This window comes from Pelobates fuscus, chromosome 9 (assembly GCF_036172605.1).
Source record: "Pelobates fuscus isolate aPelFus1 chromosome 9, aPelFus1.pri, whole genome shotgun sequence".
NCBI classification, from domain to species: domain Eukaryota; kingdom Metazoa; phylum Chordata; class Amphibia; order Anura; family Pelobatidae; genus Pelobates; species Pelobates fuscus.
The window spans coordinates 151,408,985-151,481,073 of NC_086325.1; the positions used below are offsets into that span (position 1 = coordinate 151,408,985).

Sequence of the window (72,089 nt, forward strand, 5' to 3'; positions counted from 1 at the left end):
GAGTACCAGACTCCTACTCCTATTTATACATTGTACATACTATATTACACTATGTTGTTTTTTGTACATTCCTTTTAGATGTTGAAGTGTGATTCACCTATGACATTGTACGTATTTTATTACTGTAATAAACTATTTTTTTCTGAGGGGTTTGCCTTTAGTTATAGTGTCTGGTATGAAATGTATGGCCCTTTGGAGCTCTGTAATGCTCACACACACTGCAATTAGATTTATTTCTGTGGAGCTCTGTGATACATTTTCGTACATACTGTGGAAAGGTATTTTTAGCCCCTGGTGGTTTTGTAACCTAGCAACACCCCTGTTTAAGTTAATTATTATATACAAGATGAATATGTTATCAAATTCTTAAAATCTTTAAATATTTCAGCATCAGGTGGCTCTACATAAATCTGATACTTGGCAAGTTTGATCATGATATTCGTTATTGCGAGATCAAAAAGTATAGACCAGTTATTTTCATCTAGGAAATCCAGAAATTATATGACACAAATTTTTTTTTTTCTAATTTAACCTATTATATATTTACATGAAATTCTATATGACGTGTATTAAGATTATACATTGCAAATAGAGAATCTCAGGTAAATGTAGATATGAAGTAGGTCATAGGGACACATTCATTTAAATGAAGGATTTCATTGAAGACAACTAAAGTAATGCATTTCAGATGTACCAGGTCTGAGAAGGACATACCCGTGTGCGTGGCCATTCTGCCAACAGTCGATGTTCACATGCCACAAGCTCCAGGCTGTGGTGCCCCCTGCTCTGTGTTTGCGTGATCTACCACTTTGTGGTCAGGCTGTTCTTAGATAATTCAATTTTACAATAATGGTACTTAAAGGAACACTACAGTCACCTAAATTACTTTAGCTAAATAAAGCAGTTTTAGTGTATACATAATTCCCCTGCAATTTCACTGTCCAATTCACTGTCATTTAGGAGTTAAATCACCTTGTTTCTGTTTATGCAGCCCTAACCACACCTCCCCTGGCTATGATTAACAGAGCCTGCATGAAAAAAAAAACTGGTTTCACTTTCAAACAGATGTAATTTACATTAAATAATTGTATCTCAATCTCTAAATTGAACTTTAATCACATACAGGAGGCTCTTGCAGGGTCTAGCAAGCTATTAACATAGCAGGGAATAAGAAAATCTTAATTAAACAGAACTTGCAATAAAGAAAGCCTAAATAGGGCTCTCTTTACAGGAAGTGTTTATGGAAGGCTGTGCAAGTCACATGCAGGGAGGTGTTACTAGGGTTCATAAACAAAGGGATTTAACTCCTAAATGGCAGAGGATTGAGCAGTGAGGCTGCAGGGGCATGTTCTATACACCGAAACTGCTTCATTAAGCTAAAGTTGTTCAGGTGACTATAGTGTCCCTTTAATTGACTGGGGTAGAGCAAAAAAGCAGAAATGTTCTAAACTGACATGTGGCAGAGGTGGTTTCCATTGTGGCATCCAGGAGCCATGTTTAAAGTCACTGTTCTCTTCAGTATGAGGAATTGTGAGGAATGAGAGGGGTGCCCTGAATTTCAAATTTAAGGTCAAATTAGCCAAACTGGAAGGATTCTCTCAGTCTATTACACATTCCATTCAGCTACGTTTGTCTTAAATTTGAAATTCGCTTTGAATTCTCACTTTAGTGAATAACCCTGTTAATGTGTTTCAGTTATTGTTTTTATTTAGCTTTCTTTCCATAACACACGGAAGCTGTAACTCTTGAGCAAATGCAGTGTAAAATGCAGCCATTACTGTAATAAACTATTTTCTTCTGAGGCATTTTCTTTTTGGTTATGGTGCTAGTGTCACATATATTTCTGTGGAGCTCTGTAATGCAGACACTGCTATTAGATTTATTGCTGTGGAGCTCTGTAATGCAGACACTGCTATTAGATTTATTGCTATGGAGCTCTGTAATGCAGACACTGCTATTAGATTTATTGCTATGGAGCTCTGTAATGCAGACACTGCCATTAGAGTTATTTCTGTGGAGCTCTGTAATGCAGACACTGCTATTAGATTTATTGCTGTGGAGCTCTGTAATGCAGACACTGCTATTAGATTTATTGCTATGGAGCTCTGTAATGCAGACACTGCTATTAGATTTATTGCTATGGAGCTCTGTAATGCAGACACTGCTATTAGATTTCTTGCTGTGGAGCTCTGTAATACAGACACTGCTATTAGATTTATTGCTGTGGAGCTCTGTAATGCAGACACTGCTATTAGATTTATTGCTATGGAGCTCTGTAATGCAGACACTGCTATTAGATTTATTGCTATGGAGCTCTGTAATGCAGACACTGCTATTAGATTTCTTGCTGTGGAGCTCTGTAAATATGAAAATAGAGAAAAGATCCAGACTCTAGGCTTTAAAAAGAAATACTACAGTAGAAAAGCTGCCACTCATAATAGGCACACCCCAGAAAAGCCTATAAACAAAGAACTGGAAAGTGGAGAAGGGGAGAGTATCAGTCTCCCCTAATGAGGGCGCTAATCACTATAGTAAAAGCGAATAGAAAGTATAAAAAATACAAATTTATTATTACAATTCATGTAAAAATCATAAAAATCAAGCAGTACAATTCCAAGACCAATTTGTTAAACACCAACTACTAGCACACAAGAGAAAGGATGATGAAATGTTTCTAAATAGCCCTAGGTCGCGACTCCAAGGGCTAGGTATACTTGCGGCTTTCTAGTGGTAAAATGAACGGTCCCTTGGAGTCGCGACCTAGGGCTATTTGGAAACATTTCATCATCCTTTCTCTTGTGTGCTAGTAGTTGGTGTTTAACAAATTGGTCTTGGAATTGTACTGCTTGATTTTTATGATTTTTACATGAATTGTAATAATAAATTTGTATTTTTTATACTTTCTATTCGCTTTTACTATAGTGATTAGCGCCCTCATTAGGGGAGACTGATACTCTCCCCTTCTCCACTTTCCAGTTCTTTGTTTATAGGCTTTTCTGGGGTGTGCCTATTATGAGTGGCAGCTTTTCTACTGTAGTATTTCTTTTTAAAGCCTAGAGTCTGGATCTTTTCTCTATTTTCATATTTGTATACAAAAACACTCCTTAGATCCAGATCTAGGTCTATACTATTATCTATTAATCATTGTTCCATTTCATGGTCTTTTCTAGTTTGTATAGATTTTTTCTATTTATTATTTCTTCCTCCTTTCGAAACTAGAGCCAAAGATTGGATTCTGGGGGCTCTATTACATATTCTTTGTTTGTCCCGCCAATTATACTAAATATATATCACTTTAAATTATGGCCTATTGCAAATTGATGACCTCCTCTATGCGAGAAGCCAGAAATAAAAAAGCTGATAACATATTCTTTGGAAAAAATGTGAATTCACAGCTTAACAACACTTTCCTTTTTAATAAATTGGAAAGATTAGCCGAAAAAGAAGTTAGAAAGTGGTGGGAAGTAAAATATTTCCAGCAATATCTAAAGATGGGGATTATTCCCAGGGGACTGAGAATAAATAAATCCCCTGCATATGGACATGAGGACAAAAGATTCATGTCTAGGTGGAATGAAATCTTAGAAAAATGTTCTTTTCAGCTAATAGAGCTACTCATAGAACATCAATCAAAAGCTCTAGCTGAAACCGAAAAAGAAATATGCACATTAGAGGCCGATATCAATAAAGAAATTAGTGAAGAGTCAGTGAGAGAATATAACTGACAATTAAAAACTAAGATAGAAAAATTAGAGGAATCGATTATTTCTAGAAAAGATAATAAGCTGAAAAGAGATAAGGAGGATTTTGAAAAAGGAACTTACTTTGATTGGAACAAAAATCGTAATTTATCCCACTTTCAATCTAAAAGGTCCCAACAGATTAGATCTAATGATCGCAGTCTAGACAGAAGACCCCAACATGACAACTATATTAATAACCAAAGAAGACAAAACTATGATAGAAATTATAAAGAAAAGAGATCTGGAGAGCAGAATACTTATAAGTCTGACAACTCCTATAATACCACTTGGAGAAAAGTGGAACATAGTAACAATAGATCCACAAACAATAAAGTTTTTTTAGGGAAGAGAACCATGCAAAAAAGCCCAATAAAATCAAGCCAGATGAGACAACCCCCCAAGTATCTAGATTCATGGGCCCACAAAAACAGATTCGAACCCCTAGAGTCACCAACTCCGATAAAAAGAAGACGAATAATGGAACAAAGAACAAAAATAGGGGAACGAGAGGAGGGCGAAACACTGTGTTAACAAAAGAGGTTCCAAATGAGAGAGAAATAGGAATATTTAATCTCTCAAAACACAAGTTAACGAAGGAAGAAACCAGATTATTAGGAAAAGGTTTGAAATTTGCCCCTCAAAAAAGCCCTAATAATTTCGAATTATTCGTGGATATACAGAGATTTTTTAGAAAGCTAACAGTAAAACGTTTTTTTCAAAAGAAAGGTGAGGACAGTATAAGACCTAATCCTAGTATAACTGATCCAGAGAATATATCCATAGAGAATGTGGAAAATGAACTCTAATTTGAAAACAAAATCAAAGTTTTTTCCAAACTGGGATAAAGGGGATTTTATCCCAGTTTTTTGCAGCATGGTGTTAAATGAGAAAAAAGCAATAAAAGGCCTAAAGGAGAAACTAGATATCGTTATTAAACAGGCCGACAAGGGCGGGGGTATCGTAATTATGGATAGAGAGGATTATTTAAAAGAATCAGACAGAATTTTGAGCGATACAAAAACTTATAAAATCTTAGAAGAAAACCCAAGTAATATCTTTAAATCAGAATTGTATACCATATTATCTAAGGCATTAAAACATGAAGTAATTACGAAAATAGAATTTGATTATCTCTATATTGAGTTCCCCAAACTGGCAATTTTCTACCAATTGCCAAAGATCCACAAATCCCTAAAGGATCCCCCTGGAAGGCCCATCATTAGCGGTATAGATTCCCTTACAAGCAACATCTCTGAATATGTGGATATCTATTTACAAAAATATGTAATTTTGGCAGCTTCCTATGTTAACGACTCAACCCAAATGATTAGAGAACTAGAAGGAATGGAATGGAAAGATGACTATCTATGGGTGACCATAGACGTCACCTCATTATACACAGTTATCGATCATACCAAAGGTATAGCCGCTGTAAAAGAGGTGTTAGATAATGATGATAAAATGTCGAAAAAACAAAGTGAGTTCATTCTGCAGTGTATTAATTTCATTCTATATAGGAACTCTTTTTGGTTTGAGGGGACTCATTATTTGCAGATCTGTGGCACCGCCATGGGCACCAGGTTTGCCCCAAGCTACGCGAACATCTTCGTAGCAAACTGGGAGGAACGATGTATTTGGAACAACAATCCGTTTGGGGCAAACCTGGTGCTCTGGAGGAGGTACATAGACGATGTCTTTATTATTTGGAAGGGTGGTATCAATGAGTTTAACAATTTTATGGTTTATGTCAACGCAAATAACTATGGGCTGAACTTTACCCAAGAAATGGGAGAGACACAGATCAACTTTTTGGATCTAACTTTTTTTATAGAGAAAGAAAAAATCTGTAGTAAAACTTTTTTTAAACCCACAGATTGCAATAGTCTGATTGAATTTTCTAGCTGTCACAATCCAATATGGCTCCGTAATATTCCAAAGAGTCAACAAACTAGGCTGTACAAAAATTGCACAAACCAGCAGGATTTTGACAGCCAAGTTCTAGTTTTTTAAATAAAATTTCTGGATAGGAATTACCCCACAGAATTACTTGAGAAAAGTCAAAAGGAAGTTAATTATAAAAAAAGAGAAGAGATCTTGAAGGTGAAATCAAAAACTAGCATTCAAAAAGAAAAAAACTTCTTTGACATGGCATTTATTACTAAATATAATAATAAAGCAAATAAAATAGATAAAGTTTTTAGAAAGCATTGGCCGATTCTTTTGCAGGATACCTATCTTCACAAACTATTACCCAAGAAGCCAAAGATCGTATACAAAAAGACTGATAGCTTAAAAACGATTCTAGCCCCTAGTCTGTTACCTAAAGTCATGTTGAAAAATGAAAAAGAGACCTTCCTTAAAAAAAGGCCCATTGGTTTTCACAGATGTGGAAATTGTAGCACATGTAAATTTCAGAAAAGAACTACACTAACCTTTAAAAGCAGAGTTACGAACGAGAATTTTGCAATAAAACATTTTATAACCTGCAGTAGCAGAAACGTTGTCTATCTATTAGAATGTGTATGCGGAATGCAATACATAGGTCGAACCATCCGCAAATTACATGAAAAAGACTCCTAGAGCACTTAAATGGCATAAGAAAGAAAAGTGAAAAACACAGTGTACCTCGACATTGTAATGCCTGTTCTGTTTTCTCTTTGAACAATTTCATCTGTATAGGTATTGATCTGGTTGTTCCACACTGGAGAGGCGGAGATACCACCAAAACCTTGGTCAGAAAAGAAACAGAATGGATTTATAAAATGAAGTCCTCCACCCCTCTAGGTCTAAACACGGACCTAGACATTCTTGCATTTATGTAAACACACTGTATTAACAAAACCATCAGATGGTCCATTTTTTCTTTTTCTTTTTCTTTTTCCATTTTTTTATATCTTTATATTTTTATTTTTATTTTTACTTTTATTTTTATTTTTATCTGTATTTTATCTATATTTATATTAATTTTATATTTATTTTTATATTTATATTTATTTTTATTTTATTTTTATCTCCATCTTTATCTTTATTTATTTATGACTCTTGTTGATTTGCTTAAAATTTGTTTGAAATTTGACAAATGTTATCGTTCTGACCGTCTAGTCCATAAATTAATCTTTTCTGTATTTACACCATGATAGAAACGTTTTTTAGTAATATCAGTACATCAGGTTAAAATCAAATTAATTGTACATTTATTATTTGTATATTTATTAAGGGGCTATTATAATCAACTCGCTTTACCCTATTCATCTGATTCATCCCTTAGATCTGATTGACATGTATAGGTCATCTTGTTTAGGCTGTGAAGATTACCACAAATGCAATATACATTCAACATTTTAGACTTAAATAACCTTTTTAGGTAATATTTATCATTTATTTTTAGTATCTTTATTTTTAGTATCTTCCTTTTTTGCTATATTTGCGATAATCTCTAGGTTTCCCTAAATGTTATAATTAAGGCACATATGTGATGAGTTCTGGATCCCTAGTAACTTAAAGTTTGTTACATAGTGTCCAGTACTCAGTGCCAATAAAGTTTTTGTGCGCTCAAGATCGGCCACGCATGCGCTCCGACAGACTTCCTGAAAGCTACTGGTCCTCGAGGGTACCCGTAGCTGAACGGAACCTTGTGTCGTTATGCGCATGCGCGACGGTGGTTTTGGCGCGAAGGCAGAAGATTCTTGAAGACTTAAAAGAGAGACCGGAGAAGGGAACAACAGCATCCGCAGCTCCTGAGGAAGTCCCGAAAGACGCGGGACGAAACGCGTTGAGCCTGAACCTTTGTATTTTACAGCAGCCCAGAGACCGTTCATTTTACCACTAGAAAGCCGCAAGTATACCTAGCCCTTGGAGTCGCGACCTAGGGCTATTTGGAAACATTTCATCATCCTTTTTCTTGTGTGCTAGTAGTTGGTGTTTAACAAATTGGTCTTGGAATTGTACTGCTTGATTTTTATGATTTTTACATGAATTGTAATAATACATTTGTATTTTTTATACTTTCTATTCGCTTTTACTATAGTGATTAGCGCCCTCATTAGGGGAGACTGATACTCTCCCCTTCTCCACTTTCCAGTGGAGCTCTGTAATGCAGACACTGCTATTAGATTTATTGCTGTGGAGCTCTGTAATGCAGACACTGCTATTAGATTTATTGCTGTGGAGCTCTGTTGTAACGGACCGTTTTGCTCAAAAGGGGATAAAACCCAGTTTAGGCGATAATCCCCCTTTAGATAAACCAGCAGCTACTGTAAGCACCAATTTCCCGAACTCCCAAACTGCACGGATTCACCAACTCTCGAACAGCAGACACACGAACCCTGGAAGCAGCCGAACAGGAAAAGCAATACGAACAGCTTACACTCCTGGCAGTCGGCATACAGTCCCCTTTCCCCCAAGAAAGAGACAACACTCCAGCTTCAGGGTTAAACAGCAACTCAATTTACTCAGGGCTACCTGCCCAGTATTTATGCAGGTCTCCCACCTGGTGGACACTCCCCTAGGGGACCAAATGGAAGACTGTAACAAAGGACAGACATAAACCAATTACAGACACACAGCAGTAAACATTCCCACAATGCATCCTGGTTTCCTCCCTTCTGCCCTGGAGATAATTGGAGAAGTAATCCAATTATCTCCCAGGCCAGAGACCAGACTCCATTACACATGTGGGAACCTAAATACAGTATTATGCTTTAAAATGTATAAAGTTACTTTTAATCTATTACACACAGACATGTAACATATCCCCAGATAGCTCAGGTCTGGGTGCACATTATTAGGTGAATGGCACCCAGACCACACGAATACAGTTCAATCGCCATGGAGCCAAAGTCTTTAATCACACGAATAGGCTCCATGGCATAGCTATCTGGGTTACCACAGTTCACATAGAAATACCGAATTCCGGTGTTCGGTTAACCTTGTACGATTAGGACCCAGGCGATGGACGGCTCAGCGGTGTTCGTGCAATTAAGTGTCCGTTTACAGTTCCATAGTTTGAGCGCTGAACACCGCTGGCCGTTCGGGAGTTAAAATGGCCGCTGCCACGTGTTCGGCAAACGAACAAAGGCCACCCAGCGTTCATCAATTAAGCTGCGGTTAACCGCAGCTTCTGGGCGGTTAAGTGATGGCACACTCCAGCTCCTAGGTGGTCCCTCATACGGTAGTTTGTTCGGTAGCTGGAATCTACCGAACACCCCGGCTGAAAGGCACGAATATGCCTTTCTGCAGGTAACATAAGCTTTTTAAAGTCTGGTCCATAGTCCAAAGGAAGCAGGCGAGCAACCAGGCTTCTCCAGCTCATAGTGGCGAGGTTGGTTCCGCCACATCTGTAATGCAGACACTGCTATTAGATTTATTGCTGTGGAGCTCTGTAATGCAGACACTGCTATTAGATTTATTGCTGTGGAGCTCTGTAATGCAGACACTGCTATTAGATTTATTGCTGTGGAGCTCTGTAATACAGACACTGCTATTAGATTTATTGCTGTGGAGCTCTGTAATACAGACACTATTATATTTATTGCTGTGGAGCTCTGTAATGCAGACACTGCCATTAGAGTTATTTCTGTGGAGCTCTGTAATGCAGACACTGCTATTAGATTTATTGCTATGGAGCTCTGTAATGCAGACACTGCTATTAGATGTATTGCTATGGAGCTCTGTAATGCAGACACTGCTATTAGATTTATTTCTGTGGAGCTCTGTAATGCAGACACTGCTATTAGATTTATTGCTATGGAGCTCTGTAATACAGACACTATTAGATTTATTTCTGTGGAGCTCTGTAATGCAGACACTGCTATTAGATTTATTGCTATGGAGCTCTGTAATACAGACACTGCTATTAGATTTATTGCTGTGGAGCTCTGTAATGCAGACACTGCTATTAGATTTATTGCTATGGAGCTCTGTAATACAGACACTGCTATTAGATTTATTGCTATGGAGCTCTGTAATACAGACACTGCTATTAGATTTATTGCTGTGGAGCTCTGTAATGCAGACACTGCTATTAGATTTATTGCTATGGAGCTCTGTGATACAGACACTGCTATTAGATTTATTGCTGTGGAGCTCTGTAATACAGACACTGCTATTAGATTTATTGCTGTGGAGCTCTGTAATACATACACTGCTATTAGATTTATTGCTGTGAGGCTCTGTGAGACATTCATATATACTGTGGGTAGCTGTTGTCAGGGTTATTTTAGAGCTGAAGCCCCTGGTGGTTTTGGAACCGATCAACACCCCTGTTTAGAGAAGTTCACGTCAATATTACATACAAGATAAATATGTTCTGTCATTCCTAAAATCTTTCAGTATTTCAACATCCATGTTAGGTGTCTCTACATAAATCTGATGCTTGGCAAGTTTAATATTCAAAAAAAAAAAAAAAAAAAAAGGGAATGCCTGCCTTTTTCTTAAGTTTGATATTAATTTTACTATTTAATATTAAATTCCTGTTCATTCAATATTGCATGGTCAAAAAGTATATAGACATTATATTTTCATCCAGGAATTCCAGAAATGATATGACACAAAACCTATCCATATAATTCAATAATATATATATTTGAATAAAATACTTTATGACATATATTAACATCATACATTGCAAGTAGAGATTCTCAGTTAAAAGTGAATTCAAAATACAGTCACGGCAAAAAGAAAGTACACCCTCTTTGAATTCTATGGTTTTCCACATCAGGACATAATAACAATCATCTGTCCCTTAACAGGACTTAAAGGGACACTATAGTCACCTGAACAACTTTAACTCAATGAAGCAGTTTTGGTGTATATAACATGCCCCTGCAGCCTCACTGCTCAATCCTCTGCCATTAAGGAGTTAAATCCCTTTGTTTATGAACCCTAGTCGCACCTCCCTGCATGTGACTTGCACAGCTTTCCATAAACACTTCCTGTAAAGAGAGCCCTATTTAGGCTTTCTTTATTGCAAGTTCTGTTTATTTAAGATTTTCTTATCCCCTGCTATGTTAATAGCTTGCTAGACCCTGCAAGGGCCTTCTGTATGTGATTAAAGTTCAATTTAGAGATTGAGATACAATTATTTAAGGTAAATTACATCTGTTTGAAAGTGAAACCAGTTTTTTTTTATGCAGGCTCTGTCAATCATAGCCAGGGGAGGTGTGGCTAGTGCTGCATAAACAGAAACAAAGTGATTTAACTCCTAAATGACAGAGAATTGAGCAGTGAAATTGCAGGGGAATGATCTATACACTAAAACTGCTTTATTTAGCTAAAGTAATTTAGGTGACTATAGTGTTCCTTTAAATTTAGGTAAATACAGCTTCCGATAAACAATGCATGATATGGTTTATTTAACAGAAATAAAGCCAAAATGTAGAAGTTACGTGTAACTAAGTACACCTTATGAATCAATGGCTTATAGAACGACCTTTAGCAGCAATAACGTAAAGTAATATTTTAATATCAGTCTGTCACATTGATGTGGAGGAATGTTGGCTCACTCTTTTCAATGTTGATTCAGTTCATCGAGGTTTGCTGGTCTTATGGTTTATGCACAGCTCTCTTACAGCCCTGCCACAGCATTTGAATCAGGTTGAGGTCTAGACTTTGACTGGGCCATTGCTACACCTTGATTCTTTTCTTATTTTGTTGTAGATTTGCTGGTGTGCTTGGGATCATTGTCCACTATATGTGCCCCTTTGGAGGTGACCACAGAAAAGCAGTTAATACAGCAAGTTAGCATGTAAATCTCCCATGTTAAAGTTAGTGTAGGACCCACCGATCTTGGGCTACTGTGACGCAGTGCTGGGCTTAACACAATATGGCCATATGGTGGAATTGAACCCCCATATTTATTTAAGAGTTCTCCTTCATGCTTTACAGTTCTCTCTTTGGCATTGAAGCACCATGCCCCCATACAGTAGACTGAGATGAAAAGCCCCCCCCTTGCAGGACTCCATGTACATCAGTTTGTGTGTCACTGTCCACGCTGCTAGTATTCACAAAGCATTTTCATGTTCGTTACCGTTTTCTCAAGTGGACACATTTCCTTTAAGAATCACCTTTCAAAGGACCCTTGTTGATGGCACTCCTGAACGTTGATCTAGCCTCAAATATTCAGCCAGGATGGGACATCAGGTGGTGCTTGGGACAGACAGACAGAAAGCAAGAATGAATAAGGTCTCCATATCACTCGATTTCTTTGTAGAACACAGAAACCTATACATCCTCCTGGTCAAGGTGTCAGCACACGCTATGAGGGTGCTATAATGTTGTGAAGAAGGAAATACAGGAGCAGCACTATAAAGCTGGGTCAGACTGAATAGGAGATTAGAAATAACTAGTCCAGAGCAGAGTGACAGACATAATGTAAAAGGAGTGAATACGTTATGGATCCTAATACGATCAATAATATACTATAAAACAGAGAAGACATGGGCATCTATGGATTATTCTCAATCTAAATCAAAATTACATAGAAAACATTAACCACGTTAAAGTAAAACGTAAAACCAACTTAGTGAACAATACAAAATGTTTTTTTTTGGCTGTGAAAGTTACAAGGTTATTCCCCAAAGAGAGAATTTAAAGTAAATTTTACATTTAAAGCAACACTGCAGTGTTAGGAATATAAATGTGTATTTGTAACGCTATAGTGTCCAAGTCACTGTTTAGGTGACTGGCGCCTCCATGACTGAGATCATCGGGACTGATGATTTCAGCCAATTCAATGCTTAGGAGGCTGGTGTGTATGCGCAACACAATGTCAAACTCAGCTATTTCATAGGAAGCACCTCTCGGCAAAACAAACATGTTTTAAGCTGCAGGGTTACAACGAGGGGGGCATGGCACCCAGACTACTTCATTGAGAACAAAAAGCCTGGGTGCCTATAATGTTCCTTTAAGGCCAAAAATAAGAATCATAACTGACTTTTTTTTTTTTCTTCCCATTTCGCTACTTGGACCCTAAATATAAAATTTACTTTGAATTCTCACTATAGTGAATACCCCTGTTAGTGTGCAAAAGCACAACCACTGAGAATGAAGATTTGTTGATATGATCCACATATAGAAAATAACATTTTTATCATTAGAAAAACGTATCACATACCTGTTGAACAATTTAATATATCTCGCATGGCCTCTTCTTCACAGGCCTTCTTGCACCCCTACTGCTCCTGTCCCTGACAGCCTAGAAAAAACAAAGTACAGAATTAATGTAGAACTATACTGGGTTTGTAAAAATATTAACACCGTTTAAGAGCCCCATACACAGACATAACAGCCTCTGACATCACCCCCACTTCCCTGCAGATCTCATCTGCTTTCCCAAGAAGCTTTTTGGGGGCTCTAGTTGCACCCAGGGGGACTGTAAAGGGATGTTGTCACTGTCAGCCAGCCCCGAACTAGAGACCCTGGTAAGAGGGTAATCCATTGCTAAACAGTTGCCCCATTACCGGGGAGCTGGGCCAGGGTACTAGTTGTATTAAACTTTGCTTGGTTGCTCCTTCTAAATGCTGCTTCAAAGTGTGTGCATGGAGATATTCTGGAGAGTTTTACTGATTCTTTATTTGTCTAAGATTCTTTCTAATATTTTTCTTTTTACAGTTACAGATAAGAGTCATCTCTATGAAAAGGTTTTTGATTGCACAAGTTCTAATTTCCTGCTTGCTGTTTAGGCAACATGCCCCTACTTGCGGGATGCGTGAGGATTAAACCTCCCTTTTATTAATATTGGGGTCATATTGACTCTCATTGTTTTAATGCAGGAGGGGTATCCTTGTATTTTTGTCACGCATGCGTACTGTTATTTCTCCGTGCTGTGGTGGTTAATTAGTAAATAAATACGAAAAAACACGATTTTTGGGACAAAATCGTATTTGGACGAAAGCGAATCCACATGTCTAAAAGTTAGCATTTAGTCATTATAAAAAAAAAAAAAAAAAAAAAAAAAAAAAAAAAAAACTTAGTGAGGAAGATAAACCGATCTATAAGATTCGTCAAAAAGAGACTAAGCAAGTTACAAGAGCTTCCAAATCTCACACAGAAGAGAAAATGGCCCAGTCAGTAAAAAAAAGGGGACAAAACATTTTTTAAGATACATAAATGAGAAAAGGAAAGGAAAGCAAGGATTAGTTAGACAAACTAAAGAAGGAAGGTATGTAGAAGTGTAGAAGAGGATAAAGGTCTAGCTGACTGCCTGAATGCATATTTTGTAACAGGGTTGATGTTCCAGGAGGTAGAAGCCAAATGGCAAATGATTTGTGGCAGCTGACATTTAATGTGGATAAGTGCAAGATAATGCATCTTGGGCGTAAAAACCCAAGGGCAGAGTACAGGATATTTGATAGAGTACTAACTGTCCCGTATTATGGTGTTTGCACTGGAAATTGAATGGAGGTGCCGCTCAGCGGTCCTACGTCAGTAAGCCTGACTTCTGCAGCTGTCGGTGGACGCCGGCCGCTGCGGGTCCACGCCCTATTGTAGCCCCACGTCCGCCCACGGTGATGACGGCATCGACATGCGTGTGACGTCACGCAAAAGACGCGCACGCAGGTTTCGGGGTCAAAGGCCGGTTACGGACAATCGGAATCTGCAGAAGGGTTATTTAAACTCACTGATCCCTTTAGCTCATTGCCCTGTCGTGGTTTCCCTTAGCTGGTTATCCAAGAGAGTGTTCCTGATCATATTATTTCTGGTATTTGACTTTGGCTTTGTTTTGACTTCCCTGATTTCTGTTATCCTTGACTTTTGGCTTTGCCTCATCGTTGTGTCTCATTCTGTATCCCTGACCTCGGCCAGTATTCTGACTATTCTTGGGTACGTTAAGTCCAGCCATTCTAATATCCAGTTATATGTTATCCTTAGTCCTAGGTGTGATATTATTCTGCATGCTGGATCAACTAGTAATCCTGACACTAACCTCAACATCCGAGGAAAGGGATTTAGGGGTAGTTATTTCAGATGACTTAAAGATAGGAACACAATGTAATAGAGCAGCAGGAAATGCTAGCAGAATGCTTGGTTGTATAGGGAGAGGTATTAGCAGTAGAAAGAGGGAAGTGCTCATGCCATTGTACAGAACACTGGTGAGACCTCACTTGGAGTCTTGTTCACCCTGACTGAGATCATTCATGACAATATCCGTCAATTCATTGCTTCACCATGAAAAATTTAGTGCGCATGTGCAGTAATCGCTATACTGTGCCAATCAGGGTCTGCACATAAAGATGCATTAGGTCATGTATCTCTATGAAGAGCATACGGCATCTTCCCGCAAAGTGTGAAAACGCAGAGCGATGGTCCCGCAAAGATTGAGTGACAGCCACCAGAGATGTACCTAGAAAGCGATGTAAGTATTGTCCTTTTTAGAAAAAGCATTGTTTACATTGCTGAGATTTCAAGTGGTTCTGCTGCCGAGTATCCCTTTAAGGAATGCTGTATCTTGACACACCGTGAAGCACACTCACCCAGATAATCAGTGCTGCTACCATCACATATACTGCTACAATGATCCACACTGCCTGTGATTCCATGTTCCAAGTCTCCTCCATAAGCTTTTTATCTATAAAACCACAATGCAAATGCACAAATTCAAATAAATATTGGATCCAGTCATTCATTTTACCTATATGGAGAGCAGGAAGAGTAGATAGAACCAGACAAAATCAACAGAATATAAAATGTCCATCAAATTATTCATTCCAGAGTTAGAGAAACCCAAGATTTAAAAAGCAGACAGCCAGACAGCCCTGTATTACTGAAATACTGGGCTATTCCATGTGGAGAATAGAACACCCTTACAATACATTTACTTATCTCCTATTGTATTTGTTTCTAGACTTACAGCAGACTCCATAGCACTATACAATAATAATATTTTAATATCCATGTATACACACACCATCATCTCTGAAAGGAATTGTAAAATACCTGGTTTGGGGGCCTCTGTTCTTCCAGTCATGCGTGATATGAAAGGTGTCATACTGGTTTCATCTGCTGGTAAGGTGGTGGTGAGGTGGGGAAGAGCAAAAATAAATTATTCTTCGTATTGGCCAGTGAAACTTGTAACACTCATAGAATATGACCCCTCAGAATAAAAGGGTAACAGCAGTGTGGAAAAATACACAACACATCGACCAATACAAATCTATACCTTGAAAGATAAAACAGGAGCACAAGGAAATATCAGGATATATGAACACAACCTACACATTCTATCTTATTGCATGTAATATAAACTTTCTATCATTCTATTAAATATAATATAAACGTTCTATCATTCTATTGTCTATAATATAAACTTTCTATCATTCTATTGTCTATAATATAAACTTTCTATTGAATATAATATAAACGTTCTATCATTCTATTGAATATAATATAAACTTTCTATCATTCTATTAAATATAATATAAACGTTCTATCATTCTATTAAATATAATATAAACTTTCTATCATTCTATTGAATATAATATAAACTTTCTATCATTCTATTAAATATAATATAAACGTTCTATCATTCTATTAAATATAATATAAACTTTCTATCATTCTATTGAATATAATATAAACTTTCTATCATTCTATTAAATATAATATAAACGTTCTATCATTCTATTAAATATAATATAAACGTTCTATCATTCTATTGAATATAATATAAACTTTCTATCATTCTAAAACTGCATATAACAAGTAAACTTCTACCATATAGTGCCTAGGAAAGGTGGCTCTACCGGTATCAATCTACTTGTTAAGTACCTATTAGAGACTCCAGAAGTCTCAGGGGGCTTGACCCCAAATCGTATATAGAGAAAACGAATGCTGCAGACCATATAGCTTGCAAAAAGCAGGTACATGGGCTGCAAAATGTCTGGAAATCGTCAAGTAGTCGAAAATAATAATAAAAAGGTAATAGTAATAATAATGGTGTGATAATGAAATCCCCTTTAAATCAAAACAATATGTGTATTCACAGGATAGATAGGGGGGAATCTAATTCTTCCAAATAGTGTTCATATAGAGTCTTAACAGTGCATATCCTATGTCAAAATGGACTGAGCTTTAATATATCAGGCTCAAAATATTCCTTACTAGATATGCTGACTCATGAATATAAACTGAGGAAGAAAAAAATGCAAACATGCCACTTATTTGGAGTTTACCAGAGTGGATACTTCTATATCTGAATATAAATGTATATACATAGATGTGCCTCCGTTATTAACGATATAGCCAGTATATGGAGTGCTTTTAAGGAGTACACATGTATGAAATACTAGTTCCACCTAGGACCCAGAGTAGTCGCTGTATATATCAAGAAAAGGTAAAGAAATATTAAGGATATCGTGATGCTTAGAGTGCCCACGGCATATCCATGTATAATATAACAGTAAAAAGAAATAAAGATATATACAGATGCAGTCCTTACAATTTGATACAAAGTAATGTTTACAATGGTAACACAGTTACCGATGCATATAAGTCTGCTTGGTCAGACCTCCTCAGGTGGCAAAAAGATTGCTACTATCTATCCATATCAAATAAAGAAAAACATAAGTGCCAAAATTATCGTGTCATATTGTGAATAAGTGAAAGAGAAAGTGTACTGTCCGTAAATGGGACAGGCAGAACGCCTGACGCGCGTTTCAGTGCTGTAACAAGCACCTTCGTCAGAGGCAAATGAACTGCTGCTCCGGGTGTCGAATATATACCCTATGTGTGTATGCCGCTATCCAATAGATGTCCACTCTCGTTTTTGGGCGTGACTATTTCTTGGCGCGAAAAACACTGCCCTATCATTTCGGGAAATGCGGATAGGGGTGGAATATGCAAAGTATGTAGCCTATAATAGGCTCCTCCCATTTTACTCCGTTATCGTAGCCCATTCAGGGCTGTCTTTTACCACATGATCGGCCTTGCCGAAATGTGGTTTCATCTATGTGTACAGGTATAAAGTTCAACCGTATTTATCTACATATATTGATGCCACAATTGGTATAATACATCCGGTTATCGAAATAGGTATATATATACCTGTATAATAGGATACCTTCATGTGCTCAATGGAGAGTTATTGATTACATACTTTGTAAGGGAGCATTTTGGCAGTTTATTAAGGAGAAAAAAGGGGGGGGTACAGTCGGACCTAAACAAATGGGTCAAAATGGAGTAGAAAAATAAATAAAACATATGTTATCAGACTACTTGTTTTGGTATATTAAAATAGTTGAGTCATGTTTGCAAGTAATTGTATACATTGTAAATTATAAATGATTATAAGCATACATATATATATATATATGCATTGTTTAATCAGGGATGAATGGTGTGAATGAGAAGCCCTCATTCAAACCCATCGGTGAAAGGGTTTTAAGTTTATAGATCCATATGCTCTCTCTTTGTAAGAGTTTTTTATCTAGATCACCCCCCTTGGTCCAAGAGTGACCTTTTCGATTCCACAAAAACGTATGTTTTGTGCAGAGCCTCCATGGTGAAGTTTTAGGTGTTTTGAGATGGGGGTATCAACTAGTCTCCTAGGGTTTACTGATGTAACATGTTCTCTTATCCTTTGTTTAAATGCACGTATGGTTTTGCGGACGTACATTTTTTTGCATGAACATGTGAGTAGATATATTAGTCCGGTGGTTTGGCAATTGAAAAAGGTTTTGATCTCAAATTCATTGGTGTTCATGGAGTCGGAGATCTTTTTTGACCTACGTAGAATGAAGTTACATGCCTTACATCTACCACATTGATATGTCCCAGATAGTGAGGATGTCAACCATGTGGGTTTGGTAGATGGAGATCGTAGGTGACTTGGGACTAGTATATCCTTAATATTTCTTCCCCGTCTCGCTGTGACTGAGGCGTATGGTGTGATGACTTTTTGTAGATGTTGGTCCTGTATAAGGAGTGGCCAGAATCTATTAAGAATCTTGATTGTTGGATGCCACCCTGCGTCAAAATTACCTATGCATCTTATCAGCTGTTTGTTTTCATTTCCATGTTTTTCTGCGAGGAGGGTGTCTCGATCTGTCACAACTATTTTATGTTCCAGGGGAAGTACTACCACCAGGTGAGAGGGACAGCTATGGGGACGGCTTGTGCCCCCTCATATGCCAACCTCCACCTGGGATGGTGGGAGAAAAATACTGTATTTGGCACACCCCTATTGGAATATACCCAATATGTCACGACATGGAAGCGCTACATCGATGACATTATAATAGTGTGGACGGGCACTACTGACCTCTTTAAGGAATTTGTACATATTTTAAATCAGAATGATATTAACTTGCGGCTGACCCACGAAATGGGAGGCAGGTCCATTAACTTCCTAGACATCAATATTACGATTACTGACCAAGGAAAAGTGACGACTACTCTCTTTAGAAAACCAACTTCCACCAATAATCTTCTCAACTGGGAGAGTTACCATCCTCTACCCCTAAAAAGAGGGATACCGGTAGGACAATACCTACGTTTACGCCGTAACTGTTCCACCATTGAAGACTTCCAAAATAAAGCAAAGATCTTGAGAGGACAGTTCAAAAGGAAAGGCTATCCAAACAGATGCCTGAAAAATGCATATAAAAGGGCACTAATGACAGATCGAGACACCCTCCTCGCAGAAAAACATGGAAATGAAAACAAACAGCTGATAAGATGCATAGGTAATTTTGACGCAGGGTGGCATCCAACAATCAAGATTCTTAATAGATTCTGGCCACTCCTTATACAGGACCAACATCTACAAAAAGTCATCACACCATACGCCTCAGTCACAGCGAGACGGGGAAGAAATATTAAGGATATACTAGTCCCAAGTCACCTACGATCTCCATCTACCAAACCCACATGGTTGACATCCTCACTATCTGGGACATATCAATGTGGTAGATGTAAGGCATGTAACTTCATTCTACGTAGGTCAAAAAAGATCTCCGACTCCATGAACACCAATGAATTTGAGATCAAAACCTTTTTCAATTGCCAAACCACCGGACTAATATATCTACTCACATGTTCATGCAAAAAAATGTACGTCGGCAAAACCATACGTGCATTTAAACAAAGGATAAGAGAACATGTTACATCAGTAAACCCTAGGAGACTAGTTGATACCCCCATCTCAAAACACCTAAAACTTCACCATGGAGGCTCTGCACAAAACATACGTTTTTGTGGAATCGAAAAGGTCACTCTTGGACCAAGGGGGGGTGATCTAGATAAAAAAACTCTTACAAAGAGAGCATATGGATCTATAAACTTAAAACCCTTTCACCGATGGGTTTGAATGAGGGCTTCTCATTCACACCATTCATCCCTGATTAAACAATGCATATATATATATATATATATATATATATATATATATATATATATATATATATATATATATATATATATATATATATATATATATACTTATAATCATTTATAATTTACAATGTATACAATTACTTGCAAACATGACTCAACTATTTTAATATACCAAAACAAGTAGTCTGATAACATATGTTTTATTTATTTTTCTACTCCATTTTGACCCATTTGTTTAGGTCCGACTGTACCCCCCCTTTTTTTCTCCTTAATAAACTGCCAAAATGCTCCCTTACAAAGTATGTAATCAATAACTCTCCATTGAGCACATGAAGGTATCCTATTATACAGGTATATATATACCTATTTCGATAACCGGATGTATTATACCAATTGTGGCATCAATATATGTAGATAAATACGGTTGAACTTTATACCTGTACACATAGATGAAACCACATTTCGGCAAGGCCGATCATGTGGTAAAAGACAGCCCTGAATGGGCTACGATAACGGAGTAAAATGGGAGGAGCCTATTATAGGCTACATACTTTGCATATTCCACCCCTATCCGCATTTCCCGAAATGATAGGGCAGTGTTTTTCGCGCCAAGAAATAGTCACGCCCAAAAACGAGAGTGGACATCTATTGGATAGCGGCATACACACATAGGGTATATATTCGACACCCGGAGCAGCAGTTCATTTGCCTCTGACGAAGGTGCTTGTTACAGCACTGAAACGCGCGTCAGGCGTTCTGCCTGTCCCATTTACGGACAGTACACTTTCTCTTTCACTTATTCACAATATGACACGATAATTTTGGCACTTATGTTTTTCTTTATTTGATATGGATAGATAGTAGCAATCTTTTTGCCACCTGAGGAGGTCTGACCAAGCAGACTTATATGCATCGGTAACTGTGTTACCATTGTAAACATTACTTTGTATCAAATTGTAAGGACTGCATCTGTATATATCTTTATTTCTTTTTACTGTTATATTATACATGGATATGCCGTGGGCACTCTAAGCATCACGATATCCTTAATATTTCTTTACCTTTTCTTGATATATACAGCGACTACTCTGGGTCCTAGGTGGAACTAGTATTTCATACATGTGTACTCCTTAAAAGCACTCCATATACTGGCTATATCGTTAATAACGGAGGCACATCTATGTATATACATTTATATTCAGATATAGAAGTATCCACTCTGGTAAACTCCAAATAAGTGGCATGTTTGCATTTTTTTTTTCTTCCTCAGTTTATATTCATGAGTCAGCATATCTAGTAAGGAATATTTTGAGCCTGATATATTAAAGCTCAGTCCATTTTGACATAGGATATGCACTGTTAAGACTCTATATGAACACTATTTGGAAGAATTAGATTCCCCCCTATCTATCCTGTGAATACACATATTGTTTTGATTTAAAGGGGATTTCATTATCACACCATTATTATTACTATTACCTTTTTATTATTATTTTCGACTACTTGACGATTTCCAGACATTTTGCAGCCCATGTACCTGCTTTTTGCAAGCTATATGGTCTGCAGCATTCGTTTTCTCTATATACGATTTGGGGTCAAGCCCCCTGAGACTTCTGGAGTCTCTAATAGGTACTTAACAAGTAGATTGATACCGGTAGAGCCACCTTTCCTAGGCACTATATGGTAGAAGTTTACTTGTTATATGCAGTTTTCGTTTCGTTAAATAGGTTTTAATACCAGAGTACCTTTATAGTTGAGTCATGGCAAGTTTCTTATTTGATAAAACAAGCAGAGATGGGTGGTGTACCAATTCGGACCAGGTGTTCTCAGATCAGGATCTAAATATCAATCAGAATGGGGACATACAGACATCATTTAAACGGCTCACGAATCTCTTCCAACAAACACGAATAAATCCAAAAGCACCATTCACACAACTCAAAAAAAAGGAGCACTTTTACACCATATCTGGCAGAGTTTACATACATCGATTTATTCGTAGAGTTAACTTGCAAGGAAATTGAGAACCTTGATAGAAGAGAACTAGAAGTCTTTCCATATAGCAACATCACCCCACAAGAACGCAAATCATTAAAACACCTACAGAATATGGAAGAAATCATTCTTAAACCTTCGGACAAGGGGGGAAACCTGGTCATTCTCGATAAACAAGAATATGTGTCGATGGCACAAAGGACACTCCAAGACACAGACACATATGAACTACTAGGTGGTAATCCCACTAAGAAATACCTGGTCGAATTAAAGGCCATCCTGGACGAAGCTATGTCATTGTCACTCATTTCTAAAGATGAGTATCTCTTTATGTATATAAAAAATCCAGTGGTCGCAACGTTCTACTCACTACCAAAGATACATAAACAACAAACTACAATGAGTGGAAGACCGATTGTCTCTGGCAATTCTAACCTAACACAAAATGTTAGTGTATATATCGACCAAATCATTAGGAAGACCGTGATGGATTTACCATCCTACTTAAGAGACACAAAATATACTCTCAAGACATTTGATGGCATTAATTTACCCGAAAGTGCCATCCTGTGTAGCCTAGATGTGGAGGGGCTGTATAGCTCCATTCCACACGACATAGGGCTTATACATTTGAAGGCTCATCTTGACAGTAATATAACTACATCAGAGAGACATAACCAATTTGTACAGGACCTCATGAGATATGTACTCACGCACAACTATTTTATGTTCCAGGGGAAGTACTACCACCAGGTGAGAGGGACAGCTATGGGGACGGCTTGTGCCCCCTCATATGCCAACCTCCACCTGGGATGGTGGGAGAAAAATACTGTATTTGGCACACCCCTATTGGAATATACCCAATATGTCACGACATGGAAGCGCTACATCGATGACATTATAATAGTGTGGACGGGCACTACTGACCTCTTTAAGGAATTTGTACATATTTTAAATCAGAATGATATTAACTTGCGGCTGACCCACGAAATGGGAGGCAGGTCCATTAACTTCCTAGACATCAATATTACGATTACTGACCAAGGAAAAGTGACGACTACTCTCTTTAGAAAACCAACTTCCACCAATAATCTTCTCAACTGGGAGAGTTACCATCCTCTACCCCTAAAAAGAGGGATACCGGTAGGACAATACCTACGTTTACGCCGTAACTGTTCCACCATTGAAGACTTCCAAAATAAAGCAAAGATCTTGAGAGGACAGTTCAAAAGGAAAGGCTATCCAAACAGATGCCTGAAAAATGCATATAAAAGGGCACTAATGACAGATCGAGACACCCTCCTCGCAGAAAAACATGGAAATGAAAACAAACAGCTGATAAGATGCATAGGTAATTTTGACGCAGGGTGGCATCCAACAATCAAGATTCTTAATAGATTCTGGCCACTCCTTATACAGGACCAACATCTACAAAAAGTCATCACACCATACGCCTCAGTCACAGCGAGACGGGGAAGAAATATTAAGGATATACTAGTCCCAAGTCACCTACGATCTCCATCTACCAAACCCACATGGTTGACATCCTCACTATCTGGGACATATCAATGTGGTAGATGTAAGGCATGTAACTTCATTCTACGTAGGTCAAAAAAGATCTCCGACTCCATGAACACCAATGAATTTGAGATCAAAACCTTTTTCAATTGCCAAACCACCGGACTAATATATCTACTCACATGTTCATGCAAAAAAATGTACGTCGGCAAAACCATACGTGCATTTAAACAAAGGATAAGAGAACATGTTACATCAGTAAACCCTAGGAGACTAGTTGATACCCCCATCTCAAAACACCTAAAACTTCACCATGGAGGCTCTGCACAAAACATACGTTTTTGTGGAATCGAAAAGGTCACTCTTGGACCAAGGGGGGGTGATCTAGATAAAAAAACTCTTACAAAGAGAGAGCATATGGATCTATAAACTTAAAACCCTTTCACCGATGGGTTTGAATGAGGGCTTCTCATTCACACCATTCATCCCTGATTAAACAATGCATATATATATATATATGTATGCTTATAATCATTTATAATTTACAATGTATACAATTACTTGCAAACATGACTCAACTATTTTAATATACCAAAACAAGTAGTCTGATAACATATGTTTTATTTATTTTTCTACTCCATTTTGACCCATTTGTTTAGGTCCGACTGTACCCCCCCCTTTTTTCTCCTTAATAAACTGCCAAAATGCTCCCTTACAAAGTATGTAATCAATAACTCTCCATTGAGCACATGAAGGTATCCTATTATACAGGTATATATATACCTATTTCGATAACCGGATGTATTATACCAATTGTGGCATCAATATATGTAGATAAATACGGTTGAACTTTATACCTGTACACATAGATGAAACCACATTTCGGCAAGGCCGATCATGTGGTAAAAGACAGCCCTGAATGGGCTACGATAACGGAGTAAAATGGGAGGAGCCTATTATAGGCTACATACTTTGCATATTCCACCCCTATCCGCATTTCCCGAAATGATAGGGCAGTGTTTTTCGCGCCAAGAAATAGTCACGCCCAAAAACGAGAGTGGACATCTATTGGATAGCGGCATACACACATAGGGTATATATTCGACACCCGGAGCAGCAGTTCATTTGCCTCTGACGAAGGTGCTTGTTACAGCACTGAAACGCGCGTCAGGCGTTCTGCCTGTCCCATTTACGGACAGTACACTTTCTCTTTCACTTATTCACAATATGACACGATAATTTTGGCACTTATGTTTTTCTTTATTTGATATGGATAGATAGTAGCAATCTTTTTGCCACCTGAGGAGGTCTGACCAAGCAGACTTATATGCATCGGTAACTGTGTTACCATTGTAAACATTACTTTGTATCAAATTGTAAGGACTGCATCTGTATATATCTTTATTTCTTTTTACTGTTATATTATACATGGATATGCCGTGGGCACTCTAAGCATCACGATATCCTTAATATTTCTTTACCTTTTCTTGATATATACAGCGACTACTCTGGGTCCTAGGTGGAACTAGTATTTCATACATGTGTACTCCTTAAAAGCACTCCATATACTGGCTATATCGTTAATAACGGAGGCACATCTATGTATATACATTTATATTCAGATATAGAAGTATCCACTCTGGTAAACTCCAAATAAGTGGCATGTTTGCATTTTTTTCTTCCTCGGTTTATATTCATGAGTCAGCATATCTAGTAAGGAATATTTTGAGCCTGATATATTAAAGCTCAGTCCATTTTGACATAGGATATGCACTGTTAAGACTCTATATGAACACTATTTGGAAGAATTAGATTCCCCCCTATCTATCCTGTGAATACACATATTGTTTTGATTTAAAGGGGATTTCATTATCACACCATTATTATTACTATTACCTTTTTATTATTATTTTCGACTACTTGACGATTTCCAGACATTTTGCAGCCCATGTACCTGCTTTTTGCAAGCTATATGGTCTGCAGCATTCGTTTTCTCTATGTTCTATCATTCTATTAAATATAATATAAACGTTCTATCATTCTATTAAATATAATATAAACGTTCTATTATTCTATTGAATATAATATAAACGTTCTATCATTCTATTGAATATAATATAAACGTTCTATTATTCTATTGAATATAATATAAACTTTTTATCATTCTAGCTGTGGGTGTTGGCTGTATAGTGCAACAGAAGTTCCTACCTCCCCAAATATAAAAGGCAGCTGACTGCACACACAGACCCCCTGATTACTTACAGGACAAAGTGCAGGGTGCTGAATTCCTGTTCCCTGTCTCATCCTCTGTGATATAGGAGCAATCCTCTGGGCGGTTTGTGTCAGTCAGTAAAACAGACTTTCCATTAACTTTCGCTGACATGCAGGACTTGTTCCAGCGTTTCGAACCGTTCTGGATCCAAACTCTGCAATCAGGGTGGCTCTTACATTTTATATAGCCATCAGGGAGGTCATTGAAGACCAGTCTAATAGTGTCCGGACTGTCATGGTGCTCCTCACACCCTCCTATAGCGATACCTGAGAGAAGGGAGAGTTACAGGGTTAAATCCCCCATAGTATCAGTCTGTGGCCCCCAGGAGCCCTTATCGCCCTGTACTCACCCAGCTGGCTCAGTAAGATCATGGCATGGAGCAGCAGGTGATGGCAGCCCCCGGTGATGGACATGGCCCCAGTGATGGACATGGCAGCAGGGAGGTCCAGCAGGTCACAGTGTAACCAGCCACCTACCTCCTACCTGGCAGAGTGAGGGACCTCGCCCGGTGTGCCCCACTCACAGTGCTTAGTACATCAGGTGCCGGCTGCTCACCCCTACCTGAGCATGCTGATAAGTTGGGAAGTATATAAGCTGGTGTGCAGTCAGTGCTAGCTCCCGCCTCCCGGTTAGAGGGTGTGGTAGAGTTTCTGAGTGGGAGGGGGCAAATCTAGTACAAATCTTGCTGAGGCAGAAAAGTTTGATTCTTTTTTTACATGCCCAGCCACACTGCACAATAAGCAGCCTCCACTCCCGTATCTGGGCTGCAATACAAAGCACTGATAGACTTCAATCAATTAGAAAAGGGACAGAATTTGTAAAAATAAAATAAAAAATCGGAGGGTGGGGGAGATTAGGAGAAAGAAGAAGGTGTGGGGGCAGAATTTGAGGAGAGGGACGGAAGTTGGTGGTAAAATATATAAAGAAGGACAGAAAGTGTGGGAGAGGATCACCACTGGAGGAAGGGACGATGTGACCGTCACTAGTACAGAGTAATGAGGAATAGGTAAATGATCATGATAATTTTATTGCTGTTCATACAGTGAATATTACATTAAGGAGCTCAGAAATGAAAACACACAGGATCTTCACTAAACTCTGATTTATAGTAAATTTAAAAACTGAATTTCAAATTAAGGTCAAAATAGCTGAAGAATTTCTTCAAATCAAGCTTTGCCTTAAATTTGCAATTCATACTTAAATTTGGAGTAACTATATGAAAGGCTTGACCTGTAATTGTTGGAGGGACTATTGGTCCTATTTAAACCCAGTAGCCCCTGCTTACCTGTCGTCGACGATTTCGGAAGTTCTCTGTTTACTTACGGTTCACAGGACCATGACATAATTTTCCCACCCGCCGGCAGTTCGTTCAAACTTTTCTCCCCTGCTAAGTTTCGTGAGTATAGAGAAAGGAAACGAACACAGCCAGCATACGAACGGCTATCTGTAAGTCGTTTTATTACACAAACGCACCTAATATCAATTCTTTAGTCACGTTCATTCATTTAAACTTTCATGTGAAAAAATCATTCGTTTAAAATACTACTTGCTGCATTTCGTTTATAGTTTGTCTGTTTCCCTGGTCGGTCAATTTATGTCTGCATTTTACGCTTACAATTTTCGTTCGCATAGAATCAGACGAACCGCTCTCATGTACTATTTTACATAATATAAGGCTATTACATTCGTGCATATAATCGTTTACTAACCATCATTCAAAGCTCTGTTCGGTTAAATCCTTTAGGTTCATTCCCTTAAAACTTGAATCTTGTGTCTCTTGCATATTACTGTATAAACAATTCCTGTTTGAACTAATAAGGTAAATTTGATATATTAATATTCTGCTAGAGTTATTACCATCTAAGTGTTACCTTTCTACTGTCAGCCAGCTAGTCTGTTATGGCATCTGATTCACTTATGTCAGACACGAAGGTGGTCACTTGATTACTGTGCATCCATGGCTTATACTCTACTATCAATTTCCCTAATGCAAAACATTTCTGTTTACTTAGTTATTGTTCAGTCAAACGCTGGTTCAGCAAGTAATATAGTTAAGTTAGTTAATTACATGTCGGTTTTATTTTTCCTCCTTTTTTTTTAAGATACTACAATTACAAATATTGCTTGCAGCAGTCCTGTCTTTAACCCCTTAAGGACACATGACGTGTGTGACATGTCATGATTCCATTTTATTCCAGAAGTTTGGTCCTTAAGGGGTTAAACCAACGCTGCAATTATTTAAAGAGGTAGGCCTCAAGTTAATATCTCTCTACCCCTATCTCTTATTTTTGTCATGTTTCTGGCATACCAGGACAATTAACCCCTTCCTGACCGAAGACAGAAAATTTTCATTTCAATTACTAACGTTAACGCCAGATCGCGGTGATCGCAGGGTTAACGCTCACCCGGTCTGCCTGCAGGGACCCGATCGTGCTGCCCCAGCAGCAGTGACCGCTCTGACAGGGTGTCAGAGCGAGCACATGTGCTGCAGGGACTCACGATCCTCCTCCCTGCTCTTCCGTGGTTAGTGTGAAGTGCAGGGAGACAGATCAGTAGTGATCCTCTTCATCCTGTGTAAAAAAAATAAAATAAAGTTAAATCCCACCCCCCCTTTTCCCTACTTTAATAAAATTAACCCCTTCACTGTCAAACGATACTGTAATCTGCTTCTCAGTGGTCTTACGTGCTCCCAACTTGCGCCGTTACAGTCCATAATGAATGTGGCGGCGAGGCTCATCTTCCTGTCTGCCACCTCCCCTTCTGTCAGTCCCTACATTGGTTTCCTATAAAATATAGAGCTCAATTTAAAATTCTGGTTCTTGCTTTCAAATGTCTACATAATGCTGCTCCCACCTATCTATCCTCCCTTATACACAAGTATGTCCCGTCCAGGCCCTTACGATCTGCTGAAGACTTACGTCTATCTTCTGTCCGTACTCCCACCTCTGATGCTCGCCTTCAAGATTTCTCGAGGGCTGCACCGTTCCTGTGGAACTCGCTTCCCTCCTCCGTTAGATGCTTACCCAGTCTCCACTCCTTCAAAAAATCATTAAAAACCCACTTATTCATAAAAGCGTATCAATTAAACTGTTAATAGCTCCAGACTGATTCCTCTTCTGCAACTGTCACTAGTCTAATACTATCCTTACCTTTTGTGTCATTTTACCCCACTCCCTCTAGCATGTAAGCTCATTGAGCAGAGCCCTCAACCCCTCTGTTCCTGTGTGTCCAACTTGTCTGGTTACAACTACATGTCTGTTCGTCCACCCATTGTAAAGCGCTGCGGAATTTGACGGCGCTCTATAAATAATATAATAATAATAATAATAATAATAATAAACGATCACTGACTACAGTGATCAATTGGCAGGGATTACATTTTACTGTCATCTGATTTTTTTTTTTAACCCCTGAGGGTTAATTAAAAAAATTTTTAACCCTCAGGGGTTAAATTTATTTTGTTAATTAATTTAAATATTTTAAAACTATATATTTATATCAAGACACATAAATGAATTTATTCTGAATTACTTTTTCTGAACTGGACATATTATGCACACGCTATTATTGCCAAAACTGAGAATTTTATTTTTCTTTCATTTTGTGGCATTTCTTTTTGTCATTAATGAGAATTTATCTATGTATATGTGACATAAAATCAAAGCCATGTTTGCCCTCTTAAAAACGGTATATAATATGTGTTGTTGCAATAAATGACAGAGATGCAAATTGTGTTTGAACACAAACAGCAAAAAGTGTTAAAATGGCTTGTGTCCTTAAGGGTAAGACAAGCTTTTGAAGCTGTGTCCTTAAGAGGTTAATAAAATGAGTTATGGTTTCCCTCAAACAATAGTTCAAGCAACCACGCTTCAGAGGACAAGGTCAAGTTTAGCCAATTCTACCCAGATAAATCTGTTAGTGCTTAGTATCTTTCCCAGTAATTGTTCTTGTCAATTTTCAACACATACTTCGGGGGGTTTAGGTTAGAACTCATTCATTATGACTTGTTTTAGTGTGTGCGTCATTTTTACTAAATACGTCCTACTGACCCAATAGCAGGTATGTGTAAAAAACAAAAAAAAAACAAGATAGGTTGTTACTTTAGAATAAAACCCTTCGCCAATCAGCTATCATTTCTAATAGGCCTCTTCGCCTTAGTTAAGTGGTCCCACAAGGCCAACTCCCATCCCCACGATCGGAGGAATGAGCCCAATCAGCCTAACGCTGGTTATTGCCTTGCATCTCGTTATAGTTAGGGCCTCACTTGTCACAGCCAATCAATATAAAATCTTGTAAGTATCACCAAGAGGCTAACACCCCGCTGCCTACCTCTGTGGCACAAGAGCCCCATGAGCCAAATCATAGGTAGAGCCTCAAAGCAACTTGGCAAGCAATAAGGGCGTCATCCGTCATCTTAGTTATTATAATATAATTTCGCCTTCGGGCATTAAACTAGGGAGCTGGGTTGCTTCATATCCATCTGGATATCATATTAATTGTGTCATCTGCCTCACACCCATAGCCTGTCTAACGCTTCAATACAAGGAGACGACCTGTCGGTGGCCAGCAACCCGACCAGAACAAGTTTCCAGACAAGGCAAACCGTACTGGCCAGCCCAGCATCCAGCTACAGATCCTGGACAATACCTAAAATTACAGCCGAACTCAGAAAGAAAAACATTCCTTCCCTGCCACAGCCAGGAAAGGAACTTTTTTGCCTATTAAATACACACAATGATAATGAAAGACCTGGCCCTAGTTCCAAATATAACATCCAAGATAGTTTATCAGAACTTCAGAACATGATGGCCTCCCTAGTGACTTCCGTAGCCACTATAAATAACCTGTTGGATAATTTGGAGTTCAATAACCGACCAACCATTCCGGAGGCTCAAATACCCATAGCCCAGCCAGAGCCTAATTTAGGAGGTAAGGCTAACCCTCTACCCGCAAAAAGTACCAATATCATTAACCCGGTACACCTCATTCCACAAAACATTAAAAGGGACATTATAGAAGGGAAACACATTAATCTGGCCTCACTGCTCAAAGCATCACAAGACGAAATTGAGAACAGATCTTACACGTTTGACGACTTGTTTGTAGTAATGAAGTCTAGAGACCCTAGACTTAACAGGAAATTAAAAATTCCTGAATTTGTCCTGGCATTCGGCCTGTATAGGGACGTTATTTGTTCTGCTTTTCCCCACCGTAGAGAAGAACTTGAATTATACTTACACAAACTGATAAACCTAGCGTATAAATACGGAGGCTACGCCTTCTATGACTACCACAAGTCCTTCGCTTCTAGATCTGCTGCATCACTAGCCCAATACAATACGCCTACCGACTGGGACCAGTTAGACACAGAATTATTTTGTAGACACTTTGCAGGTCTTAAAACACCATCATGTGCTAAATGTTCCTCAGCAGCTCATACGGTCAACTTCTGTCCCAGTAACGTGGCAATACCTTCCAGTAGAAATGCTAAACCAGAATTTCAACCCAACGTAGCCCAAAGAGAATTGAGAGATAAACTAGGCAGGCCTATAATTTTTCTGGGGAAGCTCCAAGTCTGTAACAACTTCAATGCTGGCGGATGTAGTTACAGTGCTTGCAGACTCCTTCATGTGTGCTCACTTTGTTTCAGAGCACATTCTAAAACAATGTGCCCAAAAAGATCTTCTACACCAATAAACGTAGCTAATTTGCAACGTTACCTGACTGAGTACCCTTCTTCAGATCTGGTAGAATTTCTCACCTCTGTTTTCACTAATTTTGGAATGCCCCAACTTACAGTCTGCACTCACTGACCCAAGTAGTTTGCAAGAACACCTCAATAAAGAGATCGAGAATGGTTTCATGAGAGGGCCTTTCACTACCCCACCTTTCACCTCCTGGAGAATGAACCCTCTAGGCATAGCAAAAGGGACATTTAATAATAAAAAAAGACTCCTCATCGATTTTTCAGCACCTCACTCTTCTACTACACCTAGTTTAAATGCACTAATACCGTCCGAGGATTTCTCATTACAATATGCAAGAATAGACGATGCCATACAAGCTATCATTAACTACGGCAAAGCAGCATGGTTAAGTAAAACATTTAAACTACTGCCAATCCATCAATCACTCCAGAACCTGCATGGCGTTAAGTGGGAGGACAAATATTATTTTACAATTAGACTAATTTTATAACATGACAGGAGGCTTCGTATTTGCTTAAGTCTCTCTTTACTAGAACTCCACAGCAGCACAGAAAAACAACCAATCTGAAAAAAGTTAGGTACTATAAAACTCCCCTTCCCATGCATCATTTCCTCTTTCTTTGCTGCTCCGCAGACAGTACAGGTCAGAGTACCACTGCCTCCTGCTTATAGTGGGTGGCTTTGGGATTTTCTTTGTCTTATTTATGATTTATATTTGTTATTCTAGTTTCATATTATATATTATTTTTATAGATATATACTTTTTTCTCTATTTTATTTTTCATATTATTTATTTATATTTTTTATATACACGTCTTGTATATTATATTTATTTTTACTTTTCTTTCTATATCTATTTATTTTATGTTATTTATATATATAGATATTATGTTTTTTTCATATTATGTGGTTTGGGGTTACTGCCTTTTTACTGTTCTTTGGGTTTCCCCTGTTTCTCTGGGATAGCGCCCTCTTATTGTGGTGGTTTGTATGGGGGGTTTACCAGGGATTTCTGCAGTTTGCTCCTTTGTTTTTCTCCCTCCCCCCCTACCCCACTCTCTACGCCCCACGGTTTATCCTCCCTGCGGACTATGGGCGCTTAGCTGGGGTTTCAGGAGACTAGCCTTTTGGCTAACTCCTCTGATTCCCCGTGCTCCAGGGTGAGCCTGCCGGCGCCCGTGGTATCTCGCGCAAGTACCCGGCGGCCCAGATCGCTCACGCACGTGGCCACCTCGCCGTGCGGCTCCCCCCTGGATCCGCATGCATCCAACCAGCTAGAGGAGGGTGCGCCTGCTAATCGCGCCGCCTCCTCCTCCCACAGTGGTCGGACACCGAGTTTTCTTCCCCACTGGGGTCTGGCTCTGTACCAGGGTGCATACAGAGCCAGAAGTCAGGTAGCTCACTATTCTTGTGAGTATCTGGATTTCTTGCATATTTCAGTTCCTCTTTGATAATATGCAAGGGATAATATGTGAGTATCTGGATTTCTTGCATATTTCAGTTCCTCTTTGATAATATGCAAGGGATAATATGTGAGTATCTGGATTTCTTGCATATTTCAGTTCCTCTTTGATAATATGCAAGGGATAATATGTGAGTATCTGGATTTCTTACATATGTCAGTTCCTCTTTGATAATTTGCAGGGGATTATTCCAGACTTGTCTCTTGAATTCACGCTTTGCATATTTTCTGCATGGTATTTTTATGCTTTCTATGATGTGACTTTTTGGACTATGTCAGTATCCATTGTTTTCTTCCATGATAAGGTTTTTCACTACTCTCCTCTCAGTATCTACCTCCTATTAGATATAGAATAAGCATATGTTGTATGGTAGCTCAGTGGTTACAGACCTGCACTGGGGTTTTTCATCCGTGAGTTCAAATCAGTACAGCAAGAGATCAATCTGTTTGTAATTACATGCTGGCTGGAGAAACACGTGGATCTAGTGTGCTGATATTCTTTTGTTGGATCTTATATGATGCAAAGGACACCTGAAGTTTTTTATATTGCATGATTATGGTTAACTACCAATCACTATGATTCAGTATTTATGTACCTGGTCCATCCATGGAGTCAGAGACCAGACTACTCTAGTAAGATACTCACTATCCTGGGTGAATATATAAAGCTAAGCAGACCTGGCCCTGGCTCAAATTGATATGAGAGACCAGTCTATGCTGACTCTAATTCTATTCAGATGGCACACTGATGAGATATATTGATGAAGAAATCTCAAACAGGTCTGCAGCTTCATGTGCATGCCATTCAGTCATAAATTAATCACGCTGTATGTCGTGATTTATGGACTCTATAATCACTGGACCAGGTTCAGCCTGTATTCGTTACAGCTGGAATACCACTATTTTGCCTGCTGGGCATTTAGGGACTGCCAGTCCCGGTTCAGGTTTTCCACACGTCATTACGCTGTCTAAAAGGGTTGGTGTCTAGGGGTCCTATGGCACGGATGCTCTGAGGGTCTACAATTTTTTAGGGACCTCTACCCACACTCAGAGGTCCCCATTACTCATTCGATACCCCTTGTAAAGTGATAACAAAATAAACCGTGCTTTTTTAGGCGCTCAAATTTGTAATTTGGTGAAGAACCTGGTTCCACTAAGCAGCTCAACACACGTGAAGGTACCTCCAACCTTAACACAATAACATGCAGAATAGTGGGGTAATGAAAGTAGGAAGGTCACAACAAACAAGACCCAGTGGAGCGCTAATAAAATGAATAAACTCACCCTTTTGAAAAGGGATATGAAATATGAGGGAATCTGGAGAGAAAATATAATGGAGACAATAGTGTAGTATGTATGAACTTGAGGTACATAAAGAGAGGAATTTTGTTGTAACACACTCACATGGTACAGAGCCTGAAAACGATAGGCTCAAATCATAAGCGCAGGGGTGTTTTAAAGCAAACACCAAGCTTCTTCGGTGGTTTAATAGCAATCCTCAAAGAAAGGGAGAAAAAAGGGGACAATGGACCAAAGTCCTAGTGTGTTATCCTCAACCCAGAATGGTACCAGAACAGATACAAATGCTTGCTCACCTTTAAGAGAGCCAATCCAAACTGGGCTCTCAGTGTGATAGATAGTGTGCCTTTAAGAGGGCACTGCTCTTCTTTATGGCAGGAAAGTAGATGCAGGTCGTAGGCTCAAATGTAAAAAAACTTTTTATTATAAAACACTTACATCAAATATAAATAAAAAAGTTCCCATAAAATTATGGTGTAAAGATGAGTCCTCTTCCTCTTTCGGAAGAGGACTCTTCTTTACACCATAATTTTATGGGAACTTTTTTATTTATATTTTATGTAAGTGTTTTATAATAAAAAAGTTTTTTTACATTTGAGCCTACGACCTGCATCTACTTGCTATTTGCCTTCTATCTGAGATAGAATGGGCGTATTTACTCTTATCTACGTTTTGTTGCTTTTTTGTTTTTTCATGACTTCTTTTTCCTTTCGTTCAGGTCATCGAGAGGCCTGACTTGACCTCCTCCGACCTCCCGGGCACTCGTGGATTGCGGAGAACGTCTCCAGCTTTCCTCAGACTACCAACGGTCTTCCAGGACCACGCGCACGCGCACGGGATCCGGACAGTCAGTTGATAGTTTTCCATCGTTGTTTCCGAAGATTGCCCTCAGCCTTATGCTGACATTTATAATTGGTGTGCCCTGAAGGGTCGCCCTGAGTCTCTATGGACTCTAGTTTGGATCACAGGAGGGTGCGGCCCTCCTTCACCTCGATCCGAGTATAATTTATTTTCAGGAACAGAGGGCGAACCCCTCTCATATACAGAACCGGATGCTGATTTGTTTTTAGAGGGCGCAGCCCCTCCCTCGACCTCAGCTGGATACAGTGGACATGTTGGAGGACACATTCTCATAGAGATAACCGGTCACGGATGTAGAATCTGCTGTTGGTTATTAACGGGTGCGGCCCGCTCAGGCTAGCAGCCGGACGCTATCACGGTATGCAATCACATTAGTAGAGAGCGTGGCTCTCTCATACACTCGACACTCTACAGTGCCGGCCATTTGTTCATCACACAGGCTTGTACCTGAGCAAGACATTGATGACTACGTAGAGGGGCGTCCCTCCTGCATTCAATTAGATATGACATCCATGCTACTGATTCCGTTATAGAGGACTGCCTGGTCATGCAAGATATACATATTTGGTCTGGATCCCTCTATTCTATCTCCTGTAATGGACTAATGGATCCGGACCACTGTAACACACGCGAGAAATACTCACAGAGGTATAACAGGGGGAGACTCCCACTTAGTTACACACACTCCTGGAGATGGTACGGCTAACGGATGGACCTCCGGTATTACAAGAGTGCAGGTTTTGGTATATTCTGCACCTTATAAAACAGAGAATTGCCTGACTGAATAAATAGAAAAAATTAAACGAACAAACAAACACCGAATATCAGTGTTCATTTGTTTGTTCGGTTTATTACAAGGAGGGAGCTACCGGCGTGCAGCTCCCTCCTTGTAATATGTAAAGACAGAAGCAGCAGGGAGCAGTGCTCCCCACCACTTCATAAGCCCCCCAGGCCCCCCCCTCACTCTATGGGGGTCAATATGACCCCCATAATAGCATAAGGGACATTAAAATCTCCCCAATGCCCCTACTCGCTATACCACGAGTAGGGGCATGCCTGTGACTGCTCACTATTAAAAAAAATCCCTACTATCCGGCCTCCACCCCTGCGCGGCGTGTGGGGGCCATAATGTTAATGAGGGGGGACCTACTGTCCTCCCCCCCGGCCCCCACCCCTGGTCGGCGGTTGGGGGCCATAATGGTAATAAGGGGGGGGACAAACTGTCCTCCCACCCGGCCCCCATCCCTGGGCGGCGGGTGGGGGCCATAATGGTAATAAGGGGGGGGCTACTGTCCTCCCCCCTGGCCCCCAACCCTAGGCGGCGGGTGGGGTCCATAATGGTAATGAGGGGGGGACCTACTGTCCTCCCCCCCCGGCCCCCACCCCTGGACAGCAGGTGGGGGCCATAATGGTAATGAGGGGGGGGACCTACTGTCCTCCCCCCCTGGCCCCCACCCCTGGGCGGCGGGTGGGGGCCAAAATGGTAATGAGGGGGGGACATACTGTCCTCCCCCCCGGTCCCCACCCCTGGGCGGCTGGTGGGGGCCATAATAGTAATAAGGGGGGGGACCTACTGTCCCCCCCCCCGGCCCCCACCCCTGGGTGGCAGGTGGGAGCCATAATGATAATGGGGGGACCTACTGTCTTCCCCCCGCCCCCACCCCTGGGCGGCGGGTGGGGGCATTAAGTAAATTCCCCCCCTCCCCCTCCATCAAGGTGACTAGGGGTCCCCAAGCCCCCCACCCAAATAAAAAGGCCCCTATCTACCCCCCTCACCCTAAAAAATAGTGAGGGGGGAATAAAATCGCTAACCTGTAAAGTAAAATTAAACTTACCATTCGACGTCTTCTTTTTTCTAAAATCTTCATTTTTCAGCCCCAAAAAAGGCCAAATAAAAAACCATCATACCCGTCGAACTTAAAATAAAATAAAAAACCCGAGCGCAAAAAAAAAAAACCAGATGAAAAAGAAAAAACCCGAGCGCAAAAAAAAAATCCATCTTCACCCATGGAGGGCTCCGCGCAGACTGAGTCCCGCAGGGCAGGGGAAGGCTTATAAAGCCTTGCCCCGCCCTGCAATTAGGCTAAGAACACTCTGATTGGTGGGTTTAAGCCAATCAGAGTGCTCTTTGTCATTTTACACAGCGTGGGAAAGTTCTTTGGAATTTTCCCACGCTGTGTAAAATGACACAGAGCACTGTGATTGGATGGCTTGAAATCCATCCAATCACAGTGCTCTGTGTCATTTTACACAGCGTGGGAAAGTTCTTTGGAATTTTCCCACGCTGTGGAAAATGACACAGAGCACTGTGATTGGATGGATTTCAAGCCATCCAATTACAGTGCTCTGTGTCATTTTAACTATCAAACGGCAAGAATTGGCTTAACACCATTCCTATCCCCCTGGGTGGGTAGTGGGTTGCCAGCCAACATGCCATTGTAGTCAAATATGTGACTTGGTAAATAATTTGACAATCACTACTGTCCCTTCATCATAGGTACTGATATCCCACAGCCTATCCCCCAGGGTGGGCTCAAGAATTTATCAGGCCTATTCAGCGGTCATTGTAGGGATGTCTAGGTCCTAGTCCTCCCATCTCAGAGAAAAACTGCCAGGGAGTATTTTTCATTCAGTCCTTTTGGTGATGTAGTTTCAAGTGTTCTGATCCATTAGATCTCTCTCTGTAGCAGCATTTTCTTCCGGTCCCCACCTCTTCTTGGTGGTGGGATGTGATCAATCGCCATCAATTTGAGTGACGGGAGAGAATGTCCTGCTTCTAAGAAGTGTCTAGCCACTGGTAATTCCGACGCATTATCCCGGTATGCCACAAGGATACTCGAACGATGATTACGAATCCGTTCTCTTAGGGGGAAGGTCAGTTTTGCCTATGTATGCCAGGCCGCAGGGACACGTCAGCTTATATACGACAAAGTCACTAGTGCATGACAGCCGATGTTTGATGGTATATTCTTTACCAGTATGTGGGTGTGAGAACCATATGCCCACAAGTGACACATCCCAAGCATCTATAGCAGTGAGGCGAACCTTTTTCAGCCAGAGTGCCCAAACCGCAATACATGCCAATTTTTTTTCCTTAAAGTGCCAACACGGCAATTAAACCTGAATATAGAAAAAACAACTCGTACTGTTGTCCGAACTAATTAACAACTTTTGTTTTAAAAGAACACAACAACAGAGAGTTCAATGATACAAATTTTAAATAATGATATAAATAGATAAAATTAAGCTTATATTTATTAGTATTTATTAGTATCTCCAACAAATGCAATACATACACACACAGACTGCTGAATACATACACAGTCTGCTGAATACACACACACACACACACACAAGACTGCTGAATATAGAGACTGATGAATACACATACAGACAGTCGGCTGAATACACATACAGACACTCTGCTGAATACACATACAGACAGTCTGCTGAGTACACACACAGAGACTGCTGAATACACACACACACTGCTGAATACATACACACACAGTCTGCTGAATACACACACACACACACACACACAGACTGCTGAATACATGCACACACACAGACTGCTGAATACACGCACACACACAGACTGCTGAATACACGCACACACACAGACTGCTGAATACACACACATACTGCATTGAGGGGTGTAGTGTATGTGTTTGTGTGAGGGGTGCTGTGTGTGTGTGTGTGTGTGAGGGTTGCTGTGTGTGAGGGGTGCTGTGTGTGTGTGAGGGGTGTTGTGCTGTGTGTGTGTGTGAGGGGTGCTGTGTGTGAGGGGTGGTGTGTGTGGGGGGGTGCTGTGTGGGTGTGTGGGAGGAGTGCTGTGTGTGTGTGTGTGTGTGAGGGGTGCTGTGTGTGTGTGTGGGGGGGTGCTGTGTGTGTGTGTGAGGGGTGCTGTGTGTGTGTGTGGGGGGGGGGTGCTGTGTGTGTGTGTGAGGGGTGCTGTGTGTGTGTGAAGAGTGGTGTGTGTGTGTGTATGAGGGATGCTGTGCTGTGTGGGGAGGTAGGGGTGCTGTGTGGGGGGGGTAGGGGTGCTGTGTGGGGGGTAGAGGTGCTCTGTGTGGGGGGGTAGGGGAGGGATGCTGGGTGTAGGGGAGGGGTGCTGGGTGTGGGGGAGGGGAGGGGTGCTGGGGAGAGGAGGGGTGCTGTGTGGGGGGTAGGGGTACTGTGTGTGTGGGGGGTAGGGGTACTGTATGTGGGGGGTAGGGGTACTGTGTGTGGGGGGTAGGGGTACTGCTGGGGGGTAGGGGTACTGTGTGTGTGGGGGGAGGGGTACTGTGTGGGGGGTAGGGGTATTGCTGGGGGGTAGGAGTGCTGTGTGTGTGGGGTAAGGGTACTGTGTGTGCGGGGGTAAGGGTACTGCTGGGGGGTAGGGGTGCTGTGTGTGGGGGGGGTAGGGGTGCTGTGTGGGGGGGGTAAGGGTACTGTGTGTGTGGGGGTTAAGGTGTGGGGGGGTTAAACATTTTTAAAAAAGTATATTAAATTATTATCTTCTCCCCCCCCCCCCCCTTCTTACCTTTAATGAAGGAGGGGGGGGGGACACAGTCATCCCTGGTGGTCCGGCGGTGGCAAGTGCTGCTTCTGGTTCGGGAGGCAGGGGAGGCAGGGGAGGGATCTTTGAAGCAGCTCCCCTGTCCTCCCGCGCGATGCTGTGTGGAGCATTGCCATGGTAATGCGCGGCAACGCTCCACACAGCTTGCTCGCGGGAGGACAGGGGAGTTGCTTCAAAGATCCCTCCCCTGCCTCCCCCTGCCTCCCGAACCGGAAGCAGAGTAGGCGCCTGCTGTTTCGGGCAGGCAGGTGCCTACTCTGCAGTGATGGCAAACCTATGGCCGCGTGCCCACAGAAAGGGCCCGGCGTGCCACCTGTGGCACGCGTGCCATAGGTTCGCCATCACTGATCTATAGCAACCGAAGTTACTAGTAGCTGATTCAGTTTCATAGCAGTGGCTGGGATCAGTTTTAACTAAGAAATCCCTCAGGAATTTGTTCCTCCTGTAACTCATCATCAGTGGAACAGAAAACTCACTGGGGAGAGAAGTGTCGTTGCTGAGTATGCTCCAATTCGCATTGATGGACCCTCTTAAAGCTGTGGAAGCCGTATTATAAATAGTTGGGAAGACCAGGCGTTGATTTTTATTATCAGGTGTGGCTTTAGCATGATGGCACCTTTGTAGGGCACTTCTCAAAGTTGCTTTCTTATACCCACGTTCCAAGAACTTATTCCACATGATGTCTATTTGTTCTTGAGCTTTAACCGGGACCGAGTTGACCGAGTGAGGGGTGCTGTGTGTGAGGGGTGGTGTGTGTGGGGGGGTGCTGTGTGGGTGTGTGGGAGGAGTGCTGTGTGTGTGTGTGTGTGTGAGGGGTGCTGTGTGTGTGTGTGGGGGGGGTGCTGTGTGTGTGTGAGGGGTGCTGTGTGTGTGTGGGGGGGGGTGCTGTGTGTGTGTGTGGGGGGGTGCTGTGTGTGTGTGAGGGGTGCTGTGTGTGTGAAGAGTGGTGTGTGTGTGTGTATGAGGGATGCTGTGCTGTGTGGGGAGGTAGGGGTGCTGTGTGGGGGGGTAGGGGTGCTGTGTGGGGGGTAGAGGTGCTCTGTGTGGGGGGGTAGGGGAGGGATGCTGGGTGTAGGGGAGGGGTGCTGGGTGTGGGGGAGGGGAGGGGTGCTGGGGAGAGGAGGGGTGCTGTGTGGGGGGTAGGGGTACTGTGTGTGTGGGGGGTAGGGGTACTGTATGTGGGGGGTAGGGGTACTGTGTGTGGGGGGTAGGGGTACTGCTGGGGGGTAGGGGTACTGTGTGTGTGGGGGGAGGGGTACTGTGTGGGGGGTAGGGGTATTGCTGGGGGGTAGGAGTGCTGTGTGTGTGGGGTAAGGGTACTGTGTGTGCGGGGGTAAGGGTACTGCTGGGGGGTAGGGGTGCTGTGTGTGGGGGGGGTAGGGGTGCTGTGTGGGGGGGGTAAGGGTACTGTGTGTGTGGGGGTTAAGGTGTGGGGGGGGTTAAACATTTTTTAAAAAGTATATTAAATTATTATCTTCTCCCCCCCCCCCCCTTCTTACCTTTAATGAAGGAGGGGGGGGGACACAGTCATCCCTGGTGGTCCGGTGGTGGCAAGTGCTGCTTCCGGTTCGGGAGGCAGGGGAGGCAGGGGAGGGATCTTTGAAGCAGCTCCCCTGTCCTCCCGCGCGATGCTGTGTGGAGCATTGCCATGGTAATGCGCGGCAACGCTCCACACAGCTTGCTCGCGGGAGGACAGGGGAGTTGCTTCAAAGATCCCTCCCCTGCCTCCCGAACCGGAAGCAGAGTAGGCGCCTGCTGTTTCGGGCAGGCAGGTGCCTACTCTGCAGTGATGGCAAACCTATGGCCGCGTGCCCACAGAAAGGGCCCGGCGTGCCACCTGTGGCACGCGTGCCATAGGTTCGCCATCACTGATCTATAGCAACCGAAGTTACTAGTAGCTGATTCAGTTTCATAGCAGTGGCTGGGATCAGTTTTAACTAAGAAATCCCTCAGGCATTTGTTCCTCCTGTAACTCATCATCAGTGGAACAGAAAACTCACTGGGGAGAGAAGTGTCGTTGCTGAGTATGCTCCAATTCGCATTGATGGACCCTCTTAAAGCTGTGGAAGCCGTATTATAAATAGTTGGGAAGACCAGGCGTTGATTTTTATTATCAGGTGTGGCTTTAGCATGATGGCACCTTTGTAGGGCACTTCTCAAAGTTGCTTTCTTATACCCACGTTCCAAGAACTTATTCCACATGATGTCTATTTGTTCTTGAGCTTTAACCGGGACCGAGTTGTTCCTATAAACTCTCAAAAATTGAGAATAAGGCAGAGACGCTTTTAATGGGTTTGGATAAGAAGCTCATGGCATGTAGGAGTGTGTTGCGGTCAGTGGGTTTGGTGAACAAAGTATATGTTAATTTCCTGTTCTCAATGCTCACCCTCACATCCAGAAAGTCAACAGTTGTAGGACTAGCCGTCATTGTAAGCTCAATGTTGGGGCTTGCCATGTTTATTGAAGCTACCATATCAGAGGCAGTGTCAAATTCCCCCTTTATAATTAGAAACAGGTCATCAATGAACCTCGCATACATAAGGATCTTGGTTTTAAATGGTTCCAAAATATGTTCCATCTCAAATTTATACATAAAACAGTTTGCGTACATTAGAGCCATGGCTGCTCCCATTGAAGTACCTGCAACCTGGCAGTACCAGCTTTTCTCAAATCGAAAATAGTTACAGGTTAATACTGCTTCAAGTAATTCCATTGTATACTCAATAGGTGGGCCGTGATAGTATGGTGACTCGGCTAATAACTGTTCTGCTGCTGCTATGCCTTCAATATGGGGAATAACCGTGTATAAGCTTTTGACATCACAGGTCAGTAGCATAATTGGTTCAGAAGGTAACACCATAGCTGAGATTTGTTGTAAAAAAGTGGGTGTATCTTTCAGGCAGGTCGTTAAGTTAGCCGCTGTGTCTTTCATTAGAAAGTCTAACCACTGAGCTATTGGTTCTAAAACTCCTTGTTTAGCCGACACAATGGGCCCGTTATCGTGTTGATATATCAGGCTGCATGATAATTCCCTACAATGACCCCTGAATAGGCCTGATAAATCCTTGAGCCCACCCTGGGGGATAGGCTGTGGGATATCAGTACCTATGCTGAAGAGACAGTAGCGATTGTCAATTTATTTACCAAGTCACATATATGACTACAATGGCATGTTGGCTGGCAACCCACTACCCACCCAAGGGGATAGGAATGGGGTTAAGCCGATTCTTGCCGTTGGATAGTTATCTTCAAATTGTGACATCTATTGAGTAATTGTAAATTTTGATTATCCTATAAATAGTTGACTATTTACGATTTTTTAAGTGGCTATGGTTGGGACTTTACTTATTTTATTAGTTGTGTTTTTTCAGTTCTGTTAGGAGAGTTCTTATGCATGGTATTTTGATACTTGCATTCCTGTTTTCAGTGTTGATAGAGATTGTGCTTGGTGACACAATGATGGCGATATCAGTGGGACACAGTTTAAATTTCTGTCCCTATGATGTAGAGGAGTAGCCTGTTCTTCAAAATATAGCCACTTCAATATCAGTTACACATTGTAACCGTTTGATAGCAGTACAATTTCAAGAACAGTAAGTGTATTGACCCTTAGATCCGAATCCTTGTGTGGATTATTTTGGTATTTTAAACATAGTCATAGGTAGCTTCAATGAAATCTTCTTTCTTCCAGTCTAAACGCATGACCTTGTGTCCTATGTAAAGTCTAGTTTGTGAATAGATTTCCACACAATGATTTGTATTGGCCCTGGATATAATTGTGTGGTGTTATCATATCTCCTCTGAGACAAAGTTTTTCTAAACTAAATTTAACATTTCTTGATAGCTGATATGTTCCATTCCTTTTATCTTGTACCCCGCCTCTGCACCCTCTCCAGCGTCATAATATCCCTCTTTAGAACGGGTGCCCAAAATTGCACAGCATATTCAATATGTGGTCTTACCAGTGATTTATAAAGAGGCAAAATTATATTCTCATCCTGGGAATGAATGCCCTTTTTAATGCATGACAATACCTTACTGGCCCTAGCCACTGCTGACTGACATTGCACATTGTTGCATAGTTTGTTGTCTACAACAAATCCCAAATCTTTCTTGTGTGTTGTTATCCCTAATTTGCTTCCATTAAGGGTATACGATGCTTGTGCATTCTTTACGCCAAAGTGCATAACCTTGCATTTTTCAACATACAATTTCATCTGCCATTTGAGTGCCCAGTCCCCCAGGCTATCTAAATAGACTGGGGGACATTGTATTACTTTACAGAGTTTTGTGTCATCTGCAAACACTGACATTTAATGCTTCTTTCAAGATCATTTATAAACATGTTAAATAGAAGGGGTCCCAGAACAGAACCCTGAGGGACACCACTTGCCACCTCTGTCCAGCTGTAAAATGTACCATTAATGACAACGTGTCCACTCGTACTCTATCCTTAAACCAATGTTCTACCCAAGAACAAGCATTTTCATCTAGACCGATTTCTTTGAGTTTGAACACTAATCTATTGTGTGGAACTGTATCAAATGCCTTGGGCAAAATCAAAATAGATCACATCCACTGCAACACCCTGATCTATACTTTTACTTACTTCTTCGTAGAATGCAATCAAGTTAGTTTGACATGACATGTGCTTCATAAAACCATGCTGATTTTTGCTGATAACCATGTTTTTCTCAAGGAATTCATGAATATTATCCCTTAATAACCTTTCAAATACTTTCCCAGCCACAGAAGTTAAGCTCACAGGTCTATAATTTCCAGGCAAGGATTTTGAACCCTTTTAAAATATATAGGAACCACATCTGCCTTCCTCCAATCCTCCTGAACATTTCCTGAAAGAAAAGAATCTTGAAAGATTAAAAACAGAGGTTGGGGGGCGGGGCCTGACCGCCGAACTGGATGGACGCGGGGCACCTCGGCTCCCCGAGGAATCCCCGAAAATCAGCCCAAAACAACCCCATCTCGCCTGAAAAACCTTCAGCACTAATAAGAAGGCAAGGGGACCTAAGCAAGAACCCTCGGGGCGGCTGGTGGCTCCCGTCCTGCGGCGACGCGGACTGAGAGGCGGGTGGGATTGCGGCCTACCGTGAGGCCCTGGTGGGAGAAGCGGCCGATCCCCTGCGCTTGGTCCGGCGGGACCTCTCGCTTGCCTGCAGAGGGCCCCGTTCTCCCCCCCTGTGGGCCGGGGGGTTATCCCGGACCCCACCGGGGAGGTGGAGATCACCACCACCCATGACAATTGAACAGGGGGAAAAATCTAACCTGAAACCGCATGACACAAGATGGCCGCCGCGCCTACTACAAGCCACAACATCGGAGCAACGGCTGGGCGCCGTCTGGGAACTGATGCTGACAATCACACAGTGTACTGAACGCGGCCCGCTGGCAACAGAGTATATCGGATAACCCTACAAGGTACTTACTTACCACGCCGGCTTAGCTCGTTTCCAAGAGCAGAATCACAGCATCCGAAACAACACCTCCCACTGCCACCGGCGGGTCTGTGGGGACTATATTTGGACTCTGACCTTGCCTAGACATAGCGAAGCGATGGACACGGGGCACAAGCGCTACTCCCAACCCAAGGCTGGTAACAGCGAACACACTCCTGGCCGGCAGGTACCCAAGCATTTCACAGCATGAAACAAGGAACTTCATCACAATCAGAAAGCCAGCCGACCAGGCACAGCTGCAGGAATGACCAAGCGACTGCCAACCACATACACCTAAAGTTACAACATATCACTGTGTAATCTTTATTTTAGTGCACTATTCTTAACATCACATTGAATTCACTACAGTGGATTTTACCTATGCAGCCCCCACAGAAAGCACTTAACATGACTAAGCTTATATATGTACCCAACTTGACAAGCCCGGCTCTCCACTGTCCTCTGGTGGTTAAATCTACTCAGTATATAGAAAGCTGTAACTGATGTTATCTTGCATAGCCTGTAATCCCACATACTTAAACCATACTAATTTCTAGCTCCACGTTAATAGTGAGCATGTTCGCTAATCCCTTTCCGTTTGTTTAGCCTGTGTTCAAAGACTTACAGCAAAAACCTACTCAACTAAGCTAGAAACAGAAAATACTATTATCAGGAAATGCGCATTGTTTAGCAAATACTACACCTGTTATTCACCTATGGTCTAAGCTTGTTAATACAATATAAAATGAGGTTGATAATCCTAGGAGATTTCTGTAATCTGTTATAGTGACCCTAATCTGTACAACTCTTGCAAGTCTCCCTCTCTTTTTTCTGTACCACCATAATCACATGCCTCAATAAAATAAAGAATTCATAAAAAAAAACAAAAAAAAAACAGAGGTTCACTTTTTTCTACACTTTAGCTTAATGAAGTGGTTTTGGTGTATCGATCATGCCCCTGCAGTCTCAACGTTCAAGTCTCTGCCATTTGGGAGTTAAATAATTTTTGTTTATGCAGCCTGAAAAGGATACCGCTTCCTCTTAGCACTGCTGCACAGAATGAGAATAGGATAAATAGCACCATCCAATTAAGGTGTCAGGTTCAGTATCGCAATGAGGTCCGGTTAGAAGAGATCCACTGGCACCGTAACAGAGCACTGGCTGTGCCCTCTTGGTGGCCCTGCCTGATGAAATCAAGCCATCTCCCTGGGATTTAAAAGCCAAACAGGTCTTGTTGCGCATGTATAAGTAGGCAGCAGAGGCCCTTCCAAAGTTTCCAGCATTTGTGGGCAGCAGATGGCAGCTCTGTGTACAGAGCACCCACTTTAAAAATTAAGCATAAACTCGTTTTGTTTCTGTCACACGTCACCTGTGTGTATTTCACTAAAAATGTAAAACAAAACTAAACAGAAATCTTCATAACTTTGGTTTAAGCCAAGCTGGTTTGCCTGATGACAGGCTTTATGGTTAGGAAAAAATACTCACAACTATTTGGATACATTGATAAGAACAGATTGCAAATATACCATCTGCAAATACAGAAAAATAGATGACAGATAAAAGCTAATCAGCCCATCAAATCTGCCAATTTCATCATCAAAACAAAGACTAGATTGTGTGTGTGTGTGTGTGTGTTTTGTTTCTGGCTTCTGCAGGATATCACACATCTCAAAGTACCTTTTGTATCAATTTCTTTGCATGCACGCTCACAGTTTCCACTCTATTGCTTCCCCAACTGCAATCTGATAGACATAGATTATTATTATTATTATTATTATTATTATTATTATTCATTTATTATTTATATAGCGCCATCAGACTCCGTAGCGCTGTACAATAGATAGGTTATAAGATAGATAGATAAGATATATAGTGCATAGCAAAAACTAAATGCATAAAATTAAAAAAAATACTCACCTCTCATGTCCATGTTATGCATTTTTTGTCTGGCATCTGATATGTCATTTCTGCTGTTCACCACAATCAGGAAGTAACTGAGATAGCTCATGCAATCCCTGACTGCGTCTTCTTTATTATGAATGAATAACTAGCTAAGTGTCAGCTCTTGTTAAAAACACTGAATGACAAACACTTGCTCAACTAAATGGAACTGCAAATGGCAGAAGGTTTCCTACAGTTTTTTTTTATTTTGCCTAATAGGGCAGGTGCACTAAACAACGCTTCCAGTAAAAAGCCCAACATTCTTAGTTTCAATACTTATTCCGTATTTATTCAATATTTATTAACGCTTAAGTCCTTAAAGGGACACTATAGTCGCCAAAACTACTTTATCTTAATTAAGCAGTTTTTAAGGGTAGATTATGCCTCTGAGGTCTCACTGTCCAATTCTCTGCCATTGAGGAGTTAAATCACTTTTGTTTCTGTTTATGCAGCCCTAGTCACGCCTCACTTGGCTGTGACTGACACAGCCTGCATGAAAAAAAATGGTTTCATTTTCAATCAGATGTTAACTTACTTTATAAGTTTTTATCTCCTGCTCTAAATTGAACCTTACTTGCATACAGGAGGCTTCTGCAGGGTCTAGCAAGCTATTTACAGAGCAGGGGATAAGAAATTCTAAACTAAACAGAATTTGCAACAAAGGAAGTGTAAACCTTAGATGACTCTTTACAGCCTCTAGAGGAGGAGTTAACACTGCAAGGTAAGTATTGCAACTTATCAAAAATGGCACTAATTAGAAGTGCAAGGTTAAGGGGCATGGGACACTGCACCCCAGGGCCGGACTGGCCCACCAGGATACCGGGAAATTTCCCGGTGGGCCGCCGGCACCTGGGGCCGGGCAGACGGCCGCTGACTGGGGAGGTCTGCTGGCCGGCGGCCGCTGGCTGGGGAGGTCTGCTGGCCGGTGGCCACTGGCTGGGGAGGTCTGCTGGCCGGCGGCCGCTGGCTGGGGAGGTCTGCTGGCCGGCGGCCGCTGGCTGGGGAGGTCTGCTGGCGGCCGCAGGGGGAGCAGGCTCTTCTGTCTCTGCTCCCCCGCCCTCGCGCGCAGCTTAATGAGACCGGGGCTGGAATATGATGTCATATTCCGGCGCCGGTCTCTTGCTAGCGCGCGAGGGCGGGGGAGCAGAGACAGAAGAGCCTGCTCCCCCTGCGGCCGCCAGCAGACCTCCCCAGCCAGCGGCCGCCGGCCAGCAGACCTCCCCAGCCAGCGGCCCCCGGCCAGCAGACCTCCCCAGCCAGCGGCCGCCGGCCAGCAGACCACCCCCAGCCAGCAGCCAGCAGAAGACCTCCCCCTGCGTCCACTGGCCCACCCAGCCGGTCATCAACAGGTAAAATATGTAATTCTGTCAGTGTCAGTGTGAGTGTATGTGTGTGTGTGTCTGTGTCATGGTGTGTGTGTGTGTGTCTGTGTCATTGTGTGTTTGTCTGTGTTTGTGTGTGTCTGTGTCATTGTGTGTGTGTCTGTGTCATTGTGTGTGTCTGTGTCAATTTGTGTGTGTGTCTGTGTCAGTGTGTGTGTGTCATTATGTGTGTGTCTGTGTCATTGTGTGTGTGTGTGTGTCATTATGTGTGTGTCTGTGTCATTGTGTGCGTGTGTCCTTATGTGTGTGTCTGTGTCATTATGTGTGTGCGTGTGTCATTATGTGTGTGTCTGTGTCATTGTGTGTCTGTGTCATGGTGTGTGTGTGCGTGTGTCATTATGTGTGTGTCTGTGTCATTATGTGTGTGTCTGTGTCATTGTGTGTGTGTCTGTGTCATTGTGTGTGTGTCTGTGTCATTGTGTGTCTGTGTCATTGTGTGTCTGTGTGTGTCTGTGTGTGTCATGGTGTGTGTGTGTGTGTCTGTGTCACGGTGTGTGTCTGTGTCATTGTGTGTGTGTCTGTGTCATGGTGTGTGTGTCTGTGTCATGGTGTGTGTGTCTGTGTCATGGTGTGTGTGTGTCTGTGTCATTGTGTGTGTCTGTGTCATTGTGTGTCTGTGTCATGGTGTATCTGTGTGTCTGTGTCATTGTGTGTCTGTGTCATGGTGTATCTGTGTGTCTGTGTGTATTTAAAAAGTTTTTTGTTTTTTTTTACTCACCTTTTTTTTTTCTCCCCACGCCGTGCTGGTCTCCCCTCGACTGGCCCTGCCTCTGTGGCTGAGATCATCAAGCATGATGATCTGAGCCAATCCAATGCTCTGCCATAGGATTGGCTGCAAAGGTGCTGCACACTGTGCAATCACGCTGTGCAGCACTGACACAGGAAGCACCTCTAGTGACTGTTTGAGTGACTGTCACTAGAGGTGTCACTAGGAAGCAATGTAAACACTGCATGTGAGTATGCGTAATGTATTATTAAATTAAAAGGACCAATATTATATATTAGAAAAAGAAATATTACTCAACCATCTGACATTGCCTTACATATTACATACGGCAATATATGGCACAATGACTTATGGGGCTGGCATAGATTTTTTTTTTTCCAGGGCTGCTTTGTATCCCCAGTCCGGCCCTGCTGCACCCCAACCACTTCAATGAGCTGTGGTTTTCTTTTATTTTAATTACGGTTTGCAGGGCCAGGCTCCACATTGAGGCAACACAGGTCGCCACCTTATAGTTCCCCGTGGGAGGTGTGCATAGTTTCTGAGGATTCTGCTATCTCATGGAACGTGCATGGTAAATTGTGTTTAATATATTTATTTGCAAGAAATTAAATAAAAAATAATCCTTGGTGGTCTGTGGTGGAGCACATTGTCTGTACCACTAATTGGTGCAGACCATACTAATTGCTTCCTTGTGGTTCCAGGGGTCTGTGAGGGTGTCAGAGGGAAGCTCCATGATTCCCAGCCTGTAATCTAACTTCCTCACTGAATGAGAGACTGGAAGGAGCGATTAATGTATTCTGTACTAGACAGAGGTACAGACCATGCGCTTCACCTCAGACCACCAGGGAATAATCATTAACCTTATACCCCATAAATCCCCATGGAAGAGACCCCCCAATCATTGTTAGAAGCTCTGCACTTTGCACCTGTCAGTCATCATAGAGAAAGCAAAAAACTTACCAATATGGACTATGTATTAATAGCGGTGCATATGTTTTCATAACATTTTGTTGCATTTTTTGTTTGTGCCAATATTTTTCATGTTTTTCATTTTAACATGTTTTTCTGTTTGTCCCAACATTTTTGTATTGCACTTCGCTTTTTAAATTTTAAATAATGGCGCTACTGACATGAGAAAAAAGAGGCGCAATAATGCACCTTATTTTTCCAACAATTTTCCACACCATTGTCAGATCTAAGGTTTTCTCTGGCAAGTAAGCTGCTTCCATAATCATCTTTTTTTGGCCTATAAAATACTTCCAATTGCAAATGGGGCTTATTTTCCAAGTAATATTAATATTTTTTTCTTGTTTTGTAAATGTGGTCAATGTTGAAATCATCAGGAAAACAAATGAGCAAAAAAACTCAAAGAGGAATAATAGGTGACGAAAACATGGACTAGAAAAAAGGACAGAAAGGACAGAAAAAAAACCTTATTGTAATATGGCAGGGCAGCCATCATAAAGCTTAGGGCCCTTGACACAGCTCAAGGACCAGCCCCGAGTCTGCCCACAAGGATGAAGTGTGGGTGTGTGTGTATAGTGGATGTAGAATGTGTGTCATGGATGCAGTGTGCATAGTGGATGTAGAATGTGTGTTGTGAATGTGGTATAAGTGTCATGGATGCAATGTGTATAGTGGATGCAGATTGTATGTTTTGTGTAATATATATAATGTATATAAGTGTGTGTGTGTGTGTGTGTAATGAATGTTGGTGTGTATAGTGAATGCAGAGCGTGTTTTTGTGTAGTGGATGTAGAATGTGTACAGTGAATGTAGAGTGTGTTTTTTGTATTGTATGTAGTGTGTGTACAGTGAATGTAGAGTGTGTTTTTTGTATTGTATGTAGTGTGTGTACAGTGAATGCAGAGTGTGTTTTTGTAGTGGATGTAGTATGCATAGTGCATGTAGTGTGTTTGTAGTGAATGTAGTGTGTTTGTAGTGAGTGCAAAGTGTGTATAGTGCATATAGTGTGATTGTGGTGAATGCAAAATGTGTATAGTGAATGTAGTGTGTTTGCAGCGAGTGCAAAGTATGTATAGTGATTGTAGTGATAACAAAGTGTGTATAGTGCATTCAGTGTGATTGTAGTGAATGCAAAATGTGTTTAGTGAATATAGTGTGATTGGGGTGAATGCAGAGTGTGTGTATAGTGAAAGCAGTGTGTTTGTAGTGAGTGCAACGTGTGTATAGTGAATGTAGTGTGTGTGTGTGTGTGTGTAGTGCAGAGTGTGTTTAGTAAATGTAGTGTGTTTGTAGTGAGTGCTGAGTGTATTTAGTAAATGTAGTGTGAGTGTGTGTAGTGCGGAGTGTGTTTAGTGAATGTAGTGTGTGTAGTGCAGAGTGTGTTTAGTGAATGTGGTGTGTGTAGTGCAGAGTGTGTGCTTGTAAGGATGCAGTGTTTCTGTAAAATAGGGGGAGGGGAGTATTTTTTTAAAATGTATTTGTGTATATTTAATTTTTATTCCCCCCTCCCTGCTTCTTACTGTGTCAGGGAGAGGGGAGATCGCATTGTAGAGGGAGCCAGCCGTGGTACATTGCAGAGAAGGGGCCCAGCAGCACACACTGTCTTCCTTTCCAGCTCCTCTCTGACTAACTTTCACGAGAGCGGCCTGCGTGCTGTGCGGAGCGTTGCCATGGTAACCTGTGGCAACAGTCTGGCGGCCGCAGGGCGCAGGAAAGTTAGACAGAGAGCAGCTGGAAAGGAAGACAGAGTGTGCTGCTGGGCCCCCTCTGCAATTTACAGGTAGCAGTGGGCCCTCAGTGCATATATATATAGCGAAAATCGCTATATATATGTGCACATAAGGAACGTGGGGCTCGGACTGCCAGAGTAGTCCGGGCCCCCCAGGACCGCCGGGCCCATGACAACCGTTATGGTTGTCATGCCCTGATGGCAGCCCTGAAAGATGGTATAACAGGTTTAGACATTAGAAAATGGGGCATTTGCCTAAAAAAAAAATGTGAAAGAAAACGCATCAATTTGTATACTTAACTCCCAATGTTTTTAGTTGTCCTCTTCATTTGCAATGCTTGCCTTGTCTGAATTGGATTATGATGTAATTCGGTAAATTTGAAAGTAATCAGAGCATTTTATGAAAAAAAAAATAAATCTTAACACAAGGTATGGGTGATTTTCAATGTTTTAATTAATGGTGCAAATTCGGGATAAGTGAAAGTTTCCTGTTAACGGCTTCCATTGTACGTGAGCTGCTAACAGTAATGGCAGTCGGTGATACCTAATTGCTAATTGTGAGCTTTTGCAGTAGTGAAACAGCTGCCACTTCCTAACAGCAGAGAAAGGCAATGTTAGAAAGAAACTGCTGGCCGATGGAATATAGCGACCGCATTGGAAACAAGCCCTTTGCTTGCGTGTTAACACAGATCACACTGGAGAGACACTTTTTATACACGTTGCAGCATGTCGGGTACTGTATGTACATCTTATAGAAACCAGCCTCATTGTCTGGTAGTTGTAGCGCGTGGTCTGATTGCTACCTCGATCCGTATAGAAGTGAGATTTCTGTGGTTTCCTGTTGTACGCTGCCACCAGTAGGTCATTATTCCTTCCTGTTTAGCGCTCATTAAACTCTTACTCTGTTTATTACTTAAATCATTCTCTTATTAATTGCAATGAAGGGGGACTTCTACTTCACTCTCACTCTCCAAATCCTGATTTCTGGTAAGTATATTCCGAACGGGACTTAAGCTAAACAGGTAAAGCAATATCAAGATTTTATTTCTAAATCTGTAAGTATAGTCCTTTTATCATGTTAACCCATTAAGAACCAGTGGCAATTTATTCAGTCATTGCAATCTGGTCTCTAAACCCTTAATGCCAGCATTAGCTCTTCCCCCACCTGTGGTCATTTACAGGGCTTCCCACTACAGTGACAATCCTCAGGAATTCAAAGGAAATTCCAAATTCAATTTAAGGCCAAAATAGCTGATGATGGAAAAATTCTTTAAGTCGGCTAAGCTTCCAGTTAATTTATTTTGCCCTGACATTTTAAAATTCACTTTAAATTCCTGACAATTCTCACTTTAGTGAATAACCTTGTTGTAGTGAGTGGATCATTCCATCAGGGCACGGGAACATTAAAGACCAACGTATTATATACGAGATATAGTGAGTGGATCATTCTATCAGGGCACAGGATCTTTAAAGACCAATGTATTATACGAGATATAGTGAGTGGATCATGCCATCAGGGCACAGGATCTTTAAAGACCAATGTCTTCTCTATGAGATATAGTGAGTGGATCATTCCATGAGGGCACAGGATCTTTAAAGACCAATGTATTGTATATGAGATATAGTGAGTGGATCATTCCATCAGGGCACGGAATCTTTAAAGACCAATGTCTTCTCTATGAGATATTGTGAGTGGATCATTCCATGAGGGCACAGGACCTTTAAAGACCAATGTATTGTATATGAGATATAGTGAGTGGATCATTCCATCAGGGCACGGAATCTTTAAAGACCAATGTCTTCTCTATGAGATATTGTGAGTGGTCCTTAAAGGGAACACTCCAGACACCCAGACCACTTCAGCTCATTGAAGTGGTCTGGGTGCTGTGTCCCTTTTGCACTTAGTGCTGCATTGAATAATGCTTTCCTATGGGGAGGTCTAATGAGCACACAAACGCAGCCATTGCCAACGCATGCGTCTGGCGTCGGCGGGAGAGGAACATGGGCGGAACCTGACCGAGCGCCGAGGGACATCGGAACTTGATAAAGGTAAGTGGCTGAAGGGGTTTCAGCACCGCGGGATGGGGGGCATGAGCGGGGCACTCCAGGATTCTTAAGTGTCAGTAAAACGGGTTTGTTTTCCTGGCACTGGAGAGTCCCTCTAAGAGGTCAATGTTCATCTTTTTGCAGCAATTATAAGTCAATTGAAAGTGATGGTGGTTATTTACTAAACTGAAAATGCAAGGTGAATTCAAAGTAAATTTAATATCAAAACAGCCGAACTGGTAACATTTTCTAAGCCAGTTATGCGTTCAGTTTAGCTTCTCTTACATTTTAAATTGCCTTTAAATTCTTACTTGAGTTAATACCCCTGTTGGTTATTCACTACAGTGTGAATTCAATACTTAAAATATTAGACCAAACTAGTCAAGCTGGAAAAACAGCTTTGATTTCAGGTTGGCTATTTTAATGTTATTTTGTTTTTGGTTTTTTTAATTCATCTTTATTTACAGCTGACAATTCAAACTTTATTGAATACCGTATATACTCGAGTAGAAGCCGAGTTTTTCAGCACATTTTTTGTGCTGAAAAACTCCAACTCGGCTTATACTCGAGTCAATAGTCTGTATTATGGCAATTTGCATTGCCATAATACAGACAAGGGGGAGAGGGGGCTGGCAGAGCTGTAACTTACCTGTCCTGTAGCTCCTGTCAGCTCCCTTCTCCTCTGCGCCGTCTGTTCAGCACCTCGGTCAGCTCCCACTGTAAGTCTTGCGAGAGACTTACACTGTAAGCTGACAGAAGAGCTGAACGGACGGCGCGGAGGAGAAGGGAGCTGACAGGAGCTACAGGACAGGTAAGTTACAGCTCTGCCAGCCCCCTCTCCCCCCACTGAACTACCAATGCCACTGGACCACCAGGGAAGGAGAGCCCCCTTCCCTGGCCAGCTAGCAAGCAGGGAGGGGGGCCGAAAAAAAAATGATAATAAAATAAAAAATAATTAAATTAAATAAAAAAGAAGAAGAAGAAATAATTAAAAAAAAATATTAAAATAATTAAAAAAATATAAAATAATAAAATTGCCCACCCCACACCAAGGCTCTGTAACACACACACACACACACACTGCACACATACACACACACACTGCACTCATACACACACTGCACACATACACACACACACTGCATTCGCACACACACTGCATTCGCACACACACACACACACACACTGCACACACACGCACACATACACACACATACACACACTGCACACATACACATACACACACTGCACTCATACACATACACACACTGCACTCATACACACACACTGCACTCATACACATACTGCACTCATACACACACGCTGCGTGGTGTGGATATGGGGAGGGCATACACACTGCACTCATACACACACGCTGCACTCATACGCACACGCTGCATTCATACACACACACTGTAAATAAATATTCAATTCATATATTTTTTTTAGGATCTAATTTTATTTAGAAATTTACCAGTAGCTGCTGCATTTCCCACCCTAGTCTTATACTCGAGTCAATAAGTTTTCCCAGTTTTTTTGGGTAAAATTAGGGGCCTCGGCTTATATTCGGGTCGGCTTATACTCGAGTATATACGGTAAGTCTGGCAGAAATAGGAATAGAGTAAAAGGATATGATTAGTTCTGGCCTTTGTGATTTTTTTTTGTATATATCTTAGGAATAAATAAAATCATATGTGTACACTTTTCTTGAATATAATAGAAAAGTAGAGTTAAATTCAGGGGAAGAAATTAACATATAATTCGATACACGACATTCTAATTTTTCGGGTTCTCTTCTGTTGTAGCTGCTGCAACACCAGGAAATATTATTGCTCACAGAAGTCATTTAAATGTCACTGTCGGTCAATCAATTCTCTTGCCGACCTCATATACATTGGCCCATCCGATCTCACAATATGTCATCCAGTGGACTATCTATAAGCAAATCATCAGCTATTACTATGTGGATAATTGCTCAGTTGATTATCAAGGAATTCCGACGTGGTGTACTGGAGAAATTGTAAGTTCCCCAAAGTACAAAGAACGGGTGGAACTTTACCCTCTGAATGGATCACTGTTACTGAAGAACATCCAACTTGATGACACTGGCATTTACACCATTAGTATCTCAAATGCTAAAAAGGAAATACAAGTCTGGGTCCATGAGAATCTTGCAAATCTGGGTAAGTGAGCTTCAAAAGTAGCACAATTTACTACAGGGATCTGGTGGTGTCAGGGTACCTGAAGCCTCTACCTCTAAGAGAGGTAGAGACATAGAAGTTTATCCGTCCGGACGGCATGTCTCCTCGGTTCCTCGCGGTTCACCCGGTCTTGCAAACGCCGGCCGCGAGGGAGCCACTTCCTTTTATACCAGGAGGCTCAGAGGCCGACGTCATGACGCCAACCCGGAACACCCTGTCACTCAAATCAGTGGAGACGAATCAGGACTCGCCGGAGGCGTGTCTTCTCTCCCTAACCAGCATACTTAACAGTGGCTATCTCATTCACTCATTGCCCTGTCGTGGTTCTAGTCCGCCTAGTCACACAGTGCTTTGTTATTCTCTTGTCTTTTGGTTCCGACCCGGCTTTGATATTTACTCTCCTGTCTTTCTGTTATCCTTGACCCGGCTTGTCTCTCGCTTACCTGTCTTCTCGTTCCCTCGACCTCGGCTTGTCTCTGACCATTCTATCGTAGTTATACGTTAAGTCCGGCCATTCTAAGGACCGGTATACGTATCTGCTACTCTTTGTACTCTGCGTGTTGGATCCCTGACCCGATCCTGACATTACGACAGGGCCATGGATCCTGCAGGTACAAATTGTCAGCTTGGTTCTCCTGATCCTAGGTTTGACGCCATGGATCATAGGATGGATCAGATGGCTCTAGCACTACAGGCGCTGCTGTCTCGTCCTATTAATCCACCTGAAGAGATGCGTAATATGTCTGCTTCTTCTGTGGGTTCAGGGCTAGAGGTAGCTACTGTAGTTGATTCTTCCCGAGTTACCCCACCTGTACGTTATGCTGGTTCTCCTGAAAGGTGTCGTGGCTTTTTGAACCAGATTAGTATTCATTTCGAACTACAGCCTCGTTCATACCCTACTGATAGGGCAAAAGTGGGATTTATTATTACCTTACTCATTGAGAAAGCTCTGAGATGGGCTAATCCGTTGTGGGAGAATGATAATCCATTAGTCTATAACTATAATGCCTTTGTAGCTGCTTTTAAAAGAACTTTTGATCCCCCTGGCAGGAGGGTCAATGCAGCCAGATTACTGTTGCGCCTTAGACAAGACAACCAAACACTTGTGGATTACGCACTAGAGTTCAGGTCTTTGGCGGCAGAGGTAAAATGGAATGAACAGGCCTATATAGACGTATTCTTAAATGGATTATCTGATGTAATACTTGATGAGGTAGCGACAAGAGAGCTTCCCGAGAATCTGGAGGACTTAATTTCCTTTATCTCTCGTATTGACGAACGTCTAAGGGAGAGACAAAATACTCGAGATAGAACCGGTAAATCTTCCTTTACACTAGCACCATCATTTCAAATTTCTGAAACCAAAAATCCACAGGTTTCAGAACCTATGCAGTTAGGCCTTACTCGTCTATCAGAAGAGGAGAGACAGTACAGGAGAAGGGAGGGACTGTGTATGTATTGTGGGGCCAGAGGTCATGTACGTTTGAGCTGTCCCAGTCGTCCGGGAAACGCTCGCACCTAAGTTTCTCTAGAGGACAGACCTTGGGTGTTTCGATTTTGTCCTCTACTCATAATTACAAAGAACATAGACTCCTATTACCGGTCTCTTTAACTTGGGAGAAGGGAACTTTAGAGACTATGGCATTGATAGACTCCGGCGCTGCTGAGAGTTTTATCGACCAAGAGTTTCTCACCAAACACACTATCCCATCCCAGTTAAGGAAGACACCCCTGGCTGTTGAAGCCATTGATGGTAGACCTTTAGTTGAGCCTGTGATTTTCCGGGAGACCATACCTCTTTACTTAACTACTGGTATTCTACACAAGGAGGAAATATCCCTACTACTCATTTCATCTCCTTCTGTTCCCATAGTCCTGGGATACTCCTGGCTTAAGAGACATAACCCCGTTATAGATTGGAGATCAGGGGAAATAGTTTCGTGGGGTCAGGATTGTCAAGAGAATTGTTTAAAGAAAGTGTCACCTCTTTGTAGTGTCAACTCACTTAATAACACTACCGACTCTACCAAAGTACAGATACCGTCCCTGTATCAAGATTTAAAGGCAGTATTTGACAAAGGAAAGGCTGATACCTTACCACCACATAGGCCTTTTGATTGCAAAATTAATTTACTTTCTGGTACCATGCCCCCCAGGGGTCATGTATACCCTTTGTCTACGAATGAAAACTTAGTTCTAGAGGAGTATATTCGTGAGAACCTAGACAAGGGGTTCATTAGAAGATCCTCCTCTCCTGCTGGGGCTGGATTTTTTTTTGTTAAAAAGAAGGATGGTTCTTTAAGACCCTGCATTGACTACCGAGGTCTTAACAAGATAACCATCAGAAATGTATATCCGATTCCCTTGATCACCGAACTTTTTGATCGATTAAAAAGTTCTAAAATTTTCACTAAGTTAGACCTTACTGCATTCAATACTTGATATGGTCACTATGAGTATACCGTAATGCCTTTTGGCCTCTGCAATGCCCCGGCGGTATTTCAGGACCTTATTAATGAGGTTCTTAGGGAGTTTCAAGATGACTGTGTGATTGTATACCTTGATGATATACTTATACATTCCAGGGATATTGAGACTCACCACGGACAAGTCAGAAGGGTTTTACACAAACTCCTTCAGCATGGCTTATACTGCAAACTAGAGAAATGCAGCTTTGACCAATCCCAAACTACCTTTCTTGGTTATGTGATTTCTGGGGAGGGGTTTGAAATGGACCCGGAGAAGCTCCAATCCATATTAGATTGGCCTTTACCTAAGGGTCTCAAGGCTATCCAGAGATTTATTGGTTTCTCTAATTACTACAGACGTTTCATTAAGGGATACTCCTCTATCATTGCTCCCATCACCAATATGACCAAACAAGGGGCTGACACTAAGAATTGGTCTACTGAAGCACTTCTGGCTTTTAAGACACTCAAGGAGCTGTTTGCTTCCGCACCAATTTTAGTTCACCCTGATACTACTCTACCTTTCCTACTCGAAGTTGACGCTTCTGAGACAGGTATAGGGGCTGTTCTGTCCCAAAGGTTGGGTGTAGATAAACCATTACATCCTTGTGGATACTTTTCCAAAAAGTTGTCAGGTACTGAAAGCAGATATGACATTGGTGACAGGGAACTACTAGCGGTTATAATGGCCTTGAAGGAGTGGAGACATTTATTGGAGGGTACTTTGCATCCTGTTACTATTTTGACAGATCATAAAAACTTATCCTATATTGGAGAGGCTAAACGACTATCATCTAGACAGGCTCGTTGGTCCATATTTCTCACTCACTTCAACTACGTACTCACATATAGGCCAGGTTCTAAGAATTCTAAAGCCGACGCCTTATCTCGCCAGTATGAACCTGCTGCCGTATCTGAGCCGGTTTTGTCCTCTATAGTACCCAAGTGTAACATTATTGCTAACACTACTCTCAAAGTCCATTCTCCGCTACTTGATCAGATAAGGAGCTTGCAGCATCTGGCACCTAGACTGACTCCGGCTTCCAGACTTTTCGTTCCTCCTGAACTCCAATTGGAGCTCTTACAGTGTCTTCACGAGAGTAAGGTGGCCGGTCATCCGGGTGTTCGCAAGACGTATTCTTTGATCTCCAAGGATTTCTGGTGGCCTTCGCTACGGAAGGATATTAAGGATTTTATCGGAGTTTGTGTGGTCTGTACTAAAACTAAACTACCGCATTCGCTTCCTTGTGGTCTTCTGCAGCCTCTGGAAATTCCTGGCAAACCTTGGTCCTGTGTGGCAATGGACTTTATTGTGGATTTGCCTGTTTCTAAAAAGCACACTGTTATCCTCACCGTAGTCGATAGGTTTACCAAGATGGCACATTTCGTACCGTTGCCTAAACTCCCGACTTCTCCTGAACTGGCGGAGATCTTTGCTAAAGAAATTTTTCGCTTGCATGGGATTCCCTCGGAGATCACTTCTGATAGAGGCTCCCAATTTGTTTCACGCTTTTGGAGATCATTCTGTTCTCAATTAGGCATCAAATTGAATTTTTCGTCCGCCTATCATCCTCAGTCTAACGGAGCTGCCGAGCGTACCAACCAGAAGATTGAGCAATACCTACGTTGTTTTGTTTCCGAACACCAGGACGATTGGGTCGGTTTGATTCCTTGGGCGGAGTTTGCGCACAACAATCTCGTTTGTGACTCTACGCATTCAAGCCCCTTCTTCATGAACTATGGCTTTCATCCATCTATTCTTCCCTCGGTTTCTCCTTCCCAAGGAGTGCCGTCGGTTGATGTCCATGTGGCCAATTTGAGGAAGTTGTGGGATCAGACTCGACAGATTCTTTTACACAATTCTATGCTGGTTAAGAAACATGCTGACAAACGTAGAAGGGCGGCTCCGAATTTTGTTCCAGGCGATAGAGTTTGGTTGAGTACTAGGAATATTCGCCTTAAAGTTCCTTCCATGAAATTCGCTCCTCGTTATATTGGTCCCTACAGGATCTTGACTCGAATTAATCCAGTGGCGTATCGTCTAGCTCTCCCAGCCGCTTTACGCATCCCAAACTCCTTTCACGTGTCATTGCTGAAACCTCTAATCTGTAACAGATTCTCCTCCACAATCGCCCCTCCGCGCCCTGTTCAGGTGGAGGGTCAGGAGGAGTATGAGGTTAACTCCATTATTGATTCTCGTGTCTCCCGGGGGAGAGTACAATATTTGGTTAACTGGAAGGGTTATGGTCCGGAGGAGAGGAGTTGGGTACCACAAGAGGATGTTCATGCTCCTCACCTTCGCAGGGCATTTCACTCCCGCTTTCCATCTCGCCCCGGCTCCTTCCGCCCGGTGGGCGTATCTGAGAGGGGGGGTACTGTCAGGGTACCTGAAGCCTCTACCTCTAAGAGAGGTAGAGACATAGAAGTTTATCCGTCCGGACGGCATGTCTCCTCGGTTCCTCGCGGTTCACCCGGTCTTGCAAACGCCGGCCGCGAGGGAGCCACTTCCTTTTATACCAGGAGGCTCAGATGCCGACGTCATGACGCCAACCCGGAACACCCTGTCACTCAAATCAGTGGAGACGAATCAGGACTCGCCGGAGGCGTGTCTTCTCTCCCTAACCAGCATACTTAACAGTGGCTATCTCATTCACTCATTGCCCTGTCGTGGTTCTAGTCCGCCTAGTCACACAGTGCTTTGTTATTCTCTTGTCTTTTGGTTCCGACCCGGCTTTGATATTTACTCTCCTGTCTTTCTGTTATCCTTGACCCGGCTTGTCTCTCGCTTACCTGTCTTCTCGTTCCCTCGACCTCGGCTTGTCTCTGACCATTCTATCGTAGTTATACGTTAAGTCCAGCCATTCTAAGGACCGGTATACGTATCTGCTACTCTTTGTACTCTGCGTGTTGGATCCCTGACCCGATCCTGACAGGTGGTATGTTCCCGCTGGTATAGTCCAAAGAGTTATGGAGTCTTTCCAACTGGTCATTTTACCTTCCTACACTAGACTTATCCTTTCTTTCTTTTATTATTGCCCTTCATGCATCTTCCTTCAGCATTTATTGACAACTGGCTTTATCTTGCAAGTTCAAAAACTGCTATGCAGCTTTCTCACAGAAAGCTACGAGAGACCTGTACATATCTAGTTATCCCTTAAAATCAGAGTATGATATAATGAGATCTGTAGCTGATTTTTCCCATAGTTTGATGTTACACCTTAGAGTTTAGGGGTGAAAATCTAGCACTATCAAAAGAGTTCTCACCGATCAGATATCTGTAGTCACCATTTCAATACTCATCGGTTCCCTATAGAGTGCATTACCTAGGGTATGTGGAACTTAAGCCCAAATTGACTGTTACCACCACCTCCTCCACACCCCTTCGACCCTCCTGTATCAACCCCTTCCATCCATCCCACTCCCTACCCACCCTGTGGTGCAGAAGGGAATAAAAACATAGCATGAGGACATCCAGCATCAGTTAGGTGACCAAAAGTCGTCAAAGGACCCAGAAGTCCTTCTAGTGGCTGTCCACTATAGGTGGAGTTAACCTTATCAAAAACCGCAATAATCACCATTACAGGGTTAAGGAACCTGGGACATTGCACCCAGACCACTGCAATGAGCTGAAGTGGTCTGGATGCCTACAGTGTTCCTTTAAATTTGAAAATCACTTTAAATTCACTATGAGTTCTCACTTCAGCCAATAACCCTGTAAGTCTCTGCCCCCTTCACTTACAGACCGGGTAGAGGGTTTAGCAAACCATCTGCTGTGATCCTACTTTCCAATGTTACAATGAGTGACATTGTGGGGAGAAGGTGCAACATGCTTCCCAAACTTATTGCTATCACTCCAGGATGCTGTTCCAAAAAACAGTCCTAAGTTATATTTAGTAAAGGATTGATATTAACTTACAGGGTTTTTGGTTAAACTCCAAATTATATTAAATTACAATTACAAGTATATTGAATAAATTCCATTTTACGGAAATCAATAATGCATTGTTTTGCCATATGATACCAGATATGCAGAACTATGTCACTATATCTGCGGCATTATGCCACATTTCATAATGCATTTCAATTCTTTGTATCTTTTCTTCACAGCTGTAAAAACGTCTCAAAGATGGAACTTCACCATTTTTACAATCCGTATAGTTTTATGCTTCATCCCCATGATTTCACTTGTATTTGTCACTAGATGCTAGGAGGACCCCATGAAATCTGCACTCTGCCATCTACATCTCTTATACATGCACAGGATGCTATGCTTAATGGACAAAAGTATCTCTTTGGGGAAAAGAGGACACCTTAGTTTCACGTAAATAAATGTATGGACATGGGAAAATCACCCATGCCTCTTGGAGTGGACATGGTTTGCCAAGAGGGATCATAACATTGGAAGAGGTGGAATATGTGCATGGTTAGTACCAGACAATTCAAATTATGGATATTGTATGGAAGCACCAAAGGAACTACACCACTACTGTCAGCATAGAACGTCATACCATTTTAACACCTACAGGCCTGTCCCTGCTAGTATTGGGGTGATACAGCTGTACCGGAGTCCTCCACACTATTTATCACAACTAAATGTATTTGCAAACACCACCAGACCAAATTAAGCAAAGAGTGGAGGTTTTAACTCTCCCCACAGTTATTTTATCAGTGACCTCACCTGGGGAAACTGCCAGTATATGTTTGAGTAGAGACACAGGTGGTCTTTTTGTAGGTTTCCTGGTAATCTGATGACATAATATATTAGTTCCTTAGTTCCAATGCCCCCCCTCTGTCCACTGCTCAACATTTCAAAACTTCTATTTGGTCCCTTAATTAAACCTTTTCGAAATCATCCCCAATTGAAGAGTCGCTTGACCGATGAAACCCATGTCCAGGCTTTGTTCCTTCCTCTGTCTTGGCCATTTGATATTATTACTTGCTGAGCTAAGCAGACATATTTGTACTATGCCAAGCAGAGTTTCCTCTTGACATTAGCGCCAGCTTAGGAATGGTAGCCTTATGCTAGAATCCAGAGATATTTCTTTGCAGTCAGACAGTTTTCAACTGCAGTTTAGGTGCCCAAGAAGGCAATTTAGGTGTTAGCTGTTATCAGTTAACATATATACTTTAGTCCTGTCAATTAGGTATTTTTTCTGCAATTAAGACGCTTTGTGTAGATATCATAGAACCTTTGTTAATTTGTTGCATCTACTCTCAAGAGAAACTGTGTCCTTTTTCTTAAACTACACAAAGGCACCTTTGAAATTATGGGCAGTCTTTCTATCATTTTTATTTTTCTGACTGCAATTTATTTTGTATTGTCTTTTTGTTGTTTGTCCTTGTGATTAATTTCAACTTCACCATTTTAATATATCACTAAACGTTAAGATTTATTTTATTTAATTACCAGAGTTTCTGGACAACTTAGTTCTATTTTGTCTTTGCACTTCCTTAACCATCGCTACCACAAACAAAAAGAGACAAAAGCCCACATCCTATATGTGTATCTCATAACACACGGTGCTGATCAATCATTGTACAAGGGAGAAGATAAGACAGAAATAAAAAGTACATACTGAATTGTTGTAACCAGCATTGTGCAATAACAGAATCATTTTAAAATAAGGGATGTAAAAAGGCTGTATGTGTTGCTGAATATGCTTTGGAATCTTGCCAAAAAAATGGCCTTGTGGTGATTTTCTTCAGTTGCTGTGACATAACTAGGAGGTGATGTGTGTACAAATCAAGGCAAAATAAGAATAAGTTTATTTCCTGAATAATAAATATATATTCATGCTAAATGTCTGGTGTTGTGATTGTTGTGTAGGCAGTGGTGTATTCTGATTTTGTGCTGCCCAAGGTATGACAAAACTTGGGCACCCAAATTTCTCTTTCACTGAAATATACACATTCACAGACCTACACACTTACTCACTCACAGTTACACTCACTCACAGTTACACACAAACCCACATTCACCGACAATCCTTGTAAGACCTGCTGCCTTCTTATTGTATTTAGTGAGCACCTAACTTTTGCACGTTACTTATCTATTTTCTTCCACCTTCTTTTTTCAAAGAAGGCCAAATAAATATCCATAAAGTCACAGCAAACTATTAAGATAAAAAAAAAAGGATTGCAAAAAGAAAGAATGCAGAACAAAACACAACTCCATCGTCGCCTGCGAGGGCTCCACAGACTGAGATTGCAGGGCTGGGTGAACATTATAAGGCATTGCCATGCTGTGCAATTTGACTCAGACCACTCTCATTGATTGGCTTATACCAACTAATCACAATGATCTGATACTTATCTGTCTGTCTCAAGATTTCACTGTCAGAGCACTTTGATATCCCTGCCCTGCAAGTCCAGTTTGCGCAGAGCCCTTGTTGGATGAAGACATATTACTGTTTCAACTGGGTTTTTTTGGGGGGGGGGGGGGGGGTTTCGTCATCAAGTCCTTTTTTTATTTTAAAAGTTCGACGCAACCTTATGGATTTCAATTTGGTCTTTTTTGAAGCAGAAAAAAAAGAAGACAAATAATGGTAAGTATTATTCTTTTATTATACATGTCTTTAGCTTAGTGTCCTCACTATTATTAGCGTGAGGAGGGTGGGTAGGGTTTCTATAAATGCTATAATATGAAACAAATATGAAAACCAATGAACAAACTGACAAAATTCAGTTCAGACGATGCTAATTTTTTTTATCGTTTTAATGCATTCAGACGAAACAAACATTTTGGCGGCGCCCAAATATACTTTGTTTTTATTTATTTATTTATCATTCTGCAAGTGAACATCACAGATAATTCTGTTGTGCAAAAGGGACACCCAGTAACATCCACATAAAAGAGATGTATGTAAAGAGAAGGTGTACACTTCAGCAATATTTAAACATGCGGAATGAGGGTTTTGGTTTTAATACAAGGTAAGACAGCTAAGTGAGATCAGCATAGTTATATTCCCCGCAATGTATGTGATGTGTGGGATTCTGTTTACTGGAATGTGATGATAGTATGGGGTTCGATCCCTCCTGTAGCTTGAGGATGTATGTGTCTAGGGTACTATTCTAGCATAAGGTGTGTACATGTTGGGGGGGGGGAGGAGGGGGGGAGTGTGTGGTATCTAGCACCATTATACGTGACAAGATTGGGTAGATGAGGTAGGTAGGATGGTGTAGAGGTAGTGGAACGGAAGAATAGCTGGGCATTATCTGGTGGCTATGTATTAGTCAGGTATCAACCTAAGGAGAGCATAACTCCCAAATCCTGTATACGCACAGTCCTAGGACAATAAAGCGAGTGTCCATTATTTTTGCAGTAATAATGGGAACCAAATGAAATAAAGTTTGCCATCAGAAAAGAGTAAAAACGAACGCTAAGAAAAAAAAATGGAAAAGCAGCTTTTGCACACGGCAGCGCTCGTGTGTGGTAGTAGGAGCTGAGTCCCGTGTAACAGTAAAGGTACGTGGGATGTCCCAGGAGGTAGGTGGGTATCCCAGTCCAGCTGGATTCTCAGGTGTGTGCTCTCCTGGGTGGGGTATGCTGGCTAGGCCTGGGCACAAAGTCGACCACCTTAGATGGGACCAGTGTAGACAGCCCTGTACTTCTCGCCTGTTGCTCCTTTAGGCCCAGGTTGGTAAAATGGGATTTCAATTCCTGCAAGTTCCTGGCCCTGTAAGTAGTCCCTTGATGTGTAAACATAAGGAATCTAGGTACTCCCCAGCGGTAGGAGATACCTCTAGACCTGAGCTGCTGTCAATGTGGTTGGAGCGTTATTTCTACAGGCTAGAGTGTCCCTTGCTAGGTCCTGGAAGAACAGCAGATCGGAACCTTCGAGGGCAAGTGGGGTTTTCCTGCTAGTAGTGATGCTTTCTCCTGGAGGGAGTGAAACCGGACGATGACTTCAGCAGTAGCCGTGGTATGTGCGTTTGCTGGTTTCAGCAGCCTAAACAGTCATTCCAAATTCAGCGGTTTTGCCTGCTTAGGTGGTAGTAGGGTGGCGAATAGTCGCCTGAGGAGATGTGGTAACTCAGTAAGGTTGTCTGGGACCTTTGAGAAAGGCGCTTGCATAGCGCCGAAACGTGCGTTAGGTTATGCTTTTTTAACGATCACCAGCACTTTGTGTGTGTTCACTAGGTGGAGGGAGAGGGATGAGAATATAGGAGACTGATGCTGATATCAGATTAGAGCAATCTGGTGCTTCTCATAGTTAAATGGCCGGGAAGTTTCATTTAGTAACTTCTCAATAGGGGTAACAATGTTATACTTGCTCTTTAAGGCTGTGCTACAGGACTTTTTCTAAGAAATCATTATTTCTGTATGAGTTTTCTAAGATCTATATAAGCGATATACTAACCACTTGGGGGCATTTAGCTCCTTATATGGATAGCTTTTTTTAGATACTAGAGTGAAACTTAGTGGCTCTTCAATAAGAAGCAATAGCATGAATATCAGTTTTTCTTAAGCTTTGCTACTGAATCACTTGGAGAGATCACAAGTTCTAAAGCTCTGCAGAATAATAGATCATTATGAGCTTTCTAAGATCTATATAAACGATATATTAACCATTTGGGGGCTTTTAGCTCCATATATGGATACCCTTTCTTAGATACTAGAGTGCAACTCAGTGGCTTTTCAATATAAGCAATAGCATTTCCACTATTTGTCTGAAAACAATATACTAAGCCATTGTTTTGGGCATTTAACCCCTTACATAGACAAGCTAGTCTCAGGCACTGTGGTGAAGCTCAGTATTTTGAAGCAATAGCGATCTATAACACAAGATTTGCTAGTTTTGGATATATATTGATACTCTGTCTAAGGCTTCAATGACTATCTGTATCAATCCTACTAGTAACTAAGTTAACAGGTCTATTTATAAGAGATACTATTTTTGTTCTTATCTCTCTCAAAGGCCTTATAGATCGCTCAAGCTATGATTATTATCTACTTTCTACACTAACCACATGTATAATTAAAAGAAACCCTTGACTATACGGTTTCAAGCAGTGGACAGTGTAATATTCAATTGCTCACTCCTTTCTCTGATATACATATTACCACCTCCCACTTATTTATTAGATGTGTTAGCATTATTTATAAGTTTCCTTTACTTCTTTTGGGGAATTTGTACCCTATAATAAAGGTGTTTTTTATTTTCAGTCCACAAAGAGTAGACTCATAGAATCTTTCTTGGTGTCCCTGAGCTCTTTTGGGCTCGGGTCCACCCCCAGTCTCTACTGGGATCCCCCAGACCTGATCTTTAAGTTATATTTCCTTCTCTGCTCCTTGATTTTTCTTGTTAGTGCGATGTTGTTGGCTGTGGAGTTCAGCCACTTTTTGTTCCACCAAGGATAGGCGGGTGTGTCGTGGGAGCTAGTTGATGCCTCTAAAAAGATGATTTTTGTGCAGGCGCCTTCTATTGCGTTTTCTGAAGTAGGCCACATCTGCAGATGTACTCTGGTGGAATTTCGCCAGCATTTGTTTTAGTAATCCTGTCGTGACCGGTTCCTCTGCCGGCATGGTCTTGGCTTTGGGTGCCGGTGGTGGGCCTAAGGAGGCCCCTTCCCCAGGGTCAAAGGATGTCTCTTCAAAAGAATACGAGAAGCCCCTGCGGCCCTCTGCGAGCTTTGCAAGAGGTCGCCGATATCCCAGCTGGTTGGGCCTTTTTCCGCCCTAGATTTTTTTCATTTTCCTGCCCGTTGCTACCTACTGTATTAGGAGTAAAGTTTACACTTGTGTTAGTTTATTGTGCGAGTTTACACAGTGTGTAAGATGCGTCTGCTCCGATCATATGGTACTATGGAAGGGATGTCAGAGTAAGGCAGCGAGTAAAGTGTTTCCAGAGCAGTGGAGGGCTGGCTATGTGTGGTCTAGGGGGGCAACTACAAGAAAATTGCCCAATATGAGGCCAAACCAGCACATTGTCACGTTACACTTCACTTCCTTTCATCGTTTTTTTATTACATATTTTATTAAACTGCAATAACTGGAATACGATAATAATAAACACATTTAGTTACACAATTTATTTAGTATTGTAATGCAAGGCAGCAGCTCTCAAACTCCCCTTTATTAGCAGCCTGGAAGGGGGTCAAATGCCCTCCCTGTCCCAGCTAATCATGGGACAGTGACACAGCAAACAAACCGAAATGCTCAGGTGGTAAGTGGGATAAGTACACTGCACTCCTCACCTCTTGGCATGGTAATAATAATTGGTAATGTTTAACCAACATTCATAACTCTAAAACCATACATCCAATTCACATAAATTACATATTCACAATCAATCCATTCAGGGAAACAACATATCAAAAAATGGCATGAATCAGACCAGGGGTTCAGAAGTTAGTAAAATATCTTTTGGGCCCTGGCTGGCACATGGCTATCTGGCCCAGACCGGTTTCAGAGTATTCTATCCTGGAGATAATTGAGAAGTAATTCAATTATCTCCCAGGACAGAGACAAGACTCCATTATGCACATGGTGAGCACAAAGCATTAAAATATAAAATACTATAAAATACACAAAGTCACAATTTATACATAAAACACAGACATGTCACATATGCCCAGATAGCTGGGATCTGAGCGCACAAAACTACCGAATAGCGCTCAGATCCTATTCACACAGTGCAATTGCCATGGAGCCGAAGTCTTTAACTACACAAATGGGCTCCATGGCATAGCTATCTGGGTTAACACATTCACATAAAGTCGGGTCCATAGTCCAAAGGCAAGAGGCGGGCAAGCAGCCCCCTCCAAGGACACGTGGCGAGGTCGGTTTCGCCACATTAACCCCCTACCCCTTCCATGCATATTAGTACCCCCCTAACCCCTTCCATGCATATGAGTACCCCCTAACCCCTTCCATGCATATTAGAACCCACCCTACCCCTTCCATTCATATTAGTACTCCCCTAACCCCTTCCAATAATTTTTCTACCTCCCCTCCTCCTCCCATCCATATTAGTAGCCCCCCTAAACCCTTCCAATAATTTTTCTACCTACCCCTCTCCCCCTATCCTTATTAGTAGCCCCCCCTAACCCTTTCCAATTATTTTTCTGCCATGTTAACTAACGCCAGTGCTGGAGTGCCGCCGTGTTTACATTAAAAGGCCTGCAGGGACAGGCTATAGACACCAGAACCACTACATTAAGCTGCAGTGGTTCTGTGGACTATAGTGTTTCTTTAATGTGAGGTAAATTAGAGATTAGTGCCATGAATAATATGCTAGATTGCCTACTTACAACCAGATGAGGATGATGATGGGCTCTAGCTGCAGTCTGGCTCCACTGGTCTGGTGTAGAACAGGCTCTCTGGAGGCTGTTTGTAACTGTGGTCACAAAAATCAATGTTCTGGGAGAACGGGAAGCAGCTCCATTTTTTTGGGGGCCCTTTACACATCTCAAGATCTGGGTCCCAGGGTCCACCTTCATGTTCCACCAATGAGTTTGTTCACAGGGGGTGGAGTGTGTAGGGGATGTCCTGATATGTGTGTAAGGAATGCATTGTTTGAATCTGTGTTTGTATGTGTAAGGGCTGCAAGGTGTGTTTCTGTGTATGTACGGGGTGCAGTGTGTGCGTCTGTAAGGGGTGTATTGAGTGTGTGTACAGGGTGCATTGAGTGTGTGTAAGGAATGCATTGTGTTTCTGTGTGTATAAGGGTTGCATGATTGTGTGATTGTGTGTGTGTGTGTGTGTGTGTGCACGGGGTGCATTGAGTGTGTGTAAGGAATGCATTGTGTGTTTCTGTGTGTGTAAGGGTTGCATGATTGTGTGTGTGTGTGTGTGTGTGTGTGATGGATGTCAATCTCTCTCCCTCCCTTGTCACTCTCTTTCTCCCCCTCCCTCCCTTGTCACTCTCTTTCTCCCCCTCCCTCCCTCCCTTGTCACTCTTTCTCCCCCTCCCTTGTCACTCTTTCTCCCCCTCCCTCCCTCCCTCCTTTGTCACTCTTTCTCCCCTCCCTCCCGTGTCACTTTCTTTCTCCCCCTCCCTCAATTGTCACTCTCTTTCTCCCCCTCCGCCCCCCCTTGTCACTCTCTTTCTCCCCTCCCTCCCTTGTCACTCTCTTTCTCCCTCCCTTGTCACTCTTTTTCTCCCTCCCTTGTCACTCTCTTTTTTTCTCCCCCCCTCCCTCCCTTGTCACTCTCTTTTTTCTCCCCCCTCCCTCCCTTGTCACTCTCTTTTTTCTCCCCCCTCCCTTGTCACTCTCTTTGTTCTCCCCCCTCCCTTGTCACTCTCTTTTTTCTCCCCCCTCCCTCCCTTGTCACTCTCTTTTTTCTCCCCCCCTCCCTTGTCACTCTCTTTTTTCTCCCCCCCTCCCTTGTCACTCTCTTTTTTCTCCCACCCCCCCCCTCCCTCCCTCCCTACTCTCTTCCTCCCCCCTCCCCTACCTCTATAGTAGCGTGGCCGAGCTCTGTATGGTCCGCGGTGTCACGTTCACATAGAGTTTGAAGGAGCTCAACTGCAGATTTCTGATTAATTAGATGTGAATGTGAGAGGTTGAGGAAATAAAGAGATGACAGTTCACCAGGAAGTTAACTGATACTGTGTCTTTAATATATTTGATTGAAGAAACAAAGGTACTGTATCTTTAAATGGTTCAGGATTGTTGAGTGGATTCTTAGATTAACTTATACAATTGAATTGCAGCAATAAAATGAAGGAAAGCAATGCAGATTGACTTGCAGAGATTTGATATAGCTTAATTGATAGAAGACATCTCATATGGAGGTAGAAAGGTTAATGAATAGGAATTACTCCTATAACGATAGGAGAATGTGTGAGCAGGCTGAAGCTTGAGAGCTCAGTAGTCAGGGGAAAGTTCGTATTATATAGTGAGGTAACTTAGCTTCCAGAGTAATTGAAGTAGGTTCCAGAGTGCTCTCCGGGGAGGTTCCGTGGAGAGAGGTCGAGAGGAGTCAAGTGATAGCCGTGGTCGAGGAAGGAGAAGGAGGTTAGTCGATTACGAGTCCGGTTCGGTACACAGGTAAGTTTGTAGTGAAGAGTTGCAGCCGGTTTAATTCCGCGGTACGCTGTTCATTAATCCAGCGTCTGTTGCTTGGCGCGGTCGCATTATGTAGCGCAATGAGACCGTGTCAGAGAGGGGGTGTGGCTACAGTCCGTCAACCCGGAAGAAACAGGAATTACAGGTAACGGCCATGACACGCGGGTACAGGGAGCTTTTGTTTCCTGTACCCGGCCGGACTAAAAGGAAGTGCACACTCAGTGTGCACTTCCTGTTAGTCCGGCCGGGTACAGGAGACAGATGCTCCCTGTACTCGCGGACCATACAGGGCTCGGCCATGCTACAGTGAGGGAGTGACAGGAGGGAGCGCTGAGCGCTTACCTCCTGTCAGCCCCTCTCCTCATGCTGCGCACGGGCGGTGCGCCCTCATGGACGCACCAGCCCGGGCAA

At 41.9% G+C, this 72,089-nt stretch overlaps 1 long non-coding RNA gene across 2 annotated transcripts; it reads right to left on the bottom strand.

Moving 5' to 3' along the window:
- Positions 1-11,809: 11,809 nt before the first annotated feature.
- Positions 11,810-51,845, bottom strand: LOC134572522 (uncharacterized). 2 transcript variants are annotated; one of them, XR_010085284.1, is made up of 4 exons: positions 26,207-26,273; positions 26,034-26,123; positions 12,856-12,936; positions 11,810-11,888 (listed from the first exon to the last, which is right to left on the bottom strand). It is a non-coding gene; the product is annotated as an uncharacterized LOC134572522 (long non-coding RNA). The 2 variants fall into 2 exon arrangements; XR_010085283.1 differs by lacking the exons at positions 26,034-26,123; positions 26,207-26,273 and adding an exon at positions 51,741-51,845.
- Between the last annotated feature and the right edge of the window lie 20,244 nt (positions 51,846-72,089).